The sequence below is a fragment of the Aedes albopictus genome, chromosome 3, assembly GCF_035046485.1.
Source record: "Aedes albopictus strain Foshan chromosome 3, AalbF5, whole genome shotgun sequence".
NCBI lineage: Eukaryota > Metazoa > Arthropoda > Insecta > Diptera > Culicidae > Aedes > Aedes albopictus.
In genome coordinates, this window is record NC_085138.1 from 155,237,283 (window position 1) to 155,309,371 (window position 72,089).

Below are 72,089 nucleotides of genomic sequence, written 5' to 3' on the forward strand. Positions count from 1 at the left end.
CAGCAGCCACGCTCCGTCCATTATCTCCACCGGTTGGCTTGCCGGGAAGTGGACTGGATCTCCCACTCTTGTGCTGCGTACGCAGCTCCCAGCGCCTGACTCCACACTTCTCCTTGTCGGAGACCTCATCAACCCGCTCCTTGCGAAGGGATTGATCGCACTGCTTCCAGCTTGATTCTTGTGATTGATTTTTAGGATTTTTTATTTATTATCCTTCCGTTTGGGTTGCGACGAGTGTTTCGCCACGCTTCATGCCTTGCATTCAGGTCTCAGGATAAATTACCCCACCTTCGAGTGACCTTGTGGAGACCTTGTTTCAGTGCCACCAATGACTGGTCGGTTAGGTTGACTTGATTGGGGCAGTACCTGGTACCGAAGCCGTGGGAAGTGCTCTTCGAGCTTCGGAGGTGGAATAGGTTGACATTCATAGCCAATATGGTGGCTCACACTTATCCCTTTATAAGGCCGAGAGAACCAGGCACGGAATCCACTCGTTCTTCATTGGAATATAAAGTACATGTGGTGTAATGAACAAAACCGTTTTTATTTTCAAAAAAAATCGATGATCGATTTTGTATGAAAAAAAAAAATGATCTAGTCTAGTCTAGTCTAGTCTACACATACACAGCCATTCATTGAAAGAATCCTGGAAAATGATAGAATCGACTACTTCTATCATTTTTCTTGTCATTATCAATGCTTGCAGCACATCGGAGATGTGATACAAGAATTGAAGCGGCTAGGCCTACTGTGCAGCGTCTTGTTGTGGATAACGCCATAGAACGGGGAAATCTCGTACCAACCGCTCAGCATAGTATGTAGTATAAATGTGAAATAAATACGTTGGGAGTGACTTTTGCTAAGAAAGTTAATGTCACCCCGTAGATGCTCCTCTTCCTGGGATGGGACATAGGAATTTCACCCTGATGTCCAGGCTCGAAAGCCTAGGCTTAAGCGCCATTACTCGCTCTCTGAAACGAGTGATCCCTTCCCGAAGTACATATGATGATGATGATGATGATGATGATTAAAGTGTATCCACCAACAGCGCAAGGATTACCTATGGCTGCAGAGTAATTCCGGTAGGGAATTATCTACCTGATGGTTTGTTGTAGCAGGGTGAGTTAAAATCGCTGAATTCCTTCGGTAGTCAACATAAAGTTGCTATCTCATGAAAAAAAGTCTGGCTACTCCACGAACTTTAGTCCAGTCATCAGTTCTTTTAACTCCCTTGGGCTACAACCCCCCCGTGTGTGTAAACCCCGCAATATAAAAATGAAAATTGTACAATGTTATAATGCATAAGCAATGGAAGGTAAAATTAGATAGATCTCACCAAATTTGTCACCAATTCCCTAGTGCCGAATGTGATTGTCGTCATCTACGTCTTCTGAATTCCGGACGCGGCACCTCTGACTGGCATGGCTGACCATTAGAGTGGGTCAACGTTGTATGGAGAAACTTTAAATTTGATCGTATTAACCCGGAACAAAGCTTTTTCAATCTATATTAGCGTCCAAAACAACTGTGCAAAATTTGGGAGCGATTGGTTGCGTCCCCGTATTCCGCTTTGCGATTGAAATTTGTATGGAAGTTAGTATGGGAAAACGTACTTTTTTGCATTTTACTCATAAGTTGAATTCTTTTGTTCAATACCATGTAACTAATGACGTTAAAGTATAGCCTAGGATATGCCGAGAAACTTTGCCGAAGACCGCAAAGTGATCCAACGCTTGTGGAAAAAGTTATTCGCCTGGTAACTTAGGCCAAAAATTGAGATTTTATTATTGATGTTATTCCTTTACATGTTAAATGTTAAGCACCACCGGGCAATCTGTACGTTATAACTTTTTTCACAAGTGTCGGATCACTTTGCGGTCTTCGGCAAAGTTTTTCGGCATATCCTAGGCTATACTTTACCGTCATTGGTCAGATTGTTTAAGACAAAAAATTTTAACTTATGAGAAAAATGCAAAAAAGCACGTTTTCCCATATTAAATTCCATACAAATTTCAATCGCAATGCGGAATACGGGGAAGCAACCAATCGCTCCCAAATTTTGCACAGTTACTTTGGACGCTAAAATGAATCGAAAAAGCTTTGTTCCAAAAAATCGACTTTGTTGACCCAGTCTACTGACCATTCAATCCAATACTCGTTGGATAACCGACACCGATAGCAAACCGTAAAGCACATCCCCACTCGAAAAGCCCATCCTCTCTTGCCAACAGTAACTACACCGTGCCAGGTGCGTACCCAAGACCTCATTGATCACATCGCACACAATCAACTCACTAAGTTCTATACTTAATATTTTTTCTCAGATTTTTACTTTTTCCCTCCCTGCGTCTCATCAATGACGCTTCTCACCCAAGTTAAAAACGTTATCCCACACTTAGTTCCTCTTGCGTCATCTCCACTCTCCCTCACTCTTTTTCCCTTTCAACAACCAGCAGTTCGCTCAGCGTCTGTTTCCTCCTCTTCTCAGCCCTTCACAATCCGAACAAATCCACTTCGCCACCCTAACTGTCAACCCCGGCGTCCAATTTCTTCTTCAATAACAAGACCGTAAAACTTTTTCACCGAAAACTGCAATCGAAACCGTAAAACACTTCTAATAACCGAAATACGTCTTCTCTAAAAGAGCGATTCCAAGCAACAGCATCAAAATTAAGGAAATTTTTTAATTCATGATTTTCTATTGAACTGAAACTTTGCACAGTTTTTAAGTTCCATCTAAATCGTCATTTTCCGATATCAAATTTTTATTTTGAATCACGACTAACTTTTCAAAAGGGTGTATGTGAAAATGGTTCAAAAATATTCAAAAATCTGCACAGCCAAAATGGTTCGCTCGATTGCAATAAATTTTTCAGCAAAGTTAGATAACTAAATGGTGATTCCTAAGAAAATATACACTGTGAAAAAACATCTTTTTTAACATTAAAAAATATTATTTTTGTCACAAAAACTCAAATATCTCAAAACCCTATCTTTTTACCAATGTAATTTTTTAGGGAAAACGGTCCATTGTATTAGCAATCTACCATAAAAAATTTGGTGATGATAAACTAATAAACAAAAAAGTTATGACAATTCTAACATTCCACAATTTTCACATTTAGTAATAATTTTTTTTAGTGTAAATTATTTCGGCCGGAAAGCGCAGTTTGATGCTGATTTTATTGTTAATGGCCTTGCGTGAGTAAAACAATCTGTTTTTATTATGTATTATGTATATTATATGTACAGTACTGTTCCGATTTTATCACGCCCTCCGCGCATTAGTCGTTTATTGATTAATTTGCTGTTACATTTGAGGACAAGTGTTTTCCCTCTTCTTCAAGATGAATGTTGAAAGCGTGTTTTGCAACGTTAAAAATATTGAAATGGGTATAAATGTTGAAGTATATTTCAAAGCATTTTTGAAAAGAGGCGTGATTAATTGTTTAAACTGATGTCGCTGATGGTACGGTGGCATGACTCTCTGCACTTAGCACTTCTGGCAATTTCTCAGTTGTTGTCGTTTTCGAACTTCCTGCGCCCTGCTTTACCGATGATATACAGATGGCTCGTTTGTCAAAGTCTAGACGGCAGGACGTGCAAATGCGTAAATTTGTATTCAATTTGGGCATAACCAGTCTCTTTCAGTTTATCTATGAGATTTCGTAACTCTTTTGAACATTTTTTTTCACAAGCGGTCTACAAGAGAGCGTTGAGTTGAAGACCTTTGAGAAAGCGACTGTTCATGTTGTTCGTTAGATTATAATAAACAAAATCACTTATTAGTTTTAACTGACTAGTTTGGTGTTGTTTGCTTGGACGAAGAAAAAAATTACTATAAAATTTTTAATATCCATAGCGGTAGTAGTTTTTTGCTTTTTCGTGAGCATTTTCATGGTATGTATACAGTAAGGTGGCCCACACTTATATGAAAAACAAAAATTTCGAAAAATGCCAAGTCTTACCTTCTAAATCAGTTGTTTTGGAGTCCCAGAAGCTACGTTCAAAATTTGAGTAAAATCGGTTGAGCCTAAGGGGGCGCTCAAAACGCTTGAAGTTTGTATGGGAAAACTTGGCCAAATGTATGCAGAAATTTTAAGTTTTCGAATTTTGCCGCCAGGTGGCGCTGTAAGCGTTCAATAATCAAACCCTTTGGTATTATTGTAGGTGATTATATGCCAAACAACTTTGTCGAAGACCGCAAAGTGATCCAACTTCTGTGAAAAAAGTTATACCCTTGGTAAAGTGAGGATAAACTTTATTGTTGTTTTTCCAATACATGTAAAAGAATAATATCAATAATGAAATCTCACTACTTTGCCTCACTTTGCCTAGGGTATAACTTTTTTCACAGGCGTCGGATCACTTTGCGGTCTTCGACAAAGTTGTTTGGCATATAGTCACGTACAATAATACCAAAGGGTTTGATTATTGAACGCTTACAGCGCCACCTAGCGGCAAAATTAGAAAACTTAAAATTTCTACATACATTTGGCCAAGTTTTCCCATATAAACTTCAAGCGTTTTGAGCGCCCCCTTAGGCTCAACCGATTTTACTCAAATTTTGAACGTAGCTTCTGGGAGTCCAAAACAACTTATTTAGGAGGTAAGACTTAGCATTTTTCGAAATTTTTGTTTTTCATATAAGTGTGGGCCACCCTAGTATACAGACAAACAAACGTAACACTGACGAAATTTTCATTGACCACGCCTTTAACGATCATTTTGAATCTTGGTTGTGGCTTTCATAACCAGAAGAGTGCCCATCGTTTTTCTTTGCGTTTGACGTTTCACACTAGCGCCTTCTGATGACGATATTGCACAACGCAGTGTTTCGTGAAACATTTCCACCAGGTGGTGGTAGTGTGAACTGGGCGATGGATTTTCACGAAAATTGTTCTAGGCGTTTTGTCTGTTTGTCTGTGGTATGTACCTCTCATGCATTTGTTGTTGTTGAAGTTACTCGCATTTTTCCGATCATAAAGTCTGTTCTCTAAGGGCCGATTTCTTCACCTCGGCTTAACCCGTAAGCCAGGCTTACCCATATAGTTAAACCTGGCTTAACGCCTAAGCCAGGGTGAAGAAATCGACCCTAAGAGGTATTTTTTTGCAGATCAACTAGACGTATACGCGTATATATAAAACTTTTATTATGCAGCTTTCGTCTTCAAAATAAGTTTAATTCCATTTTTCTTATATTCAACAGCTTTTCAACACTATCAAGGGATTTTTTCACCAGTCACGTACAATAAAAAGTATGACAATCTCAATATTTTTGATCACAACACTGGATCGCGTGTAAGGTTCAAATAGATACTATAGTAATTATAAATAATCAAACAAAAATATCATGAAAACAACTTGTTTAATTCATGCGGTAGCCTTTACGTAAAATCAGCATCAAAATATAGTTCTCGAAATAATTTACACAGAAAAAAAATTTTTTTTTGTTACTAAATGTAAAAATTGTGAAATGTTTGAAATGTCATAACTTTTTTGTTTATCAGTTTACCATCACCAAAATTTTATGGTAGATAGCTGATATAATGGGCCATTTTCCCTAAAAAATTGACGTTGGTAAAAAGATAGGGTTCTGAGATATTTGAGTTTTTGTGACAAAGATCATATTTTTTTATAGTAAAAAAAGAAATTTTTTACAGTGTATATTTTCTAAGGAATCATCATTTAGTTATCTAACTTTGCTGAAAAATTCATAACAATCGAACAATCCGTTTTTGCTGTACAGCTTTTAGAATATTTTTGAACTATTTTCGCATACACCCTTTTGAAAAGTTAGTCGTGAGTGAATATGAAGGTTTGATATCGAAAAATGGCGATTTAGATGAAATTGAAAAACTGTGCAAAGTTTCAGATATTTTTGAAATGGTCGCTCAGGATCGACTGACATGACTCCGTGGAATTCCTCAAAACCTTTTTTTTCCGAAAAAATTGACAGAAAAACCTTTGTATGAAAAAAAATGGTCTAAATTTTAACTTTTTATCAACAAAGTTTAATATGTTTTTATTTTGTGATGCGTTTATCAATCATGCTGATTTTTTGACAGGTTATTGCCCTAATATTCATGAATTATATGTGTGAATTTGAACTCGATTGGCCAATTATTTTCGACAATATGGCAATTTTAGTACATGCCCATTTATTATAGTACATTTTTTCAAAAGGCTGAGTTTCTAAAAGTAATGAAGCAATCAAATTGAAATGTTGTCCACAAGTAAAAGGAACATAGGGAATCGCGCTACTTGGGCGGTGGCTTCTATATTCGTCTGTTTTCCACTACAACTCAGTCAATTTTGAACCAATTGACACAACTTTTGGAATGTGGTGAGATCCCGATCAGAAAGGCATAACAAAAATGTAACAAATTTATATCAGCGGTTGATAGATATATCAACGTTTGTTATATTTAGATTATATTTGACAAAAAGGATTTGAAACCCAGATATAATTATATCAGAACTATAACAAAGTCAGTTATAATACAAATTAATTCATTTTGATCATCTTTATATGAACATTATAACAAACTCAGTTATAATTTTGATAATGCAGTTTATATCAAATGAACATTTTACAAGTGGTGTTTGGTACGCAGTTACGCCGCTGTGTGGTGCTACTGTGCTTGTAAAATACAGGATTTTTGACAAGTTTGAATCATGATCCAGACCTTTAAGAAAATTCAGGTTACTCATTAAATTTATTTATTGACATACTTGTAGATTGAGGATTATCCCTTATTGGAAGTTCAAAATCGATTTCTTGATTATCTAGGTTCAAATTCACTAACACAAATTGAAATTCAAACCTTAAATAAACTAATGTAGTATTTTTGACATGTTTGAATCATGATCTAAACCTTTAAGAAAGCCCAGGTAGATATTGCCGCGTTAATCTTGGATTCTCAGCCAGCTGCGTTCGAAACGCGCAGTATTAGATTGCGCTAGACCACGCTCCTATGATTTGTACACGGTGTGCATCTTGTCTAAAACTGTTTTAGCAGCCGCCGGGTGGGAGCTGTCACGTATAATCAGCCGCCTTGTACAAATCAAACGGGCGCAATGTTTCCGCGATAAACTGCGGCTGGTTAACGTTGAACAATTCGTCATTAAAGTGTAGAATTAGCTTAGTGTTAAAATACACATTAGTAAAAACAACAAAAAAATCGTGATTGAAATCATCGTCATCATCAAATATTTGAAAGCAGTTTTTTCGATCAAAACAAAAGCCTTTGCTATGAAAATATATTCACTGTACTCTATGAAAGTTTTTATTCTGAAATTAGAAGTTTTATTATTGTTATTGAATTAACATGTTACAACTGGATCAATTAGTCGTCTGCAAATGAAAATCACCTTAGTTTTTGAAGAATTGATTGATTACAAATTATTTGTGGAGCTTTGAAATTTATTTCTGGTTGAGACACGTTTCATTGCCATGCAATTAACGTCCATATTAATTCAGTAGAAATACAGCTTCCTATGATCTGCAAACATGTGGTGTGGGTATTACATACTTTCAAAGATGAAAGAAGGCTGTTGATAAATAAGGCTAACATCAATGGTCCTGAAACCGATCCTTGTAGCTCTCCCGATAGAGTACCGATCAGGCTTCAATGATTTCCTTTAACTTCCACAATTTGAAAGTGGTTATTCAAATGGGATTTACTCAATAAAACAGAATCTCAACTGAAATCAAATAGATGTGATAACCTGTGCAGTAGTTCAAAATAAGAAACTCTATTAAAAGCTTTTGGAAAACCAACCAATAGCAGGAGGCTATTTCTTTTTTACCGATATGGACATCGTCATGCATCTTGAGCAAATGCCGAAGCAAATGCCGAACAGGTGTTTTCAACTAGTGGAAGAATTTCTTGTTTAAACATTTTTTTGCTGAAAATGAAAACATTATATGAGGTCACGAGGCAAAGCAAACGCCACAGAATTGCATCAGTATGTCAATTCTTGTACCATGTAATGTTAAAATTGTGCATTAAATACTTTATTTTTTAATTCACAAGCCATCTAAATCTGACAATCTCACAGAAATGCACACTAACGCCACAAAGCAGTGAAATTTCTAACCACCAGACTACTGCATAACTTTGCCATAGGCAAGAAGTTCCTTGATGGTGAGGAACATTAGATAATTATTTAATAACATATGCAGGGCCGGATCTAAGGGGGGGCCGGGGGGGCCCGGGCCCCGGGCCCCCACATTTTAGGGGCCCCCACAAAAACCATTTTTGGTTGCAAACATTAGCTTTATTTTTCATATTGTTCAAGTACTGTTCGAAAATAAGGAAAAACAGTTTTGGTCATCTCTCCGAGGGGCCTCCACATCTGCTCGGGCCCCGGGCCCCCACAATCCTTAATCCGGGCCTGAACATATGTCAAAATGTTCTAATTTATTTGCTCGCAAGCACCAAGAGAAGGTGAAATTGTATGCCACTCTTTCCACTGTTTAAGAGCCATTAACTATCTCTACAACTTTGATGAAGATACGACATTTATTTCTGGTCTGAATCATAAGGTAAAGCATGCCAAAATGCAGAGCAAATTCTTGAGTTACAATTATAACTAAATTATATCCACTTTTGTTATTATATGCTAAGATGACGTAATTGCGATAAAATGTATCAAGAACACTTTTATGTGACGTCATATTTTCTCTCCCCTGTACGTTGGACCAATAAGTCTATTTATAGACCAGCCGCCAAAACGAAGAACCACTTGATCATATACCGCCCTTCACTTCAAGTGCTGCAATGGCCTCATTGATAAAGGCACCGGATTGCAGGTGAAGGTTGGCGTCCTTGGTTCGATTCCCATCTGGGTGTGGGTTTTTTATATACTACGTGAGGCAAGTTTTTTTATACAAAAAACTTTGCGCTTAAAATAAATAACACTCTTAATAAAAATTACCCAAAAAATGAGTTAAATTTTACCCAACTTAATTTTTACCCAATATATTTATATCTAATTTATAACAAAATGTGTTATAATTTATTGATCATTCCAATATTTTTTATATCTCACTTTGTTATAAATTTGTTAAAATTGTATCAACACCTGTTATAATTATGTTATGGCTAGAGCAATTTCAGTTATAATTTTTGTTATTTTAACACCTAACCGGCGATTTTTATAACTCATTCTGTTATGAAAAATCTTTGAAATAAATAACTCAATCGGTTATAATTTTGTTATGCCTTTCTGATCGGGATAGGTATAGTATCTACCCGTGTACAACATTTCAAGTCAATTTGTTCAAAATTGACTGAGTTGTAGTGGAAAACAGACGAATATAGAAGCCACCGCCCAAGTGGCGCGATACCCTAAGCCTTTCATTCCTCATCATTCGATTTTCAATTCGCTCACCACAGCAGAAGTTCGAGCTTATAAACCTTTATGCACTCAAAAATGGCAGTTTTTTGAGAGACATTTTGTTCTAAAAAGCCCATTCATATTTGTTATGGCTAAAAAAAATTATGAGTGTTCACAAAGGCCTAATGTGTCCATCCCTCAAAACAGAAGTTATAAAAATTTTCTAAACGAACTGAAAAAAAATATGTGTATAAGGTGGCAACATAGTTAACACTGCCTTATAAAGGGTTATATGAAAAACAAAATATTCACAAAATGTCATGGACTCCCAGAAGCTACGTTCAAAATTTGAGCACCATCGATTAAGGCGAAACTGGAAGCATTTCCTCACTTTTTGGTTATTGATTTTTTATTAAATAGCGAATCAATATTTTCAAAATTGGTTTTCGTACACATGTAGAGTATGGATCAGGGTATCTTTTGAATTTTTTTTTGTTGTGGAAAACGTTTTTCGTTTTTGCAGAAACCATTTTTGAACAAAATTTCACAAAAAAATCGTTTCTGTAAAAATGGAAAACATTTTCCACCACAAACAAATCAGAAGATTCCTTGATCCATACTCTACTTTGTCTGTGCTACTACATGTGTACGAAAAGCGCTTTTGAAAGTATTGCTTCGTTATTTAATGAAACATCAAAAAATGAAAAAAATGCTTCCAGTTTCGCCTTAAACTTGAAGTTTGTATTTAAAAACGTGGCCAAATGTATGCAGAAATCTTAGATTTTAGATTTTTGCCGCTAGGTGCCTCTGTAAGCGATGCATAATTAAATCTTTGGTGACTACCCGATCAGAAAGGCATAACAAAATTATAACCGATTGAGTTATTTATTTCAAAAAATTTTCATAACAGAATGAGTTATAAAATTCGCCGGTTAGGTGTTAAAATAACAAAAATTATAACAAAAATTGCTCTAGCCATAACATAATTATAACAGGTCTTGATACAATTTTAACAAATTTATAACAACGTGAGATATAATAAATCTTGGAATGATCGAAAAATTATAACACATGTTGTTATAAATTAGATATAAATATATTGGGTAAAAATTGAGTTGGGTAAATTTTAACTCATTTTTTGGTTAATTTTTATTAAGAGTGTTATTTATTTTTAGCGAAAAGTTTTTTGTATAAAAAACTTGCCCCACTTAGTATGTAAAAAACCCACACCCAGACGGGAATCGAACCAAGGACGCCAGCCTTCAACTACAATCCGGCGCCTTTATCCATGAGGCCATTGCAGCACTTGAAGTGAGGGGAGGTTTAAGATCAAGTGATTCTTCGTTTTGGTGGCTGGTCTATAAATAGACTCGTTTGTCCAACGCACAGGCGAGGGAAACTATGACGTCACATAAAAGTATTCTTGATACAATTGATCGCAATTACGTCATCTTAGGATATAATAACAAAAGTGGATATAATTTAGTTACAATTGTAACTCAAGAATGTGCTCTGCATTTTAGCATGTTTTGTCTCGTGATTCAGACCAGAAATAAATGTCGTATCTTCTTTAAAGTGGTAAAGATAGTCAATGGCTCTCAGACATTGAAAAGAGTGGTACAGTAATGTTCCGATTTTATCACCCCCTTTCCATAAATGTTTTCAAACACTGTAAAAATCTATATGCGTTTTCAATATTTTGAACGTTGGAAAGCACGCATACAAACTTCATCCTGAAGAAGAGGGAGGAGATTTTCCCTAAAATGTAACAGGGCATTAATAAAAAATGAAGGTCTGACGCGTGGAGGGGGTGATAAAGTCGGAACATAACTGTATACAATTTCACCTTTTCTTGGCGCTAGCGAGATAATTATCTAATGTTTCTCACCATAAAGGAAGTTCCTGCCTAGCAAAGTTATGCAGTAGTCTTGTGATTGGAAATTACATCACTTCGTGGCGTTAGTATGCATTCCTGGAGATTGTCAGATTTAGGTGGCTTGTGAAATAAAAAAATAAGTGTTTAAAGCCCAATTTAAACATTATATGGTACAAGAATTGACATACTAAAGCAACTTTGTGAGTTTTGCTTTGCCTCGTGATCTCATATAATGTTTTTATTTTCAGCAAAAATACTCACAACAAGCAATTTCCTCAAGTATTCCAATCTGCAAGAAACTCCTGGAAAATTTTCGGAAAAATCCGGAAGCTATTCTAGGAGAAATTCTTGGAAACGATTAATGAGGAATTCCTGAAGTAACTTCAGGGCAGTTCCAAAGGCAAAGGAGTTCTTGGAGGTATTCCGAGAGAATTCTAGTAAATCTAAAAGAAACTTCAAGAAATTTCTCGAAAACCTTCTGCAGCAACTCCACAAGAAATTTCAGGAGAAAATCCAGCGAACCTGTTTGGAGCGATTCAAAAGAAATTCTTGTAAATTCTTGTAAAAACTTCTAAATTGTTTGTTTGAATTTCAATTTGAAGCTCAAACGTTTTTCTCAACCAAACTTATGAATCTAAATTGATCTCCACGAAGGGCAATGAATGATAAAGTTTGACCTTTACACAAGTTCTGAACAGTTCGGATTATTATTAAATATGTTTTATAATTGTACTTTTTGTTGTTTTTGTGCATCGATGTTTTATGCGGCCCGCAGGTCAATCCCGAATTGCAAATTTGGCCCGCGGTATCCTCCAGCCTGAGCACCACTGGACTAAGACTTACATAGATCGAAAATCAGCTCGTGCAACCACTTACGCGAATATTTTGCAATAATTTAGGCATGGGAACCACGTTTGGTTTACAAATCACCTTGGAATACCAAAACATGTTGGTATTTGACAAAAAATGACGACAAACATGCCTAAAGGTCCAATCTGCAAAAGAGAGGCTCTCTTTGTTCTGATTCTCATTAAATTATCACGATGTCACATTTTTACAATTTGTTATGTGTAGATCAAAAAAGGGTTGCTTTATCTACCTTCTGACATGAGAAAATTCCAAATTCATAAATACAAGTACGTTGTAATCAAAATAGAGGAGACTTAAAGAGAGTCTCTCATCTGCAGATAACCCCTATAGGCATGTTTGTCGTCAAATGGGAGCGTACGAGTAATTTTGAAATTTGTGTAAATGTTAATCATTCAATGAATGCCATGCAAAAGTGTAAACATTGGTTCTCCGTGAGGAGTAGTGGCTGGCCCATATAGCCACAGCTGTAAGGGCGTGGGTAGGGTATCCAGCAAGACCACGCTGGGTGTGAAGAGTTCGATTTCCGGTGGGTCCAGGAACTTTGCATAAAGGAAATTTTCTTGCCTTCCTTGGGCATAGAGTATCTTCGTGCCTGCTGCACGATGCACACATGCAAAATGGTCATTGGCAGCGGCAGCTCTCAGTTAATAACTTAAGCTGAGAAGCTGGATTTGACCCAGTGGGGACGTTACGTCAAGACGAAGAATTAGTATGGGAGTGAAGAGTATGGCTGTACACCACAGAGCGGCGAAATTGCGCACCAAACACCACCTGTAACATATTCATTTGACATACACTTCATTTTCAAAACTATAACTGAGTTTGTTATAATGTTGATATAAAGATGATCAACATGAATTTATTTTGATTATAACTGATCTTGTTATAATTCTGATATAATTATATCAGGTTTTCAGATCAATTCTGTCAAATATATCTAAATATAACAAACGTTGATATATATATCAACCGTTGATATAATTTTGTTACATTTTTGTTATGCCTTTCTGATCGGGTATAGGCATAACATCAGAAAGGCATAACAAAATTATAACCGATCAAGTTATTTATTTCAAAGATTTTTTATAACAGAATGAGATATAAAATTCGCCGGTTAGGTGTTAAAATAACAAAAAATATAACTGAAATTGCTCTAGTCATAACATAGTTATAACAGGTCTTGATACAATTATAACAAGCTTATAACAAAATGAGATATAAAATATCAATCAAATTATATCACATGTTGTTATAAAGCAGTTATAAATATATTGGGTAAAAATTAAGTAGTGTAAAAATTAACTCATTTTTGGGTAATCAATTTTTAGAGTGAAATTTTATTTTTAGTAAAAAGTTACTGGCATCAAAAAACTTCTCCACATAGTATACATAAAACCCAGGGATTCGAACCTACGACGGCTAGAACCTAGAACAGGAGCTCGTCGTTTTTACCAGTGAGGCCATCACAGCACTTGAAGTGAGGGGCGATATATGCTGAAATGGTTCTTCATATTGGTAGCTCCTCTATAAATAGACTCGCTGATCCAACATACCGGAGAGGGAAAGTATGACGTCATCATACCCAGTTATGACGTCACCATGCACGTTACTACAGCCCATTTAGTCCCTCAGCTTCAATGTCGTGTGCACTCGTTGTGCACTAGAGCCAGCGTTCACTACATCGGAGCTGGAGCCCACATCGCTGGACCTACGCGAATGGACGTCACACGTAACTGTTTTTAATACAGTTGATAGCAATTATATCTTCGTGTTATTAACTAAGTTGAACAGATAGCTAATGACTTTCAAATAGTGAAAAGTGTGTAACTAAGCACTAGTTGCGCCAGCGTTTATTTAAATGTTTAAAGCGTTTTTGGCCTGTTTTATTTCATTATTATTAATTGATGATATTCCTGCTGCAAAGTTGTTTAGTAGTATTTTGGCGCTAAAGTGGTGAATGTTTCAGAAGGAATATCCACCGCAAATTCTTGCAGGAATATTCCCTTGGAGAGGAATTTATGAAGGCATTATTAAAAGGATTGAAAAAAAGCATTTCCATAATGAGTCATTGGTGTAATTGTCGATAAAATTTGTAAGGAAACCTTTTGATAAATACAGAGCGTTCAGGAAATCCAAAGGGATATCAAACACTTCGTTTCGCTGTTGAACTGAATATTTTATTAACTTTAACAAAACAATTTCACTTCATTTGCTAGTACATAACTATTTCAATAGGCCGATATACATACACAGATTATCTTTGCGGAAAAAAGCTGTAGTTAATTGTAGTGATATTCACAACAGAGACTGAGTGACCATACTAAGAAATTTCGAAATTGGATTGAAAAGTTTAACTTTAAAACTAGAACTTAATTAATTACTGAGATCCTTCAGAATTTCTGATGGATTATCCCTGATGGAGAATCCTTTAAGGAATTTGTGATGCATAGGCTGAAGTAATTTGCTAAGAAGGTCCTAAAGAATCTCTCTTTTGGATTCTCTGAAGAAATTCTCAAGGGACGAAATGTATGTTGGATTTTAAACATAAGATAAACCTTGCGGGAAATCCCTATCACGAATGATCTGTATACTGTACTGAATTCTTATTAGTAGTTTAAGTTGAGAGCTCCGACAGATCAAAGGTGACGTAATCTGGTCGGTGAAATATAATTGATGAATTGGAATGTGTTTTCGTGTTCCATGATCAGAGATGATGGTTCATAGGAGTGGTTTACTTGAGATCTCAACATGTGTATGAACTAATCTTCCAACAAATCCTAGGGGTAAAGTTCTTTGAAGAATTCAAAAAGGAGGTCATGGAAAAAGTCATGGAGGAATTGTTGAAGAATTCCTTAGAGGATTACCCGGAAGAATACGAGGAGGAATTTCTTATGGATTTTTTTTGCAGAAATTCCTGGAGGAAACCTTTGAAAATTTTTGCAAAAAATCTCTCGAGGAATTCCTTGGAGGAATTACTGTAGGAATATTTAGAGTAATTTTTTGTAGGAATCATCGGAAGCCTTTCTTAAGAAATCCTTGGAGAAGTAGCTAAAGAATTCTACAACCACAATTTCTAGAGGAACTCTAGGGGAAATCTATTTAAGAACTTTTGGAGAAATATTTGAATATTTGACTGGACAATCGTCAGTAAGAATTCACGTAGGAATCGTTGAGAAAACTCTCGGAGAGATCTCTGGAGGAACTTCTAGTGAGCTCCCTAGAAGACCTACAAGAGAAATACTTTTAATATCTCTAGAAATATTCCCTGAAAGTTCTCCGTAGCCATCCATAATAAACATTCAACCTGTAAGACATGTACAAAATCCTGTAAACAAATGTAAACGCATATAACATTTTCCACTTGAGAGCCAAGGACTTCTCGACATCTTCGCTGATGAGTGATGATACGAACTTCCTAGGACAGCAGAATAATGAGATTTAACATATCAAATAGCTCGTAGTAGTGAAATTGTGCCTACAATTTTACACCATTCGAGAATTTCAAGAATCATGAACAACTTTGCCCATATAGCCGAGGCGGTAAACGCACGGGTATTCAGCATGACCATACTGAGGGTGACGGGTTCGATTCCCGGTCGGTCCAGGATCTTTTCGTAAAGGAAATTTCCTTGACTTCCTTGGGCATAGAGTATCTTCGTGCCTGCCACACGATATACACATGCAAAAATGGTCATTGGCAGAGGAAGCTCTCAGTTAATAACTGTGGAAGTGCTCATAGAACACTAAGCTGAGAAGCAGGCTTTGTCCCAGTGAGGACGTTACGCCAAGAAGAGGAGAGGAGAGGAGGAACAACTTTGCTGAACATACGAACTGTGCAGGTGATCTGGGTCATGATAAGAAACATTTAAAATTACCCAATATCATCACGTAATGGTGGAGTTGCTTACCTCATTTTCCCCCTTCCAAAGTCATAAGCTTTCTGTACAAATTTGATGAAGACATGAGCTTTTTTGGTAGTTCATATAATAAAAGATATCAACAATTGTGTATTTTCTAAACACAACGGCGCCATACAGCGGTTAATTTTCGCACTAAACATTACCAAAAAATATTGATTAGTTAGTAAATCTGAATATTGGGACTGCTGGTAAGTTCTATAACTCGATAACCCTTAGGTATCGGTTTTTATACTTGTCGGGAAGAATTCTATCTAAACGAAGGGAAAGACATGTTATGTTTAACCTTGATTGATTCTCATCTTTGTTTTGAGATTTAGCCAAGGACTTTCCTTACATCAATACACACAGTGATCTGTCAGATAGTATATGATTCGGTTGGATTATTGCCAGGTGATCTCGATGCCTATCAAATCAAATTCCCAGGTTAAAACAGAAGCTTCAATTTGACCCTCATTACTAAACTGCAATGAGGCACAGAAGACAGCTGTCATCCTTGTCGCAGAACATATTATAAACAAAGAATATGCCGCCTACTCGTCATGGGCTTGGCTTTGGTCAAGTTTAAAAAATGTAAGCATGTTAGGCCCCGTAGGAAACAAGACCAGACATATGCAGATTTAAACCGTAATAACTTCATCGGACTGTTTTCGATTGATTTCTGGTTTTCGGCAGGTTCATCAGGACTTATTTTTCTATAAATGAGTTGAATTAGAAAACATTCGGAATTTGGGAACATATTTTAAAATCGCCTGGAAAATAACCTGCAGTTTTCCCATGTATTTCGACCAATTCTCCCATACAAACTTCAAAGACGAATAGCACCGCCCAAATGTTGACGGATTTGGCTGAAAATTGGACCAGAGCTTCGTTGCATCATATAGAATGAAATGAGAATGGGGCCTATCAAAATTTTTGCTAAGTGGTTTTCTCCATATAATCTTGAACCACCCTATTAGTTACACATTGCATTTTAAAAATTATAACTGAGTTTGTTATAATGTTGATGTAATGATGATCAAATCACATATTTATTTTTATTATAATTGACTTTGTTAGAACCTTGAAATAATACAAACTAGTTTTCGTACCGATTCCAGCAAATATATCTAAATATAACAAACCTTGATATAGGTATCAACCGTTGATATAATTATGTTATGTTTTTGTTATGCCTTTCTGATCGGGTATATACCAAACAACTTTTTCGAAGGCCGCAAAGTGGTCCGACGTCTGCGAACAACGTTATACCCTAGGCAAAGTGAGGCGAATAATTGAGATTCCATTATTGATGTTATTCCTTTACACGTAGGTACTGGGAAAACAGCCATAATGTTTCGCCGGCGCAGCCCATATAGCCACAGCTGTAAAGGCGTGGATGCTTGGGGTGACGGGTTTGATTCTCGGTCGGTCCAGGAACTTTTCTTAAAGAAATTTTCCATGACTTCCTTGGACATAGAGTATCTTCGTGCCTGCCACACGATATATGTACACAATACATGCAAATAGGTAATAGCCAGAGGAAGTTCTCAGTTAAAAAGTATGGATGAAGAAGAAGAAGAAAATGAAGAAGAAAAGGAAGAAGAAAAGGAAGAAGAAAAACAAGAAGAAAAAGAAGAAGAAAACGAAAAAGAAGAAGAAGATAAGGAAGAAGAAGAAGAAGAAGAAGAAGAAGAAGAAGAAGAAGAAGAAGAAGAAGAAGAAGAAGAAGAAGAAGAAGAAGAAGAAGAAGAAGAAGAAGAGGAAGAAGAAGACATTGATTTCCACCCCAAAACTCTAAGCGCTTCACAGCTAAAATTTCCAAAACAATAAACGAATAAGTAAAAAGCTGGCCCTTTCCCACTTATTAGGCGCTGTCCATAAACTACGTAGACTCAATTTTGGCAATCTCAGACCCCCCCCCCTCTCCCCCCTCGTAGACTTTCGTTCATACAAAATTTTCGAAATTTGTAAGGACCGTAGACTTTGGCCAGAACCCCCCGCCCCCCCTCAAAGTCTACGTAGTTTATGGACAGCCCCTTAGTTCAGATAGATGAAAACATTCCTTTGATATTTGATCATACTCGGGCTACAGGAACATGGCGCGGATGGTTAGGATGGACGCCGGTGAATATTTTGTTGCAGACAGCAACGCTACCTAGACCCAGATGCATTTAAGGACAACGACGAACGGAAAGGTGACATTGGAGGGAAGAGTGAAGAATAAAGGGGAACCCTCTCGGTCCCGTTTGACGATGGGAAAGCTGCTGCTGTTTGTATACCATCAACACGTCAACTGTTTTGATTGGATTAAACTTCACATTTTACCGGTGGAGCGTTACGAAACGTAATATCAGAAACAGCACCGGCCATCATCATATCAGCGTAGGTAGAGGGAGGGTGGATGCTGTCAGAGTTGAACTTCACTCCAGCTTCGGTGGAATGAGCTTTTCGCTAGAGTTACATAGAAACGTTGATTGTTGCAGGTGTAGTAAAGCTCTTTGGGATGCTCTTTAACATCTCGCTAAGGGGGTATAATCCAATGATTTCAAAAAAGAAAAGTCTGCATTCTGTCAATCCGAGGTTGCAGTGTACATCTGCAGATGAAAGCCTTAAACACTATCTTCTTCGACTTTTTGGAATCTCAGTTTAGTGTACCAAAAGCACTTCCACAGATATTGATTGAAAGTAAACTAAAGGCATGGAGTTATTGATTTACGAGCCTGCAATTTAAATACATATAAGCAAAATCGTAAAATTGATTTACTTCTTCTCTGTCCAAATCTGCCTCTACTAAATCATGTATCCAACAAAATTTCCCAACCAACCCCAGCGCTGAAAAGTCCATCGCATACTTTACCGACAGATTCGACAGAAAGGCAAACCATCATCGCATCACCCAAACTACAGCGGACGCAATTGCGGTGCTTATTGCATGGCTGGCTGAAACTCCACATAGCCACTAGCCAGAGCACGTTGGCACTTTGTTTGTGGAATAATTCACACGCCTCCCGAATTCCCGCGCGCGTGTTTCGCGCGCTGACGGATTGGTGCTAATAATAATCGCAATCAAAATAAACTGCTACAGCAAACGGCCAGAAAATTGCAAACTGCATGCAACTACACACTCATCGTGGAGCGAGCGTGGTGTGTACTAGTAGTAAAATACGCGGTTAGTTCCTCTTTGGTTTACGCACAGCACAGTGAGTGCAGGTCTCGTCCCAACGTTCCACCAGGCAGACGCCATAGAGGGCAGCTGGCTTGCCTATTCGGAAAATGTGTGTAACCAAAGTGCACTGAATGGTAGGTACTACTTTCAGCGAACATGATGATGATGTTCGCGGTTTCTGCGATATGTCTATGACTCTATGGGTTAGATATGCCTACACAGATTTAACTAATTCTAGCGTGTATTAGACGAGATTTGTGCTGTTTGCTATTGGGGCACGCACGGATATTGAATTGAATTGGGAGGTCAGCCGTAAAGCTATTGAGTGTGCAAATGCAGCTATTGTTGATTGACCTTTTTGGGTTGGTTGGGAAATCTTTTCGACAGGTTGTATACTACTGAATTGTTCACATTGTGGTCATTGTAAGGCAGCATCCATTTATTACGTAATGATGAAATAGCTCATTTTCATTTATTCAGAATTTGAATAAACAATTCTTTGACACAACGTTTCGTGACTGTAGTCCACCATCATCAGGCGCGTCCCACATTTGCCTGATCGTTCTGCACCAGGTCCACCTACCTTGCACGCTGCGTTCCAGGTCTTTTTGTATCATACGGATCTCTTGTGAATACCGGATTTGCAGAGTTGTTGGCCGGCATTCTCTCTCGATCTCGTAAAAATCGTGTCCCGGCTGCTGAGCCCAACTCCTCGCCTTCCAAGGTAATTTTGAACAGCAGATATTGAGAGTCCATCACTTTGTTGTGGTCACCCGTCACCGGCAAGATTCGAACGATCCAGACAGATCGCCCGAAACCTTTTACGAAATTTTTTACACCTGTAACCCTACCGTCTCCGAACCAGGGAGTTGGTGTCGCCGAAAATCTGGAACGGGAGGGCTCTTGGAAAGTTTGGCAAGAGTTGTTTTTTTTTGTTGAAGCCAAGATACTTACTTACCTTATCGGTCAGGCTAAGGCCGGGGTGGCCTCTGCTGTACATAGTAGCCGACTCCATTCCACTCGGTCCATGGCTGTTTGTCTCCAGTTCCGCACTCTGCGTAGGGTCCGCAGATCGTCCTCCACTTGGTCGACCCACCTAGCTCGCTGCGCTCCACGTCTTCTTGTACCGGTCGGATGACTCTCGAGAACCATTTTAGTCGGGTTGCTATCCGACATCCTGATGACGTGACCCGCCCACCGTAGCCTCCCGATTTTTGCGGTATGGATGGTTGGTTCTCCCAGCAGCTGATGAAGCTCGTGGTTCATTCGCCTTCTCCAAGTCCCGTCTTTCATCTGCACTCCACCGTAGATGGTACGCAACACCTTCCGTTCGAAAACTCCAAGGGCGCGTTGGTCCTTTGCACGTAGGGTCCATGTTTCGTGCCCATAGAGGACGACCGGTCTAATCAACGTTTTGTAGATGGTTAACTTCGTGTTACGGCGAACTTTATTCGATCGTAGAGTTCTGCGGAGTCCAAAGTAGGCACGATTTCCTGCCACAATGCGCCTCTGAATTTCTCTGCTGGAGTTGTTGGCATCCGTCACCAGTGAGCTTAAGTACACGAATTCTTCAACCGCCTCGATTTCATCACCGTCGATATAAATTCGGGGTGGCGGGCGCGGAGATTCCTCCCTGGAGCCCTTTGCCATCATGTACTTTGTCTTCGACACATTAATGACTAATCCGATTCGCCTGGCTTCACTCTTTAGTCGGATGAACGTTTCCGCCATCGTCTCAAATTTACGAGCAATAATATCAATATCATCGGCGAAACCAAGCAGCTGAACGGACTTCGTGAAAATCGTCCCACTCGTGTTTATCCCCGCTCTTCGTATTACACACTCCAAAGCAATGTTGAACAGCAAGCACGAAAGACCATCACCTTGCCGTAACCCTCTGCGAGATTCGAAGGGATTCGAGAGTGTCCCTGATACTCGAACTACGCACATCACTCGATCCATCGTCGCCTTGATCAACCGTATCAGTTTATCCGAGAATCCGTATTCGTGCATAATCTGCCATAGCTGTTCTCGATCGATTGTATCATACGCCGATTTGAAATCGATGAACAAGTGGTCGGCGTTAAGTTAGAGGGGACCATGTAACAAAATTGACGAAAATTAGATTTTTAGGGCATTTGATTAAGAATTACTCTAGCTACTTGGAACATTTACCCGATTTCCTTAATGTTACAATTAGTGAGAGTTGTAGCACAATTTTCTTTTGATTGAACTGCAAAAATCGATAATAGTGTGCAGTCAGAGTGGACCATATGCTTGATGTCAAGAGAGTTGAAAAAATGTGTACTGGTTAAAATCCAATAAATAAAATAGTTTATCATCAAAATGTGATACGTTTCTAAATCGTATGACTCCCTAACGCATTTTCTGATGATTATTGATCAAGAAAGCACGTCAAATTCTATTTTTATTATGGTCAATATCGTATTTTACAGATCATCGCGTTGAAGCATATTGTGGCGTTTCGCGTGCAGACAGAGTGAACCATGTGCCTCTAAGAAAAATAGTTGAAATTACCTTATTCTTCTCAATCCTTTTCAAATCAAAATATGTTTGTTTAGTAGCTATTGGGCATCATATTGAAATGCACCAATACCCGTTTCAAGAAGAAATTGATTTTACCGATTATTTAAGAAATGTGTACTTGGTTCACTCTGTCTGAACGAATTTTTGAAAAATGCCAGTCGTCTGAATAAATTATTATAAACTGTATAACTACAGTATTCAAAAAAACGTACTAAACTATGAAAATACATTCAAAAGTTAAATAAAAAGAAAATCGGGTTAAGTACGGTTCCTTTGAATTCCACTAAGAATTTGCATCCTTTGACAGATACGTATTTCGACCTCAACTGTAAGGTCGTCTTCAGTGTCTTGTACTTGACTCGCCTGTACAAGACACTGAAGACGACCTTGCAGTTGAGGTCGAAGTACGTATCTGTCAAAGGATGCAAATTCTTAGTGGAATTCAAAGGAACCGTACTTAACCCGATTTTCTTTATATTTACAGATATTCCCCTAACAAGCCCAGGTTAATCATCATCATTCAAAAGTTGTTAGCTATTAAATGTTCAAGTTAAGAATTCTTGAATAGCCCATTAATTGATTACCCTTCATGTGATATTGAACTGTTGTACTTGGTCCACTCTGACTGAACATAAAAATTGAAAATGGTAATCAACAGTGTAATAACAGAAATATTAAACAGAAAAACAGAAAAATTAAATTTCACTGCTCCTATTAACTGTTGTCCTACTCGTGCATTATTTTTTCATCAAATATGTAAAAACTTGAGTGTGAACTGTAGTTGGTTGAAGATATTCCAAAAACCGTTCAGTCAGAGTGGACTAAGTACACTCAATTACTTAGCAATTTCTTGGTTTCAAGCTTTATTTTACGTTTTTTCGCGATCAATACAGAGCGATGCTGTGATGAATAGTTATTAAGATTAATGGCAAAAAATCAGGAACATTTGTTGAAAAACTCAAAACTTATAGAGTTGCAAACTTTAACGTCGTTTTTCTAGAAATTAAGCAAAATACACATGGTCCTCTCTGACTTAACGCCGACCAAGTGATTTGTGGGCACGTTGTAAGCCAAGACATCAGGTACTTTATCGAAAAGTGTTTCGGACACCGTCAGAGCCAGTTTTCTGGACCTATCCCGGATCCGGCAACTACCGAAAGTCGTGAGGTATTCATCGGCGTGAGTTTTTGAGTTTTTGGTGTAGTGTAAGCGAGGTCGCCTTTGTGGATCCCGGAGCTTGATTGATCAGCCATTCTGGTAACACATGACAACGTCCCTTTCCAAGAACGCCCAGAGCCACGCGGAGTGCTGTAGGCTTCAAATCCGAACCACCGTCAGGAGACTTTTCCCAACTTAGCTCATCGTTCTAGCGCTATCCAGTAGCCCCTCAACGATCTCCGTTTGCTATTACCGGTTGCCGTCATCGGCTGTTATCGCTAGCCCCGCCCCGTCGCTAGCCTTTCAACCCGGCTGTCGCCTGCGCCAATTCATGCCGCTGGCCTGCACCGTCGCTGGTCCGAGTCGTCGGCCCACCGTCAATCTACGTCGCCGAGCTCCCTCGTCGGCCACTCGCCGCCAGCCCTGGCCGGCACCAGTTCACACCGTCAGCACACGTGGCCGGGATTCTTAAACGGCCATCCTTGGCTGATATCGTTCGTTTGCCTCCCGTTTACGGCAACCGGTCTCACCCGTCTGATCACCCGACGACCACCGTCACCAGTCAGGATTAGAGTGAGTTAATAGAATTTTCTTAAACTATCCCTCACATCTATAAGATAATGCTCATTGTCAGATAACACGACCCTCAGACTCGAGGACCAAAAGTAGCCTTTCGAGCAAAGAAGCTCATGGAGGGATGTCAGAAGCACATTCATACTAAATCCGCATTTTGAACTCAATCAGCCACTCATTACTGGAAGCTTACAAAATTTTACTTAGCTCAAATCATAAACAACAAGGTCACGAAACGGGGTGTTTCAGAGGATCTCAGGGGGATTACAGTAGCCTCAAGGGCGCTTCAAAGGATCTCAGAGAGTTCCAGAGGAGTTTTAGAGGGCCTATTGTTTCAGGGGAGTACCTAGAGGTCTCAGGAGCGTTTCGAGGGTTTTATGGGTGTTTCAGGGGGTATCAGGGGGTTCCAGAGGCGCTTCAGGGAATATCAGGTGCATTCCAGGGGGTATCAGAGCCCTTTTAGGGAGACTCAGAAGCGTTTCAAGAGGTTACATGGGATAGCTGAACGTGTCTAGGGCGTTTCAGGCAAAACCCCCTGGAACCACCTGAAATTCTCTGGATTGTATTGAAACGCCCCTGAAGCTCCTCAAAACCTCTAGAAACGCCATTAAAATACTATTGAAACGCCCCTGAAATCCCCGTAATCCTTTTGAAAAACACCTGATCGCCCTTAAAAGGCTCCTGAGACCCCCTGAATTCCTCAGAAACGCTTTGGAATGCTCCTGAAACCCCTGGAAACGATGTCAAACGGTTCCTCCAAAAAAAAAAAGACATTGAAACAATTTGAAACGTCCCTGAAACCTCCATAATTTCTCATTAAAACAACCTTGAAATCCCGTAATCAATTTGAAATATCACTGAAACCTCTTAGAACGCCTTTAAAATGCTTCAGAAATCCCCTGAAAACCCCTTGAGGCGCCCATGAAATGAAATCATACTCCTGAAACCTCCTGTAACGCCCTTATAACGTTCATGAAGCCCCCTGAAATTTTCTGAAATGCCAATGAAATGCATTATAACGCCCCTGAGACTCCTTGTAATGCGCTCTTAAGGATCTTCAGACCCTCTGATTTCCTCTGAACCCTTTATATGAAATGAAAGGGTTGAAATCTTCGTTACACTATTGAAACGCAGTTGAAACCTGTCGGAAGGCTCTTAAAAGATTCCTGAAATCCACCCCCTGAAACGCCCCAAAAAATGTTTAAAATCTCCTTTTTTGTGCTCTCTGGGAACTTTCTTGAGACCCCCTTGGCCCCATCTCAAATGCCCAGGAGCAAGACCTATTCTCATAAGCTTTTTTTTTTTGTTCATTAAAGCCCATACTTAATTAATGCACAAAATCTCTTTTTTATTCTTTTTTTCAATTAATGCACCCTCCTCCATGGCATAAAGAGAGGTTCCAGTGTATATTGAGAGGTTGGTGTTCAAAATACCAGCCATTTTCATTGTCAATTTCAAAAAGTTTCAGGTTGTAACTCATACAGCGTTGACAAGCTAAAAAAGTGAAATCAAAGAATTTTTAGAAGCACTTGGAGTTCTGGTTCAGACCTTCTGAAAAAATTTCTGAAACAAAACTTGCAAGAATGCCCTAATCTGACACGAACTTCGAATTTCACAAATTCCCATCTTTGTGAGTTGCACGGTAGGTAATCATTTTCCACCAAAACCTAAAAAAAATACAAATTTTGAGTTGTGCCTTACCTGTACGAAGCCGACCTATTCTAAAGATGCTTAGTTGGAATCTGTCCCTGGTTACTCAAAGTTACTTCTACCCCAAGCTCGTCCAGCACCATATTACTTGTGCCACTCAGTCAGTCAGTCAGTGTGACGACGGCGTCCCACTCAACTCGAATCGCTAATCAGCACGTGATAAAGCAGCGACATGATATTTCACTTGTTCAACACAACGAGACTAGGGCACGTGAGGGTAAACATCCACCAAGCCAAGCTAGAGCTAATAAAAGCCCCAGCCCGGCTCTCACTACTGACTGACTGAAGAATGCCGTTGTTTATTTATTTATTTATTTATACCGAGCGGATGCTTGTTTACATGTTCAACTTTACGATTGCTCTCACTGTGCTGTATGTCCCTAGGGGTAAGAAGATATGGCCGGGCGATATCGTACCATCGTAAACTGGGAAGAAGAGTCGCAACCGCACGGTCCCAAAGTTGCTTCAGGTTGAAGTGCAATCTTGCAACCAAGTTTCAAGTTTGTCTTTCCAGTAATTCAATGGTTCTAATTCCGGAATATCCCTTGACACACATACACAACTGCTCGACACGACGCCACAAAATGCCAAGAACCCCCAGGGCTGGTGCTCGACCCCCTTTCTTCTTTACTCGGTTGATTTCAATCCGAGTTTTGGTTTACTTTCGTGTTTTCCTTGGTGTCACTAATTTGCAATGCTTTCGACTCTGCTGCTGGTACCGTAAACTGGAGCAATATGAGTTTCAACAGAATGATTTTTTTTTCCAAAAGACTTATTACATCGTGGGTTTCATTTTAAGATTCCAACATAAAGTTTAAGAATTAGCAAAAGAAATATAACTATATTACTTTCTAGGTTTCTCGACCAGGATGGTAGCAATACAAACCCTTGATAAATTCCTGGATAATAACTTGCAAACTTATCATTTAACCCTTTGGAGCCGGAGGGGTCATATATGACCCCATCATAGAAATGGCTGTATAAATTCACCTATTCAGCAAACTGTCTTCGGCAAAGTTGTTGCAAATTGAGTCCTCTATTAAGGAAAAATGGGAATATTTGTATTTGAGACTTCATTGACAACCTAGAACATCCTGAACACCATGAAATATGGAAAAACGAAATAATTGACATACCAGCTGTTCTAAAAGCTGAACTTGGATATGGGTTACGTTTATATGTATTCATTAACCCTTGGTCAAGAATATCAAGAGATGTTGTATATTCTGGGATGTTCTAGGTGTTCCAAATTGTCCTAGAGTGAAGTCCTTCAAATCTACAAGAATAATTTTATGCATTTTCGCCACAAATAATAGCATAACATAACCTGCTGTGATCCGTGAAGCTCTTGACATCTACAATGTCATTTGGAGACACTATAGGGATACTCCAGGCTAGCCAAACTAGCTTGGATTTCAGAACTTCAGATCTACACTCGTAACAATAGCCATATCTGTCATACTGAGTAACGCTGCATAATCAACCGCGGTTACTGGAGCAGTCTGAAGTCTACTAGTTTATTATAACCCTTTGGGACATTCAGGGTCGTCCAAACTGTTCTATAATGAAGTCCTTCAAATCTACAAAAATAACTCTATGTGTTTCCGCCATAAATAATAGTATTTTATAATCTTTTGGGATCCGTGAAGCTCTTAAAATCTCATTCATGTGCAATAGTATGGGACACGCTTGTATGAAAAAAATAAATCCTCGCTCCAGTCGACTTTTTGGATTTCATTTAGGTCCCATACAAGCCATGCAAAATTTCAGAGCGATCGGTGAAACTATAATTTAGCGCAAGCGGTTTAAAGTTTGCATAGGATTTAGTATGGGAAAAGTTACACTTTCAAACAAAAAATCCCAGAGGTCGCCCTTTGTGTCCCTAATTCAAATCGATCAACGCTTCTTGTAGAAAAATCATTTTTGAAACTTTCCTTCGAAAACCGCAAAACGATTGGATGCTTGTGGAAAAAGTTATTGATTTATTATCGATTAGTGATCCGACGAACGGCTTTTTGTTTTGTTTCATCAGCAGCACTGCTGCTGCCGTTGTTGCAGGTGGCGGCGGGCGGCATCACCACCCCCAGAAACAGCAGCAGCCAAGGCAGCAGCTACAGTGCTGCTAATAAAACAAAACAAGAAGCCGTTCGTTGGATCACTAATCGGTAATAAATCAATAACTTTTTCCTCAAGCATCCAATCGTTTTGCGGTTTTCGAAGGAAAGTTTCAAAAATGATTTTTCTACAAGAAACGTTGATTGATTTGAATTATGGACACAAAGGGCGACCTCTGGGATTTTTTGTTTGAAAGTGTAACTTTTCCCATACTACATCCTATGCAAACTTTGAACCGCTTGCGCTAAATTATAGTTGCACCGATTGCGCTGAAATTTTGCACAGTTCATATGGGACCTAAATGGAATCGAAAAAGTCTACTGGAGCGAGAATTTGATATTTGTCCCATACTAATGTGCAATTGTCATTTTAAAACACTAAAGGGATATTCCAGGTCAGCCAAACTACCTTGGAGTTCAGAACTTCAGGTCTACACCTGTAACAGTAGCCATATTTGTTATACTGAGTAACGCTGCAAAATTAACCTCGGTTATTGGAGCAATCTGAAATCTACTAGCTTATTTTAGCTGTTTGGGATATTCACGGTCGTCTTAAATGTTATATAATGAAGTCCTTCAAATCTACAAGAATAACCCTATGTGTTTTCGTCATAAATAATAGTATTGCATAATCTGCTGGGATCCGTGAAGCTCTTGAAATCTCAAATGTCATTTAAAGGCACTATAGGGATATTCCAGGTCAGCCAAACTACCTCGGAGTTCAGAACTTCAGGTCTACACTCGTAACAGTAGCCATAGCTGTTAAACTGAGTAACGATGCATAATAAACCGTGGTTACTGGAGCAATCTGAAGTCTTCTTGCTTATTATAACCCTTTGGGATATTCTCGGTCGAGGCGAAAGAGCAAAGCGTACTTGTACCATTCAACGGAGGCCGCCCATCCACTTTTTTGGCATGCGTGCATGCCTTTGGGTGGACCTGAATGGGTGGCATTTTCATTCACTACTAGTTGCACGTCGCGTACGGTTTCATTTTCTAGCAACATTCAAAGGAAAATGGAGCGCGATATCGTAGACAATCTACTCCAGCAATTCGTTTGCCAGGCGGTCGATTGAGGAAAAGCTTGTACCGCATCTCGAATCGTCTAAGTTACAGAGTGACCCATAATTGTGCAATGGGTGTTTCACTTCTTCAGTGTCAGTTATCCACTCCTGAATGGATTCTTCGAAGTTCAAAAGTTATTCCGAATTATTATTGGAAGGAGTTTTTCCATCTCAAAAGAATAAGAACCTATCTTCAGTTACAATGAGCGAGCAAAGACTAAAGAGGCTTAAACTGATGGCATTAGAAAACCCTCTGTTTCATCAATTGAACCAACAAGGCAGTTTTTTCGACGAAATCGTCGATAGATTCGCTTGTCTAGCGGAGTTCAGGTTCCTGCTGTTTTCCATTCATACTAGAGTCCCATGTGAAAACTTTTCAAGTGCACAGTCAGCTTTACGGGTCACGAGACGCCCCTGCTATTAACTTAATCATTTAATAATGTTTGCACCAAATATGAAACTCATGAAATTTTCAAAAATTATGAACACTTTGATTTTCAAGTGCAAATTCAGTTTGTGAAATAATTTGAATCCTTTTTTATAACTATTCAAGGACATGTATGAAATATAATTGTCTATTGGAACACATTTCATATAGTGCTTCAGGATTCTTGGGAGGCCCCCCGAACGGGGGGCCTGGTGCACTTGCCCCCTTTGCCCCACCTTAAATCCGAGCCTGGTCAATAGGTAATATGATATGAGATTGACTAAATTTTGGCAGAAAGTTCCCAAAGTACGACTTCACCACACTACAAATACAAATTCACCATACTACAATAAAAGCACCCATAACTATAGTTCAGTGGAAAAGGAGAATTAAAAGGGAAAAAGCGAAAAGGAGAAGATGGCTATTGAAAGATAAAGGGACGAGGCAGCGTTAAAGGAATGATTCGGGGATTTTCTCGAGAGGCCCTCGTTCGAAAAAGTCGTTTAAAGGTTGTTGAAAATATAAAAGTTGAGAGTTTATTTGGAAAAAGTTTGTGAATACGTTTTAAAGTTAAACGTGGAGAATCAGGACCCGTTAGCGTTTACCCAAAACCCGCTTCTTATCCGGCATTATGGACAGAGCCGGTGACCCGGAGTTCCCGGACGTGCCAAAGTGGACCGTTGGGCTAGGTCGAAGTACCCGAGAGTTTGCTGAGAGCCCCGCAATCGTGAAGATCGAAAACGCGAGGTTTTCGGAAACCTAACCTCGCCGGTCCTCAAACCAACTGTGAAGCCAAGTTTGGAGTCGATTTGGACCCCACGGAGTACTACCGATACCTAAGTGGTCTCCCCAACGCTCGCCAACCGTCGTTGTCGCTGGTCCAACCCCCAGTCCAAGGCGAGTTCCCACCCAGCGCTCCTGCCAGTTCTTCAGCAGTTCCCGGCCGGCCCTATAGGTATTAATTAAGAACTACAGAACACACACACACATACACACACACACACTCACCCACACAGACTTGTAAATGCTAGGACAATAAAACTGTAAAATTATAAATCACCAGCTTTTTCCATTACACCCACATATCCGAGGTCTGATTAGCCGACTAGATTCTACTCCAGTCGACCTTGAGACCAGAGAGGTGCTCCAGATCGCGCTAGCCAGGAAAAAAGGTTGTTGTAGAACCCGGCCTCACACGACAAGCCGTTGCTCTGCCAAGCTTGCCGAGGTCTTTTGTCCTGGTAGCACATGTGCTACCCTACCTACCAGTAACAATGGTTCCATGTTTTATCTTTATTGCATATATTCTCTGTTGGTCAACAGACATGATTTTTCGCTCATGATTCTATCGAGCTTCTAAGAGATATAATCACGGTAAAGGCTGCCAATACGACTTAGACGTCTTGTAAAGCTCTTCAGCCTTCTCCCATGAAACTCCGATTCCTATCTCCGCGTGGCACCGGCCGGGTTAAGAGCAACTTAAGAACATGGTCTGGTCACACGTAGCACTTACACTCCCGTTCAAAAGTTTGGGGTCACCCCCTCAAAAACATGTCATTTTTTCAGGCCCATATCTCCGCCAATTTGCGTCCGATTTCAGAACCCTAGGTTTCATTCAAAAGATAATAAATCAAAGAAACTTTGAACATGATTTAAAAGAAACTTTTTCAAAAAATTTTGTATGTAAACTTAACCCAAAGTTGCCAAATTTTCTAAAAAATGAATATAAACTTACGGCAGTGTCACTGGAAGTTGGGTCGACCAAATTTTAAGATGAGAGCGGTAATATGACCCATTTTCTATTAGCTTTCAACTGCTTTTTACAGAACTTAGCTAAAAAATCTAGAAAAAAAGTTATTAAGTAAATTAATCCTTGATGTCATCGACCAAAAGTTTGGGGTCACCCCTCAATATGATGTATCGGCCAAAAGTTTGGGGTCACTTTCGTAAAACATGGAAAAGTGATTTGGTGATATCTTCGTCATCTTTTATTCAATTTTAATTCTTTTTGGCTCATTTCAAAGATAATTAACTAAATTTACGTTTGATGTCTTTAACTTAACGTATTTAACGATTTTTGTATATAAAAATGTTATGTAAAGTTAGCACATTTTACCACGCTTCAAAAAATGAGGCAACTTTACGTTAAGTTTTAGTATGTAAATTTCAACAAATATGTGTGGTTCAATGTCTATGCAGTAAGTATCATCCATTTTGTTTCAAATAAGCCAAGAAGAATTAAAATTGAATGAAAGATGACAAAGATATCAACAAATCACTTTTCCATGTTTTACGATAGTGACCCCAAACTTTTGGCCGATACATCATTTTGAGGGGTGACCCCAAACTTTTGGTCGATGACATGAAGAATTAATTTACTAAATAACTTTTTTTCTAGATTTTTTAGCTATGTTCTGTAAAAAGCAGTTGAAAGCTAATAGAAAATGGGTCATATTACCGCTCTCATCTTAAAATTTGGTCGACCCAACTTCCAGCGACACTGCCGTAAGTTTATATTCATTTTTTTGAAAATTTGGCAACTTTGGGTTAAGTTTACATACAAAATTTTTTGAAAAAGTTTCTTTTAAATCATGTTCAAAGTTTCTTTGATTTATTATCTTTTGAATGAAGCCTAGGGTTCTGAAATCGGACGCAAATTGGTGGAGATATGGGCCTGAAAAAATGACATGTTTTTGAGGGGGTGACCCCAAACTTTTGAACGGGAGTGTACATTCAGTACAATCTCCCTTATCGTTACAATAGGACAGATCGGTGAAGTACTAGATTTGTAGTAATGAGCTGAATTTTAGTATGGTGAGAAGGTAAATTCTCCGTTTCTGCAATGAAATGACACATCAAGGCCCGAGGGAAACCAGAAAAGGAAGACATTAGAGATGTGTTGGGTAAACTTGATCTTGAGTATATGAAGCTTGTGTACGACTTCTTGAAGCAAGCTGAAGTCTTCGTTCGATAATTTCGTCTTGTTGTTCCACTTGTCCACCTCGTGTCCCTACGAAAATCGTATGTTTGTATCGTTACAGGTTGTTTGTCCACTCTACGTTAGTCCAGCAGCAATACGTCACATCATGCTGTTAAATGTCAACGAAAAGCCCTCATCACCCTATCTTCTTCTTCTTCTTCTTCTTTATGGCTCGACGTTCCCACTGGAACTTGGCCTGCCTCTCTTCAACTTAGAGTTCTTTGAGCATTTCCACAGTTATTAATTGAAGGGCTTTCTTTGCCTGCCATTGCATGAATTTGTACATTGTGAGGCAAGGACAATGATACACTATGCCCAGGGAGTCGAGAAAATTTTCCCGACTGGAACGAGAATCGAACTCGCCGTCTCCGGATTGGCGATCCATAGCCATATTAGCCATTACCACTAGGCTAACTGGAGACCCTCATCACCCTATCCTTTCCTCAAATATTATTGACACATTCTACCGTGACGTTGCAACGTTTTGACGCCTTTTTGGTCAAATTTTTCACTATAACTCGTAAATTCGACCGTAAACCCTCAAACATGTTTGCATATTCGGAGTCCTTGTATAATTTCCAATAAGTTTAATCTGTTGAACAGCTAGTTTTCATTGGAAAAGAATGTTAAAAATGGGAATTAGTAGCGTGACGTTACAACGTTGTAACGTCACGCTACTTATTCTTATTTTTAACATACTTTTCCGATGAAAACTAACTATTCAACAGATCATACTTATTGGAAATTTTACAAGGAATCCGAATATGCAAAAATATTTGAGGGTTTATGGTAGAATTTTCAAGTTGTAGTGGAAAATCTGATCGAAAAGGCGTCAAAACGTTGTAACGACACGGTAGAATGTGTCTATTGTTACCCCTAACCTCGACTAAACCGCGAGTTTTACGGTTCCCCAAAACTAACATAGTTTTAGTCAAACACATAAAATTGTAAGAAATAAAAAAATAACTGAATTCGGCTCCGTTATGCCTGTTGGCGCATGAGCCTCAAATAAATGATTAAGTAAAAAAAAGCGTGGGTATTATGATTCCTTGTCTAATTCAATGTTGTTTGAGCAAAACTTTGGGCAATGTTGTTGTTGTTTTCTCCTTTTCTTGCAACATAAACAAAGTAGTTATTTAAAGTTTTGCTCAAACAGTATCAAATTAGGCAAGGAATCGTTATACCCACGCTTTTTTCACCACCTCATTGCAGAAACGGAGAATTGACCTTCTCACCATACTAGAATTCAGCTCATTACTACGAATCTAGTACTACATCGAACGTGCCCCATTGGTGATCACCACAGCACACGGATTTCTGCGATATTATCGACGTCAAGACCTATCGTGGCGCTTACATCGACTCTGACCACTAGATGCTAGATAATAAACACCAAAATAGTTTGGATGGCCCCAGCTGATCTTATGATGTCTATTGAGCTTTCAGAAGACTTACTGGACATGATAGATTACAAATCAGAGCTTTGTATAATGAAAGAGGTTACCGTTACACCCGTATACTATAGGATCTAAACTCAAGAACAGTTTGGATGACCTAGGATATCCCGCCTGAGCTGATACTGTTTATTGAACTTCCAAAAGAGTTACTGGATATGAAAGATTACAAACCAAAGGTTTGTATAATGAAAGAAGCTACCGTTACACCCGAAGACTATAGGATATAAACTCAAGAACAGTTTGGATGACCTAGCATATCCCGGCTGATGTAATACTCTCTATTAATTTTCAGAAGACTTACTGGACATGATAGATCACAAATCGTAGCTTTGTATAATGAAAGAAGTTACCGTTACACCTGTAGACTTTCGGATCTAAACTCAAGAACAGTTTGGATTACCTAGGATAACTCGACTGATGTTATACTCTCAATTGAACTTTCAGAAGATTTACTGGCCATGATAGATTACAAATCGGAGCTTTGTACAATGAAAGAAGTTATCGTTACACCCGTAGACTTCAGGATCTAAACTCAAGAACAGTATGGATGACCTAGGATGTCCGGAAAAAATATTCTGCATAATATTCTACCTTTTTCATACTATTGAGCACCAAAACTACAGAAATACGTAGAAAAAACTCCATAATAACGCTTGGGAAAATTCCGGCTTCAAAGGGTTAAACGACGGGAGAGAAACAAAATGACACAGGGTTTTCTGATGAAACTGATAAGGCTGATTCGTTCAGCGCTAGGTAAATTGAATGAAGTTATTAGATTATACCCTGCATTATCAAAAATACTCCTTCACATGGTACCAACTCAACCAGCCGCCTAACTTGACTCTAGGTTGTTTGAGTTTGCATGGAAGTATCTTCGTCGTCTCGTCGTTAGTTGGTCGTGAATGAATGAACGTGCGAATCGCTTGCTTGTTCTTTCTATATCTGTAACTGTGGGTAGTTTACATGACAGTCAGTGCACGCTTTCCACGCAGAGATACAAGCCAAACTCCTTGTAGGAAGTCTGAGCTGGGTATGATAGAGAAAGAGAGAGGGGGGGGGGGGGGGCACTATGTGCTCGCTCTCTTCCGCTGAGTTTAACCGCTTGGTCAGTGGGGAGCAATTTCATTCATAAATTTCACTTGCAGTGAGCGCTAATTGAGATACATGGCCCAATTGTTTGCACCATCACCGGGTGCGCGGTGATACCGAAGTCGAAAGTGGAGACGAGGACACTCGTGCCTGCCTGCCTTCCTTTCGCCTATGGGAATATGTACCTATTTTTGCGATGCTTGGCTTGGTGGATTTAATTCGGGTGAAGGTTGTACGTTTTCCGTTGCACAGTTCCAAGCAATATTTCGAGAGAAGCACATTTTGTTACGATTGTGATCTGTGGTATCTTAGGGACCGGCCTTTAATGAAAAGTTCATAATTGAGAAATACGTGAGCAATAGCATAGCCATTTTTTTTTTATGAGTTTGAGGCCATGCTGACTCTTGAATACTTTTCGTGATTTAATACCAATTTTTTTCAGTTTGTTATATATAGTGGTTCAGATATTTCACTAGCTATACTTTTGTAATTTTTCAAAGGTTTTTTAAGGAAAGCTTGCAAACATTTAAATTCCTTCATGATTTTTTTGGGCAGAAATCCTTTAGTGATTCCTTTACAAATTCACTGAGCGGTTTCTCCAGAAACTTACCGAAGGATTCATTTTGAAAAAACGTCCATGTATTTCTTCACAAATTCTTCCAGCGTGCCCTTCAGAAAATCTTCCAGGGATTTTTTGGAATTTTTTGGAAATTCTGCCAGAAATCCCCTTGGAGACTTCACTGAGATTTTTTTCAGGAATTGTACCAGGGATTCCTTTGAAAAGTTCAAAGCTTCCTTTCTTCAAAGTTTTATAAAGGTTACTCCAGAAATTGATTTGAATTTCTTTATAAAACTTTCCTTGTATTGTATTGTATTGTATTGTATCGTATTGTATTGTATTGTATTGTATTGTATTGTATTGTATTGTATTGTATTGTATTGTATTGTATTGTATTGTATTGTATTGTATTGTATTGTATTGTATTGTATTGTATTGTATTGTATTGTATTGTATTGTATTGTATTGTATTGTATTGTATTGTATTGTATTGTATTGTATTGTATTGTATTGTATTGTATTGTATTGTATTGTATTGTATTGTATTGTATTGTATTGTATTGTATTGTATTGTATTGTATTGTATTGTATTGTATTGTATTGTATTGTATTGTATTGTATTGTATTGTATTGTATTGTATTGTATTGTATTGTATTGTATTGTATTGTATTGTATTGTATTGTATTGTATTGTATTGTATTGTATTGTATTGTATTGTATTGTATTGTATTGTATTGTATTGTATTGTATTGTATTGTATTGTATTGTATTGTATTGTATTGTATTGTATTGTATTGTATTGTATTGTATTGTATTGTATTGTATTGTATTGTATTGTATTGTATTGTATTGTATTGTATTGTATTGTATTGTATTGTATTGTATTGTATTGTATTGTATTGTATTGTATTGTATTGTATTGTATTGTATTGTATTGTATTGTATTGTATTGTATTGTATTGTATTGTATTGTATTGTATTGTATTGTATTGTATTGTATTGTATTGTATTGTATTGTATTGTATTGTATTGTATTGTATTGTATTGTATTGTATTGTATTGTATTGTATTGTATTGTATTGTATTGTATTGTATTGTATTGTATTGTATTGTATTGTATTGTATTGTATTGTATTGTATTGTATTGTATTGTATTGTATTGTATTGTATTGTATTGTATTGTATTGTATTGTATTGTATTGTATTGTATTGTATTGTATTGTATTGTATTGTATTGTATTGTATTGTATTGTATTGTATTGTATTGTATTGTATTGTATTGTATTGTATTGTATTGTATTGTATTGCATTGTATTGTATTGTGTTTGGGCAGGTCGTGGCTCACCTAGGAATTCTGCTGGTACGTGGTGGTGATTTTGCACTACGGAGCACTATTCAAAAACACTCGCGTCGGAGACAAAAAATATCGATTTATTTATTGGAAACTACGTAACATAGAATGCAAATAACGTGCTTTATTAGAAACGTTTGCCTTCACCGGTGGCTAGCAGCGAACTAAAACTACCGAGTGATCATCGGTGTGGATTGACCACACGATCTCATACCGCGTACGAAGGTGAGCGAGAGAATGAGAAACTCTGCACTCAGTATCGGTATTGGTCCCTAATCTATAATAGATAATTACCGTGAAATGGAACATCGCCGCCACCTTTGAAATAAACAAATTTCAAATTTCAAACCAATTAAAAAATCTAGCTCAACTAATTCAAAAGCTACAAGCTACAAATAATCGAATTCATGTATCAATTCTGCTTAATACTAGATGGTACACTTCTACAAACTAAACACTTTGTAATTCTCCATTCCTGTTGGTCGGTTGACCATCATCTCGTTGCTCGCTGCCAAGTTGGGTGCCTTCTGAGCGCGCTGGTTCGGTAGGCAACAGACAAATTTTTGTTGTTGGACGAGTAAAGGTGCCCTTCGACGTCCGCAGCTTGACTACTCGTACCAATCCATCAGCCCCTGGGAAAACAGCTTCGATACGGGCAAGGGGCCAACGAGTTGGATGCTGGAATTCGTCTACGACCACAACTAGTCTGCCAGGTTGTACTTCATTGTTGGGGCCGCATCTGGTGGTGTCGCGTTGGAGTTCTTGGAGGTACTCCGTTCTCCAATGGTGCCAAAACTGCTGGAACAAGTGCTGCAATCGTTGATGGTGGGCCAGACGTGTTATGTTGGCTCCGCTAACGTCCGGATCGGGCACAGCATGCATACTCGTTCCGATAAGGAAATGCGCCGGAGTAATGGCTGTACTGTCCTCTGGGTCCTCCGTCATGGGCACGAGCGGGCGGGAGTTCATGGCAGCCTCTATTTCCGCCAGTATCGTCGTCATGTCTTCAAATGAGAGGTGCGAGTTCCTCAGTTGCCGATGCAGTTGCGACTTGGCTACCTTCACGGCAGCCTCCCAGAGCCCGCCGAAGTGTGGTGCTTTGGGCGGGTTCAGATGCCAGGTGATTTAGTCTTCGGCGCAGAATCTCTGTATCTTCTCGACTTCCTTTTCGTCAGCCAGCATGCGATACAGCAGGTGCAGTTCATTCTTCGCTCCGATAAAGTTTTTGCCGTTATCCGAGTGTATGTGGGAAGGACGGCCTCGGCGTGCAACAAAACGGCGAAGAGCGGTGAGGAAGGCGGGTGTCGACAGATCACTCACCAGTTCTAAATGAACTGCCTTCGTGGTGAAGCAGATGAAGACACAGATATATGCCTTCGTGGGTGACGCTCGTTTATGGATGGCTTTCAGATAGACGGGTCCAGCGTAGTCCACCCCTGTCACGGCGAAGGGTCTGCTCGGGGTGACTCGGGCAGTTGGAAGTTGGCCGATCTGCTGACGGACCGGGACGGGATTCGCTCGGGTACACTGAACACAGTTGCGAATGACGCTGCGTACCAGTCGCCTTCCATGGACTGGCCAATATTCTTCACGCATTGCGGCCAAAGTGAGTCGGCCGCCACCGTGGATTAATTTTGTATGGAAGGAAGTTGCTATGAGCTTAGCGAGGGGATGGAAACTGGGAATCAAGGCTGGGTGTTTGGATTCATATGACCGCTCTGCCAATCTAAGCCGCCCCCCTACCCTCAACACACCTTTTTGGTCTAGGAAAGGATTCAAAAGTCGAACGGAAGATTGCCTTTTTAGTGGGCGGTTTTGCTGAAGGTCTTTCATCTCGTCTTGGAAGCAGTCTGCCTGAGCGAGGAGAATCAGCTTGGTTCTGGCTTGCGATAGTTGTTCAACGGTGAGCGACAGGCTAGGTAGAGGACCGACAAAAGCGACAGGACGTGTTCTGGATTGCGAGCGGACGTTCTCAGCAAATCTCATGCAGTAGGCTACTATACGGGTCAAGCGAGAGAACTGCGAGTATCGGGAGAACAGCGGGTTGTATTTCGGTTCGGCTCGAGCTACAGCGGAAATCATTGGCCGGCGTTCACTGTCGGTCTCGGATGAATCGAACTGCTTAGGAATCGGCCAATCTTCTTCGGAACGGGACAGCCAATCTGGTCCAATTTTCCAAAGCGTACTCTGGAGGAAATCTTCAACGCTGATTCCACGAGACAGCTAATCAGCAAGGTTTTGCGATCCTGCCACATGGTTCCATCGAGCACCGTGGGTGGTTGTCTGAATTTCGGACACTCTGTTTGCTACGAAGGTCTTCCACGTGTTTGGAGGGGATTTCAGCCACTGGAGCGTCACTGTGGAATCGGACCAGAAGAATGAGCTAGCTATATTCATGTCCAACGCTTCGTTGACTCGTCCATGTAGTTGAGCGGCGACAACTGCTGCACACAGTTCGAGCCTGGGTAGAGACAACCTTTTGAGGGGCGCCACGCGAGTTTTCGCGGCCAAAAGCTGGAGCGTTACTCGTCCTTCGGGGTCCACAGAGCGTGCATAGATACAAGCTCCGTAAGCAGCTTCCGATGCGTCCGCGAACGTGTGGAGTTGTACCACGGAATTAGCTTGGAATGCGTAGCGCTGAATTCGAAATTCTGACAGTTTCGGAAGTTGATGGTAGAAGGTCTCCCATTTCTGCTTCACGCTGTCAGGGACTTCGTCGTCCCAGGAGCAGGCTATCAGCCACAACTCCTGCATCAGCATTTTTCCCCGTACAACAATCGGCGCTACCAACCCTAACGGGTCAAATAGCTGAGAAATGGCGGATAGGATGGATCGTTTCGTTGCTCTCAGGATGGTTTGGCTCACGTGATAGTTGAACCGGAATTGGTCTCGCTCAGGTTCCCAGCAGATGCCCAACGTCTTCACGGTTTCATCCGGGTCGAATCGCACGCTAGACTGCGTGCCAATGGAGTCAGCATCCAGACCTTGCAGTACCTCTAGTTTGTTGGACGTCCATTTACGGATCGGAAATCCACCTTTCGCAAGAAGATCTGTCAGCTCCACACGCAATTGGATGGCTTCAGAAATGGAATCGGCTCCTCCTATAAAATCGTCGACATAGAAGGATTTTTTGAGGGCTGGCTTGCCGAGAGGATAAGCATGACCTTCGTCTTCTGCAAGCTGCTGCAGTATGCGGGTGGCCAGGAATGATGACGGAGCAAGGCCATATGTGACCGTCTGCAGCTCAAAGGTAGCTGGAGGTTGCGCAGGGTTGGATCCCCAGACAAGGTACATTTTGGCGATGTCCGCTACAACAGCCACTGGAAATTTTCGGAAGCGGATCACCAAAGTCAGCAGATCGTCCTGCACAACCGGACCCACACAGAGTGCTTCGTTTAAAGAATGGCCGGTAGAAGTTTTGCTGGAGCCATCGAAAACGACACGTGTTTTTGTGGTTGTGCTCGCTTCTTTTATAACAGGATGGTGAGGCAGGTAATAAGCCAGCACATCGTTGTTCCCTTCCTGGACTTGGCGCATGTGTCCCATGGATAAGTACTCCGCCATGAAACTTTCGTAGCTTTCCTGCAATCCTGGATTTTTGGAAAAGCGTCCCTCCAGCATGGAATATCGCCGGAGAGCCGTGGATTTGGATTCGCCGATCATGGTGCTGAAGTTTTCGCGCTTTGGGTAGCGCACCACATATCGTCCTTCTTCGGTTCGCGAAACTGTTGACACGTAGTAGTCCTCACATGCCTTCTCCTCCACGGAAAAGGCAGACCTGATGGGCAGCTCCTCAACGCTCCAAAATTTCTCCATACATTTTTCGAGGGGGTCCACGGAAACCGTAACAGTTTTGCAGCACACGGAACCCATTGACGAAGGAACAAGGTGAGCACCGCCTGCGACGATCCACCCAAATTCGCTGTCAACAAGTATCGGAAGACTGTCTGACAGCTGAATTCTTGCCGCAGTAGGGAAGCAATCGAAGAAATGCTGCGATCCCAAAATCAAATCCACATCACTGGAACGGTTGAACTCCGGATCGGCCAGGAAGAGGTCTTTGGGAATTTTCCAATGGTTCACGGGCACGGAACAACTGGGAAGACTGGAAGTCAGCTTGCGTAGGATCAAAAAACGTGACGTTCCGTGCAAACTCTCCCTTTCGCGAAAGAATTTCGGTGGATACAGACTCGTTTGCGTATTCTGGTTTCTCTCCTATTCCTTGTACCTGTACGTTGAACTTCTGCCGTTTCAATCGGAGCAACTGTGCCATTCGATCCGTCATCAAATTTGGTTGGGAACCACTGTCGAGCAGAGCACGAGCGTAGTGCTCCTTTCCATACACATCTACGATCTTGAGGACAACAGTCAGCATAAAAACGGTGGGAACAGTATCACGAGCAACGTTACTACTCTCAACATCGGATGGTTGAGCGATTGCCGAAGCGGACTGGACTCGGCGTTGGTCGTTGGTCTGGGAGCTATTGGAAGGTGGCGTGGAACTGGTGCTAGCGCTGGGTACGTTGGAAGGGGAATCTTGATTGGGTTGATTGGAACCACTGGCGAAACCCAAATGTAGCAGAGAATGGTGGCGTTTTCTACACACTCGGCATGTGTAGTTCGAAGAGCAATCACGGGCGAAGTGATCTTGGCGGAAGCAGTTCACACAAAGACGCTTGGAATTCACGAGACGCAGCTTCTCGGCAACAGCCATTGCCATGAAGCGAGGACATCTCACAAGAGGGTGACGGTTGTCACAGGCATGGCATGGGTAACGAACTTTCGGTCACGGAGTGGGACGACATCTTGATGAAGGGTTTGCGGAAATGGGATCCGCTCGGCTGAGAAGCAGGTGCTGGTTGATTACCATGATGGTTGGCCGAAATCGATTCCAGCACACGAACTCGTTTCTCCAAAAACTCGACCAAACAGGAGTAGCTCTGGTCGTCGACAGTCGCTGCATGGTCCTCCCACGCCTTAATGGTTTCATCGTGAAGTCTTGAACACAGGAGATGTTCCAACAGTGTACTCCACGCATCCGTTGGCTCGCCCAGTTGCTTGAGGATCTTGACGTGTCGCTGAAACTCGTCCAAGGTGGAATGTAGCGCGACCGCAGTCTCCTTCTTCATCCGCGGTACATCCATCAGGTCCTGCAAATGTCGCTTTTTCAGCAAATATTCGTTAGAATACCGGCTAATCAATGAGTCCCACGCCAGCGGATAATTCACAGCACTGATCGCAATTGACTCGATCAGCTGCGCGGCTTCTCCTTTCAGTGCGGCACGCAAATAGTGAAACTTTTGAATCACTGGCAACTCGTCGTTGTCGTGGATGAGGGCTTGGAACGTATCGTGAAACGTCAACCACTGACGGTAATCACCATCAAATTCCGGGAGCGAAATGGTAGGCAACTTCAAACTAGACAAGGTGGATGGTACGCGAGAGGGGGGATCAGGGCGATTGGCTTGTGGAAGAATTGGCGGAGGCAATTTGGCTTTAAGATTGGCTTTAATTCGGAAAAGCTTTGGTTCAAACAAAGCACGAGTTTCAAGATTGGCGGTCTTACCCTCACTGGTCGTTTCTAGGTCCTAAAGGGCTGCTTGGACTTCCTCGAGTGATGCCCACAGTACGTCCAGGTTCTCCATCCGTAGCGGTACCTCGAGCTCATCCCGTCCGGCTTCATATTGGACGATGAACCGCTCCGCACGGTCTAGCTGCGCCAACAACGTCGTCCTTCGGGTGGTTAGCTGATCTCGCTGGCGTAGATTGGCTGCTGCTGAGCTGACACCGTTGTCCATCATCTTGCTCAATGGATCGGTGGCTGATGACGCTGGTGAACGGCGTCAAAACGGAAGTCGGAGAGTGCCTGGCAAACAGAAACACCAGGTAGACCTGGATGGAGAGAGATAAGCTACTTGGACAGGTACTAACCTTTGCCAAGGCTATTCGAGCCTTGTATAATCAAAAATCAAAAAACACAGGAACAAATTCTGAACCTTGCACGGCTCAAAAGACGGAAGTGGGATGCAATTTCTTCGTGGTTGGCTGGGATGGCATGCAGTTTTCCTCAGCTAGGGCATGCAAATTTCGTTGGGTACGGATGATTCGTCGATTGCACAACGGCCGCCACCTTGTAGCGGGCAGTTCTGGTGAGCGAAATCGGCTTCCAAATTCACCAAAAAATCGCCACCGAGCGTGGATAATCGACGACGGAGAAATAGCGTTGGTGTGATCGTCTAATTGGTAACGTTCGCTAGCAGCACCGATGACGTCGTGATCATGCAAAAGGAAAAAACATCTAAAAGCACCCACAGATGCGCTTGGACACGTTGGAGAGGTACGTTACCTTGTACCTATATTCAATAGGCCTTGATTAAATTTAATTGCAGCAACGTGGATCAGGAACAATGGCTATATTCACCATTCGGTTGGCATCTGCACAATGCCCATGCAAAGAACGGTGTCCAGCTGCAATGGCGCTATCCGTAGGCGACGGCGTGGTCTTCACAGTGTGATGGCTGCTGGGTCGCAACTCTCACTCGGTTGGTTGGCGGGGTAAAGATGGTGCAGCCCACGATCCTGGTCACGGCACCAGAAATGTTTGGGCAGGTCGTGGCTCACCTAGGAATTCTGCTGGTACGTGGTGGTGATTTTGCACTACGGAGCACTATTCAAAAACACTCGCGTCGGAGACAAAAAATATCGATTTATTTATTGGAAACTACGTAACATAGAATGCAAATAACGTGCTTTATTAGAAACGTTTGCCTTCACCGGTGGCTAGCAGCGAACTAAAACTACCGAGTGATCATCGGTGTGGATTGACCACACGATCTCATACCGCGTACGAAGGTGAGCGAGAGAATGAGAAACTCTGCACTCAGTATCGGTATTGGTCCCTAATCTATAACACTAGTTTACAGCATTTTTGAACTCGGTAAGCTGATGATCATTTTTGGTGTAGAATCATGCCGTGAGTTCGAAAACGCGAAAGAAAAAATTCCCAGTAGAGCGGAAATTTTTTCGACTTTCCATACAAGGTTGATGATTTGAAATCGATTTTTGTTCTATTTTTAAGCAAAGTCGCTCACTTCAAACATCTCATTCTCCGTAATCAATGCTCCGATTGAGCTGAAATTTTTACTGTAACTCGCCTACATATGATATGTCAAATAAACGTCGAGAAAGAATTTTTAAGTTAGTTTTTTCTTATAGAAAAAAATACATTTCTTCAAAAAAATTTGGAAATTTTGCTAAAATTTGAGAAGATTGTCCCTAAAACTCGCCAATATCTTGAATTTCATCAATCTGACGCAAAACCTGTATTCAGATGATCGAATGGTATTGTATTCAGCTTTTAATTTATGGAAAAAGATTTAAAATTTGTTAAACAAAAAGCAATATATTTGAATTTTAGTAAATTACATATTTTGAAAAGTTGCCAAACTCGATATTGAGCTAAAACTCAAAAACTGTTCTACTTAAAATTTTTTGAAGGTCGGTTTCGAAATCAGCACTAAATTGTGCTTCAAAAATTTTGGTTGTTGATAGAAGTTCATGACTTTCGTTTTATTTTGTAAACTTGTGTAATAGATAATTACCGTGAAATGGAACATATTGTATTGTATTGTATTGTATTGTATTGTATTGTATTGTATTGTATTGTATTGTATTGTATTGTATTGTATTGTATTGTATTGTATTGCATTGTATTGTATTGTATTGTATTGTATTGTATTGTATTGTATTGTATTGTATTGTATTGTATTGTATTGTATTGTATTGTATTGTATTGTATTGTATTGTATTGTATTGTATTGTATTGTATTGTATTGTATTGTATTGTATTGTATTGTATTGTATTGTATTGTATTGTATTGTATTGTATTGTATTGTATTGTATTGTATTGTATTGTATTGTATTGTATTGTATTGTATTGTATTGTATTGTATTGTATTGTATTGTATTGTATTGTATTGTATTGTATTGTATTGTATTGTATTGTATTGTATTGTATTGTATTGTATTGTATTGTATTGTATTGTATTGTATTGTATTGTATTGTATTGTATTGTATTGTATTGTATTGTATTGTATTGTATTGTATTGTATTGTATTGTATTGTATTGTATTGTATTGTATTGTATTGTATTGTATTGTATTGTATTGTATTGTATTGTATTGTATTGTATTGTATTGTATTGTATTGTATTGTATTGTATTGTATTGTATTGTATTGTATTGTATTGTATTGTATTGTATTGTATTGTATTGTATTGTATTGTATTGTATTGTATTGTATTGTATTGTATTGTATTGTATTGTATTGTATTGTATTGTATTGTATTGTATTGTATTGTATTGTATTGTATTGTATTGTATTGTATTGTATTGTATTGTATTGTATTGTATTGTATTGTATTGTATTGTATTGTATTGTATTGTATTGTATTGTATTGTATTGTATTGTATTGTATTGTATTGTATTGTATTGTATTGTATTGTATTGTATTGTATTGTATTGTATTGTATTGTATTGTATTGTATTGTATTGTATTGTATTGTATTGTATTGTATTGTATTGTATTGTATTGTATTGTATTGTATTGTATTGTATTGTATTGTATTGTATTGTATTGTATTGTATTGTATTGTATTGTATTGTATTGTATTGTATTGTATTGTATTGTATTGTATTGTATTGTATTGTATTGTATTGTATTGTATTGTATTGTATTGTATTGTATTGTATTGTATTGTATTGTATTGTATTGTATTGTATTGTATTGTATTGTATTGTATTGTATTGTATTGTATTGTATTGTATTGTATTGTATTGTATTGTATTGTATTGTATTGTATTGTATTGTATTGTATTGTATTGTATTGTATTGTATTGTATTGTATTGTATTGTATTGTATTGTATTGTATTGTATTGTATTGTATTGTATTGTATTGTATTGTATTGTATTGTATTGTATTGTATTGTATTGTATTGTATTGTATTGTATTGTATTGTATTGTATTGTATTGTATTGTATTGTATTGTATTGTATTGTATTGTATTGTATTGTATTGTATTGTATTGTATTGTATTGTATTGTATTGTATTGTATTGTATTGTATTGTATTGTATTGTATTGTATTGTATTGTATTGTATTGTATTGTATTGTATTGTATTGTATTGTATTGTATTGTATTGTATTGTATTGTATTGTATTGTATTGTATTGTATTGTATTGTATTGTATTGTATTGTATTGTATTGTATTGTATTGTATTGTATTGTATTGTATTGTATTGTATTGTATTGTATTGTATTGTATTGTATTGTATTGTATTGTATTGTATTGTATTGTATTGTATTGTATTGTATTGTATTGTATTGTATTGTATTGTATTGTATTGTATTGTATTGTATTGTATTGTATTGTATTGTATTGTATTGTGTTGTATTGTATTGTATTGTATTGTATTGTATTGTATTGTATTGTATTGTATTGTATTGTATTGTATTGTATTGTATTGTATTGTATTGTATTGTATTGTATTGTATTGTATTGTATTGTATTGTATTGTAAGTTTTTTTTAACATCTTCCATGGATTGCTTCAAAACATCCTCTAGAATTTCCTTCATAATTTATACTAGAGGATCCTTCAGAAATATCATTAGGAAATCTTCTAGAAAAGCTTTTATGGGTTTCCTCAGAAAATCTTTCGAAAATTTATTCGAGAATTCTAGCAGAAAATCCACGGATTCCTTCAGAAATAATTTAAGCAATTTCTTCAGGAAATCAAATGTTCAGAATTCCTCTTGACATTTATTGCAGACATTTTTCAGAAGTTTCTTTTAGAAACTATTCCAGGGATTTCTTTAGACATTTCCCTGGAGGATCCTTCCAAAATTGGTACATATTGTAGTGGCAGTCGTTTGATTAGAACATTGCATCCATCTACTGTGTACAGATTTAGATCTGTTCAACCACCGTGGCTCGGTTCCCGATCGTCGTGGCAAACGACGTTTGAACCATTTTTAGTTTGAACGCTTGTACGATGTGCAGATTAGCGTCGATGGTGTAGTGGTAAGCATGGTTGCCTTTCACTCCCGACGGTCGTGGTTCAATTCCCTTCGACGCTGATGGGATTTTCTGAGACATAAAATCCGTGATCACGCCTTCCCTCGGATAGGAAGTAAAGCCGTAGGTCCCGGCCTATGTGTTGATGGGTTCGATATGTAGGGTAGGGTCCCAGGTGTGGTGGCTGTCTACTACCTATGAGGGCTTCGTGGTCGCCAAAGTAAACGGGGTCTTCTTCTGTAGCTGTTATGCGCCTCCGCGGTGGCCGATCGAGCGGTTCACGCAAATGCTGGACCGCTTAACGACCGTGCTAACAGGGCGAAGGCCGGTGGTAATAGCGGGTGACTTCAATGCCTGGGCTGTGGAATGGGGAAGTCGTTTCACGAACCAGCGGGGTCAGATCCTGCTAGAAACACTGGCCATCTTAGATGTCGACTTGGCTAACGTCGGTACCAAGGGTACCTATAGTCGGAACAGAGCGGAGTCAATTATTGACGTGACCTTTTGTAGTCCTGGCCTAACAAGTATGTAGTTCGAACTGGAGAATAGATGATGGCTACACTCACAGCGACTACCTGGCGGTTCGCTACAGTATCGACTACAACAACAGCAGACAGCGGATAGAAGAAGAGGCGGCTAGGCCAAGCTCTCGCAGGTGGAAGACATCATACTTCGACGAAGGGGTATTTAGGGAGGCGCTCCGCCGTGAGCGAAACTTAATCGGTTTAGACGGCGACGAGCTGGTAGCGGTGCTCTCACGTGCGTGTGATGCGACCATGCCTAGGCGAGTCCACCCTAGAAATGGGAGGCCACCGGCTTACTGGTGGACCGCGCCTGCCTACGAGCTAAGCGGCGGATGCAGCGAGCACGATTAGAGGAAGAGCGAAACGAACGGCGGGTGGTGTTCGCCGCTGCAAAAGCCGCGCTCAAGACTCGGCAAGCAAAAAGGCCTGCTTCAAGGGTCTCTGTCAGAGTGCCAATACGAACCCGTGGGGTGACGCCTACAGGATCGTTATGGCCAAGACGAGAGGTGTGATGGCTCCTACAGAGCAATCTCTAGAGATGTTGGAGGGGATCATTGGAGGACTTTTTCCGCGTCATGATCCTAGTCCTTGGCCTCCTTTCATAGGACAGCCGATGTTCAGGTCTGCTATGCAGAAATCCCTGGACGAGGAAGTTTTCCCAGAAGCTTGGAAGAGGCAGAGCCTGGTACTATTGCCAAAGGCGGAGAAACCACCCGGAGACTCGTCGGCATATAGACCAATATGCTTGATTGACACGGCGGGGAAGGTGCTCGAAAAGATCATCCTCAATAGAATGTTGAGGTTCACTGAGGGCGAAAATGGTCTTTCGAGCAACCAGTATGGCTTCCGGAAGGGGAGGTCCACCGTAGACGCTATCTTGTCGGTTACAAAAACCGCCGAGAAAGCACTCGAGCCTAAGAGGAGGGGAATTCGCTTCTGCGGGGTAGTGACTCTGGATGTAAGGAATGCATTTAATAACGCCAGTTGGGCTGCTATTGCCGATGCGCTCTTGCGTCTGGGGATACCGGAGTACTTGTACAAGATTCTCGGAAGTTACTTTCAGAATCGTGTACCGTGACCGCGCCTAATTCCAATCAGCTCCTAATTCCGTTCACACGAATCAAAACACCGAGTATTAGCCGAAATTGTCTCATATCTTTAGCAAATTGATTTTTGTAATTTTCAATAAGTATGTCCACGCCAGAATATAATCAAAAAGTTAAAGGGTTTCTTGTGTATTAATGTGAAAATACATTAAATGTCATTAATTATCCAATCGGCCGCCATTCTACTTTTTTTCTTTTGCGAACCTGTGAATTGCATCAATTTATACATTTAATGTATTTTCATTGAAATAAAAACAAAATCAATCAAAATAGCACCAAAGCAGAACAATAAAGGACATATTTTTATAAATTTAACATCAAATCAACTTTTCGAAGAAGACTCCTGATGCTAGAAATGAAAAAGGCACATGACCGGAATTAGGATACTACAGGTTGTACTTGCTCCTAATTCCAATCACCATATAAACCCAAAGGAAACTATGAAAAAATCTGCAGTACAATCGAAACAATCAACTCCAGCATCAGTCAAGGCTCCCTGACGATTGATGTTTGGTTCATATCATTTATTGGTAACCCCAGCTAGCAAGCATAAATTGTGGTGTCGTAGATTTGAAATTTATACGTAGATGACGTCAAACCCGACATAAACCTATCATTGACCTGTTTTTATTTTGGTCTCCAAACCCAACATAGACCCAACAGTTATGCGATGTGGGTCCAACATTGGTCCAACATTCGATAAAATTTGACCCGACTTTGACGCGACATTCGACACTGTTTCAGTCTGGTGGAATTTTGTAGTTTTCCCAGAAAGCTCTCAAAAACGCAACAACATTAAAACAATCCAATGTTATTACTTCAAATTATTATAGAACTAACATGTTTTGATAAGTAAATAAATGTATTTCGACATATAAAATATAAATATAACTATAACAACCTATGATAATATGATTATTTTGTCAACTTGATAATTACTTGGAGTGACCGGAATTAGGAACACAAGTGAACGGAATTAGGATCATACTGATTGGAATAAGGAACAACAACTTGTTTTAAATAGCGGCCATTTTCAAAATAAGTGGAGTGCTTGCAACCCTGATTATATTTTTCTAGCAGTATAGAGACATAATGAAACAGCGTTGCACAATTACAGTCACTAAATGCAGAACATGTATTTTCTACAGCTATTATACTTAGTTCATCGCCTTAAGTGAACGGAATTAGGTACAGTCACGGTACTAGTCTACGACACGGAGGTGGGTCGGAAGTGCATTCACATAACCTCAGGAGTCCCGCAAGGTTCCATCCTGGGTCCGGTGTTATGGAATGTCATGTACGACGAGGTGTTGAGGTTAGAGTACCCAGTGGGAGTGGTGATTGTCGGATTTGCCGACGATATTACGCTCGAATTCTACGGTGAAACGATCGAGGAGGTAAAGTTGACTACCAACCCAGACAACCAGGAATCGCATAAGGATGCACGCTGTACATCGTATTAAGTACTATTTTAAGTCACTATCGCATATATGTACGGCTGAGGGACAATTTCCATCGCATATGATGTTATTTTTTGAACTTACTGCGATGTATCTGGTAAAATCATATAAGAGTGCAAATTAACTTTTATTATGCATGACTACATCGTAGTAGACGATATTCCGATGTTTTGTTGCGACGAACTTTGCTTATTCGCAAAAGCGTTCGAGCGAACTCGCAAAGCGTCAATTGAATTCGCATAATTGCGTACTGCGATGATTATACGACTTCGCTTGGTGCTTTTCTAGTTATGTCAGTTTAACTCGCAATGGTGTACAAACTAAATCGCATAAAAGTCAAAATAAACTCGTTCAAACGTGCATACAAACTCGCATAAGCTAGAATCGTTAACGTTGGCATATTGCGATGTGATATGTGATAATAATGAAAGAGGTGCTGTTAGAGTGCCAAAAAGCTAAAAGAAAGTGATAAGTCATCATTATGGTCACAAAACAATTTACAAAGTCATCATTTTTGTTTTGTTCACCTTATAACACAAGTTTACAAAATAAACCGAAAGTCGTGAACTTTTGTCAACGACAAAAATTTTTGAAGCACAATTTAGCGCTGATTTCGAAACCGACCTTCAAAAAATTTAAAGTAGAACAGTTTTTGAGTTTTAGCTCAATATTGAGCTTTACAACTTTTCAAAATATGCAATTTACTTAAACTCGAATATACTGCGTTTTGTTCAACCAATTTTAAATATTTTTCCATAAATTAAAAGCTGAATACAATACCATTCGATCATCTGAATACATGTTTGATTGATCAAATTGATAAAATTTAAGATATTGGCGAGTTTTAGAGACAATCTCCTCAAATTTTAGAAAAAAATCTCAATTTTTTTTTTGAGGAATTGCATTTTTTTCAACAAGAAAAAAAAAACAATTTAAAAATTCTTTCTCGACGTTTATTTGACATATCAAATGTAGACGAGTTACAGTAAAAAATTCAGCTCAATCGGAGCAATGATTACGGAGAATTAGATGTTCGAAGTGAGCGACTTTGCTTAAAGCCTGTATCCGCAATAATCGGGACACAGAAATACAGCTGTAACTCTGCAGTAGATACATTAAAATTGCCAAAATTTTGCCTAATAACATCTTGAAATGTGTTCATTTCACCTACGAAAGTTCATGTGAATCGGTGCAGTACTTTTTGTTATAGCAATGAAAGAGTAGAATATGCACCATTGAATTTTGTACAGCCCCTAGTTTTGCTTGTCAGCGCTGTATTTTTTTAATTTGGCAGATTAAATGGCTGAAATTTTGAATATAAACTTTCCATTCTACATTTGTTGCATAGGCAGAATTTCAAAAAAATCGATGCACTATCAACAATTTTATAGCTGAAACATGTATTGGGACTGAACGTGATTTTAGCCCCTCAGACAACAATTAGTCAGCACCCTTTATTGTTTCGATTGTACTTTTGAAAGTACTTTACCAATAATCATCAAATTATGCGGGCATAATATACACATAATCAATCACATTCTGTGAAAATTTAATGAAAATTGGCAGAGAAATTCAAAAGTTATGAAACAGCAAACATCGCATATGAAAAACACGAAAAATTGTCACTAACACTCAGCCCTGTCAACACCAGTAGCTTTCAAACCAATTGATCAAAGTTGATGAAAATTTGCAAGAAAATGTCTCTATAAGTATCATAATTGCTTACAAAATTTCATAATTATAATTACAGAACTTTGAACTGTAGCGTTAAAGAAGCATCTATTATGCGAATGAAAATTGGTCATGATTGTACAAAATGCTTAAAATCACGTATGTTTGTTTTTCATCTACAGTTAAAAGTACTGCATCGATTTTTATGAAATTTGGCACAAATAATAAACATACACCAAAGAGTTCTCAGTCAATTATTTGGCCAATTTCACCGGTTCATTACAGAGCTACAGCCGAACTTCTGTGTCCCGATTATTGCGGATACAGGCTTTAAAAATAGAACAAAAATCGATTTCAAATCATCAACCTTGTATGGAAAGTCGAAAAAATTTCCGCTCTACTGTATTTTTTTTCTTTCGCGTTTTCGAACTCAGGGCATAATACTACACTAAAAATGATCATCAGCTTACCGAGTTCAAAAATGCTGTAAACTAGTGTAATTAACAATGGGTGGTGCTAGCAAGAGAGGAGTAGTGGTAACTGTGTGGGAAATCATGCTACAGCATTTTGATTTTCAAAGAGCGCACGGAAACCAAGTGCATTCCAACAAGCACTGAGGTGAGTTAGAATGTCATGACATTTAATCAGTGTGTTTCATAAGTAGTGTTTGGTGCTAAGTGTGAAGTGCGGCTCGATAATCCAAAGGTGACAAGATTTTTTTATTTCGAATATTTTTAAGTCGCATAAGGTGCTATATTACGTCGCAATAGTGCATACCGTACATCGCATAAGATATCGCTTCAAGTCATAGAGCGTCATTATTTTCCCGTCAATGCACGTATAGCGCCTCCACTTTTGTACGCATAAGGCACTTTTACTGCATCTTATGTGATGTAACTTTACCGCATAAAAGTACGTATAACATGAACATAAGCTTCATTATACGTGCAAATTGGTTGTCTGGGAACTCGATCAAGGTTGTGGAGGCGTGGATGCGGTCCAGGAAACTGGAGCTGGCTCACCACAAGACAGAGGTGATGGTTGTTAACAACCGGAAGTCGGAGCAGCAGACGGAGATCAGTGTAGGAGAGTGCACTATCCTGTCAAAGCGCTCTGTCAAACACTTGGGCGTGATGATCGACGATAAGCTTGCCTTCGGTAGCCACGTCGATTATGCCTGTAAAAGAGCCTCCACAGCTATTGCGGCACTGTCCCGGTTGATGTCCAATAGCTCTGCAGTGTACACCAGTAAGCGCAAGCTTCTGGCTAGTGTTGCTACGTCCATACTTAGGTATGGCGGCCTGGCGTGGGGCACCGCGCTAAGTACTGAATGCTACCGACGGAAGCTGGAAAGTACTTACAGGCTTATGTCCCTGAGGGTTGCGAGCGCGTACCGTACCGTGTCACATGACGCTCTCTGCGTCATTACTGGTATGGTGCCTATCAGCATTCTTATCAGTGAGGACATGGAGTGCTTCGAAATGCGCGGCACAAGAAGCATACGCAGGACTGCCAGGATGGCCTCTAGGGTCAAATGGCAGCGCGCGTGGGACAGTTCCACCAAAGGAAGGTGGACCCATAGGTTGATACCGAGGGTAGATAGTTGGATTAATAGGCGCCATGGGGAAGTTACATTCCACCTGATACAGGTCCTTACAGGTCATGGTTGCTTCCGACAGTATCTACACCGTTTCGGGCATGCGGATTCTCCCGAATGCCCAGTGTGCAATGGTTTAGAGGAAAGGGCGGAACATGTTTTGTTCGTGTGCCCGCGTTTTCGCACAATGCGTGACCGCATGCTTGCCACATGCGGGGAGGACACAACTCCGGACAATTTGGTCCAGAGGATGTGTAGGGATGAGTTTGGCTGGAACGCCGTTTCAACGGCTATTACCCATATCGTCTGGGAGCTACAGAGGAGGTGGCGCGTGGACTCGGAGAATGGCTAGTCCAGATGCAGTACAAGAGGTGGTCCAGGGGTTCGAAGTCGGCTTCGTAGGTCATACCGGTGCCCTGCGGTCGAGATCGACCCTTACAGCGATTAAGTGGCCACGGAGAGGAAGTCCCGGTAGCGGTGCTGTCGTGGCGTCGGTCTACTGGGTTGGATCCGAGCCCGCGGTTGGAAAGGGGTCCCCGGCAAGGGTCGGGGTAGGTGAGACCCTGCTTTCTGCAACCTTCGGGTGCATCTGATAGGGCATGAAGGGACCCTTCCTTACGGGCAGGTCAGATCGGGTTGCACGTGGGCATCAGTTGTTGATGTCTGCCAAGCAGTTGGGCGCGGGCGGGGTTGATTCTGCACGCCTTCCAAGGACAAAGGGAGTGGTAAGGACCACTCGGGAAACTGGCTAAGCGCCAGCATGTTACCGTGATGGACTCTCCAAAGCGAGTAATCGATGTTCGTTGCTGCAGGCTACGCAGCTAACCTTGAGGTTGCAATGTGCACTAGCCCCTCTCTGAAGCAATACCTTCTTGGTTGTTCCGGAGAGACGTAGGGTTTGGCGACCATGTGTTTAGTGGGTCGAGGAGAGAGTAGTTTTGGCTTCTACTATTGTAGTAGAAGACGGCCTCAGCCTCACACTATCCTAACCTTCCTGTTAGGGTGTCTGTTTGCAGATTATCCCCCTATGGTTTAGAAGAAAAAAAGGCCAGGTAAACGAGAATCCGAGGATTACAAAAGGTGAGAAGACGACGTTGAGAAAGAAAGTCAAGCCAGCTCGTAAGCGTGACAGAGACGATGTGTTGGTCTTCAAAACTGATGCTTCTAAGTACGTCGATGTTCTAAGGGGCATGACGATCGGTTTTTAAAGTATGTGCAAAGCATCAGACCATGGTTGGAGAGATGATCATAGTGCTAAAGAAAGATGCTGGTGCAGAAAGGTACGTTATAAAAAGCGATAGCCCATGAAGTTATAAGCGGTGGCGCAAAGGCAAAGTTCTAACGTCGTTCTAATGTACTAGGTGTAACGGTCAACCTTGGGTCCATCTGTGAAAAGGTCAGACCTATAAGCGAAGATTAACAAGGTGATCAGAGTCGACAAGTTGGTTGGTCAATGTGCCGGCTCAGCAGCGACACCAGGGGCGTGCTTCAGGTGCGACTTAGAGAAAAGGTACATATCGTGGGAATGCAAAGGTCCCGACTTGCTCCTGCTGGAAGTGCGAATAAGAAGACCGCATTGGCAAGGTAGGCAACTTAGCACTAAAGTGTCCGATCTACACGGCGAATAGAGGTCAATGGATGTCCAGTAGACTGAGTCAACACAGTCGATTTTTTGGAACAAAGCTTTTTCGATTCCTTTTAGGGTCCAAAACAACTGTGCAAAATTTGGGAGCGATTGGTTGATTCCCCGTATTCCGCATTGCGATTGAAATTTGTATGGAATTTAGTATGGGAAAACGTGCTTGTTTTTGCATTTTTCTCATAAATAGAAATTTTTCCTCTAAAATGATCTTACTAATGACGTTGAAGTATAGGATATGCCGAAAAACTTTGCCGAAGACCGCAAAGTGATCCGACACTTCTAAAAAAAGTTATAACGTATACATTGCCCGGTGGTGCTTAACATTTAACATGTAAAGCAATAACATCAATAATAAAATCTCAATTTTTGGTCTAAGTTACCATCTCTCTCTCTCTCTTCTTGGCGTAAGGTCCTCACTGGGACAAAGCCTGCTTCTCAGCTTAGTGTTCTATGAGCACTTCCACAGTTATTAACTGAGAGCTTCCTCTGTCAATGACCATTTTGCATGCGTATATCGTGTGGCAGGCACGAAGATACTCTATGCCCAAGGAAGTCAAGGAAATTTCCTTTACGAAAAGATCCTGGACCGACCGGGAATCGAACCCGTCACCCTCAGCATGGTCATGCTGAATACCCGTGCGTTTACCGCCTCGGCTATATGGGCCCTGAGTTCAGGTCTGAGTTGACCATGGTCTAAGTTACCATGCTAATAACTTTTTTCACAAGCGTCGGGTCACTTTGCGGTCTTCGGCAAAGTTTTCTGGCATATTCTAGGCTATACTTTAACGTCAATTGTTTCATGGTATTAGACAAAAGAATTTAACTTATGAGTAAAATGCAAAAAAGTACGTTTTCCCATACTAAATTCCATACAAATTTCAATCGCAATACGGAATACGGGGACGCAACCAATCGCTCCCAAATTTTGCACAGTTCTTTTGGACGCTAATATAGATTTAAAAAGCTTTGTTCCGGGTTGATACGATCGCATTTAAAGTTTCTCCATATAACATTGACTCACTCTAATGTCCAGGTACATGAATGTCTCTCAAAGCGACAATAGTGCAGGTCACACAGCTGGTCTCAATCACTGTCAGGCCGCACAAAAACAATTATTGTGTCAGTCAGTCTATCAATATCGCACTGCTAGCAGATCCATACCGCGTTCCCACAGGCAACAGGATCTGGATAATGGATAAGACCAAGCTAGCAGTGATCTGTACAACGGGTAATCTTCCCGTCTAAGAGGTCATTTCCACAACAAACGCGGACTTCGCAGTTCGCAATAGTGTAAAATACTGAATTTGGAGGTAGCAAGGCACAGCCAAGCGTCATCAACTTCGCGCTTCGAAAAGCCAGAATTCGTTTAGCGATTACCCATGAAGGTCAATACCGGAAACCTGTACAGTGATGACTTAAGCAGAAGATTCGGACGTGCGATACCACAATGCTAAGACGATGTCTGCCATGGAACGGGCTCTCCTGCTAAGCTGGGTTGAACAAGGAGATTAAAGCTCGTCAGCGGATGTGCTTCGATAATCTCTGTCGAGAGGCCTACACGAACTCCTGGGGCGATGCCTGCAGGGTTGGCATGGCTCAACGGCATTCTGGATCGTTACCCTGGGATGCTGCAGGAGATTGTGAAAAGACTTCTACATTACGAAAAGCGTCCATGGGCTTCAGTTCCATTTAAGTTGACCAATGCTGGGTCGCCCCGAAGGAAAGAAAAGTGATAGACTGGGGCTTTAGTGGATCGTTCATAGCCTCATTATTTCCACACTATCTAGGAAATCACATCCTGGATGTATATTTCTAGATTTGTTCATTCTCTAAAAAACACACAGATATACAGATATAGTCTCAATTCGTGGAGAGTTGATTGGTACAATATATATGTTGATATTACGTTAATCGACCCCTCGAGCCTTCTATCAAAACCTCGTTTAATGAGCGAAGACACAGTCCTTCAGCACACTTTGTTGTACGAGAAAAGCGAAAAAAAACTATTGCCGATTAATCGGATTGTACCTACTTTTAAAAGTCTTCCGTGTATCGAAGCAAAACTTTATCATTCAAACAGTCATAAATGCCAACCCTTGAACAAATCCAGTTCAGTACAGAAGTGGTTAGTGAAGCATACTACCGCCTCCAGTGTGTGCACCGAAGGATGTTGGATAAACTACTCCACATCAAGTATACCGTGACTTTATTAATGGAAAAACTTCCCTTCTCTGTGGACGTGGATTCAACAAGCCCTAGGATAATGTATGCAGCGTGTATAGTTAGAGAAGGACAAAGCAAGAAGGGAACCCCAGCCGGTCGCCGGTGATTCATAATTCTGCCCCCGGGCATGAAGCAGTAGAAATAGTAGAGGCAACCAACAAAACGGTAGTGGCATGGCAACAGTGGCTGCTACCGGTCGTGAATGTCCCGACCACGTTCGCCCCAATCACCACAGCATTGCGCGGGAGTGGAGTAACCATTTTCCTGCGGCTCGAGATGTGAAAAGTTGGTCCCTCAGTCTACTGAGGGGGTCGTCGGAGACGGTGAGCAACGCTTTTTCCCCCTCGGATAAAATCAGCGCAAATTGTTCTTCATCGTTATTTTTCCATCATTTTCTGCGAGAAGGACTCTTCTGGTAACAGTCAATGCACAAAATTTACATAGCCATTGGCAACGAGCTATTAATTGAATTCATTTCGCTCTATACAGGAAACTTGGCCATTATTAGTGGATTCTATTCTGGACCGAGACGGACAGTTTATTTTTTCTCGCTCGTGGTCGCGGTACTTGTTTCTTCGCCGGGCACGATCGAAAAAGTTGCCAGAATGCTTCCGCAAAAATTTCGCTCATTTTCTTGTGCGGCGTCCTTCGAGGATACACCACCACCGCACCAGCTTATGCTTATACCTACTACTGTTGAGGAAGTCACGTGAGCGAGACGAGCGTGCGGCCCAGCAGGGAGACGACGCCGCCGCCGACGACGCGACAGTTTGGCTGGCTGGTCGGTTCAAATGGAGGAAGTAATAATCGCTTTGACAATCCTATTAAGGGAGCTCCACTTTTGCTGTCGGCTTGAATTGAGTTCATCGTTTTGGGGTGAATTAGTCACTCTGGATGGGGTATTCATTTTTGGATGGGAAAAGCTTTAATGGGATTAATTATGAGCATTAAGGTAAATCCCTCTGTGGCATCGTATTTCCGTTCAAGTTCCGTTCGAATGTCTCTTGGAGTACCATAGGGAATTCCTCTAGGATTTCGAACTGAAATTTTTGTGAGATTTCTACCAAGAATGTAAATAAGAATTGCATTGGGAATTCCTGTAGAAGCTTCACCGAGAAATTAAATAGGAGTTTTACCCGAAAATTCTCTAGGAATTTCAGTGAGAATTGCTCTATAAGTTTCAACGGGTATTCCTCTAAAATTCCAGCGATAATAAATACCGAGAATCCCTGTGGGAGTTCTGCCAGATATTTCACTAGGAGTACCACATTGAATTCCTATAATAGTTCGTCAGAGAATCTATAAGAATTTCACCGATAATTTCTCTATGGGTTCCACCGAAAATTCCTACAAACGTTTCATTGGGATTTTCGTCAGAAGTTTCAAAGAAAATTGCTTCAGAATTTCCACCGGGAATTTCTATGGAAGTTTCTACTATTAATTCTGCTTGAAGTTACACGGAGAATTCCAATAAAAGTTCCAGAGGGAGTTCCAAGGAACAATCACTCATTTAACCAACATTGCAATGACATTTTTATTCCACATTTGTTTAACATTATTTCATCATAGCTTGTAATCAGGCGTTGTTCAAACAAAAGTGGAGAAGTTATTCAGCAATCTTTTCTGCAAGCGCGATACAAGCTTTACAGTAGGAAGTTATCTGTGTTACATATATCAGCCTCATATTAAACTTGTATTCAGCTATAATAACCTGCTGCGACAACAAAAACAAATTAATGTGCGAGGTGCAATTTTAGTCCAATAATGTTTATTTGTCGCATCCAAACGCCTGATCTCCCAATCACCCGACGCATGCCTTACCGACTACGCCATCCTGGAATTGCTCGCTGAGAGTGAAACATCTTCACAAAGCTCCTCTCTCCTCTTCTTGGCGTAACGTCCTCACTGGGACAAAGCCTGCTTCTCAGCTTAGTGTTCTATAAGCACTTCCACAGTTATTAACTGAGAGCTTCCTCTGCCAATGACCATTTTGCATGTGTATATCGTGTGGCAGGCACGAAGATACTCTATGCCCAAGGAAGTCAAGGAAATTTCCTTTACGAAAAGATCCTGGACCGACCGGGAATCGAACCCGTCACCCTCAGCATGGTCGTGCTGAATACCCGTGCGTTTACCGCCTCGGCTATATGGGCCTGTGAAAGATCAATATTCAGAAATATGAAAGGTTGTAAATATTTGTTAAATAAAAAGTAGTGAAGATGACTACAACTTTGAAATTGCTATGAAAATTAGCAAATGTTTCGAATATTTCGCATTGGTGTGCAACAAACATCGATACATATTTAATAATGAGGAACCCAGTACTGCTCTATTATAATCACTTTGATCTGTCGATCGAAAAATGATAATCGAACAAATAAATCATAAATCCGTTTATTCAGATTACTGTTAAACCATTATTGAACGTTCCCGCAATAGCTGAAGTATTAAACATCAAAAGCATTTGTTCAACTTATGTAGACCACAATAATCAGCTTTCGGAAACTGTGGAACATAAGCTTTTTAACGCGTAGAAAAAAGTTCTTCTTCAGCTTATATTAAAGCTAGTAAGAGCAAATCGAACTAACAAAAATTGCTGGCGTTTGATAAGCTTATAATTAAATTGATGTACACAAACGTGCCAAATGTTGCATTCTGGCTTATTTACAATGTAAATAGCATCATTTCAGCATTTGGTTTTGTTCAGCTGCCAATGTTATAAACCAGCAATAGTTCGATATGCATGCTTATTTATGACTTTGAATTGTTCCTTGAGGTGTCTTCCTACCCAGACAACCAGGAATCGCATAAGGATGCACGCTGTACATCGTATAAAGTAATATTTTATGTCACTATCGCATATATGTACGGCTGAGGGACAATTTTCATCGCATATGATGTTATTTTTTGAACTTACTGCGATACATCTGGTAAAATCATATAAAAGTGCAAATTAATTTTTAAAATGTATGACTACATCGTAGTAGAAGATATTCCAATGTTTTGTTGCGACAAACTTTGCTTATTCGCAAAAGCGTTCGAGTGGACTCGCAAAGTGTCAATGGAACTCGCAAAATTACGTACTGCGATGATTATACGACTTCGCTTGGTGCTTTTCTAATTATGTCAGTTTAACTCGAATTGGTGTATAAACTAAATCGCATAAAAGTGAAAATAAACTCGTTCAAATGTACATACAAACTCGCATAAGCTACAATCGTTAACTTTGTTATATTGCGAAGTGATATGTGATAACAATTAAAGAGGTGCTGTTGGAGTGCCAAAAAGCTAAAAGACAGTGAAAAGTCATCATTATGGTTACAAAAAAAAAGTTACAAAGTCATCATTTTTGTTTTGTTGACCTTATAATTAGCAATGGGTGGTGCTAGCATTGGAGGAGTAGTGGTAACTGTGCGAGAAATCATGCTACACCATATTGATCTCCAAATAGCCTGCCGAACACGTACAGCGCACGGAAACCAAGTGCATTCCAACAAGCACTGAGGTGAGTTAGAATGTCATGACATTTAATCAGTGTGTTTCATACGTAGTGTTTGGTGTTAAGTATGAAGTGCGGCTCGATAATCCAAAGGTTATTAGTCAGGTGACAAGATTTTTTTATTTCGAATATTTTGAAGTTGCATAAGATGCTATATTACATCGCAATAGTGCATACCGTACATCGCATAAGATATCGCTTCAAGTCGTATAGCGTCATTATTTTTCCGTCAATGCACGTATAGCGCCTCCACTTTTGTACGCATAAGGCACTTTTACTGCATCTTATGCGATGTAACTTTACCGCATAAAAGTACGTATAACATGAGCATAAACTTTATTATACGTGCAAATTGATAGAGGAGGTCTTGATGAAATCCTATAGAAATTCTTGGTAAAACTTCTTAAGAGTTTCTTGGGGGCATTATAGGAATTCTTGGTGTAAGTTCTGAATCAACTCTTGGTGGAACATCTTTAGACATTCTCGGTGTAGGTCCTCCTGTGCAGTGGAGGAAATCCTTTCGGCATTCCTGAAGGAATTTCTAGTGGAACTCCTTTAGGAATTCTGCGTGGAACTTCTAGGTTAATTCCCGATAGAACTAGTAGAGTAATTGGCGGGGAATTTCTGAAGAAATTTCACACGGAGCTCCTGGAGGAATTCTGCCTACTTTTAGCATATTAGGCTGACACATTTTCTTTGTCGATTTTCTCGTATGTCAACCACGAAAATTTTGGTCGGAGTTCGACATTTTGAAGGGGAGCACAAATATATTATTCAAAACATATAAACATTTTAAAGTGAAACTAGAGTCGCAGAGAAAATTCCTTAACAAATCCGATGAGTTTGATGATTTTGCTTAATGGTTTGGGTAATTCTTCATCAAATACAATTATTAATTATGACCCCCCCCTTGACGAGACCACGATCAAAGTGACAAAATTAGATTTGTTCCGGCCTTATAATTGTATAACTTCAACGTTAATATCCGGTAGACACGGACACGTTCAATGCTTCCAGTGAACTTTTCGCTCTTTGAAGGAAGCACGACACTAGACAACAGACTAGCATGCAACGCCCAGTGGCACAGCCGAAAACATTTCCTGACAGCTGCGGCGGGATTCGAACCCGCGCTCCTCAGCACGATGCGACTAAATGCTTGGTGACACTAGCCACACGGCCACGAAGCCGGTAGTACTATGTACTAGAGTAATTAGCGGGGAGCTTCTGGAGGAATTCATAGTGGGACTCCTATAAAAATCCCGGTGAAACTTCTATAGAAATTCCTAAAAGAACTCAGTTAGGAAATCCCGGTGGAACTCCCCGAGGAATTCCCGGTGGAGCTCCTGGAAGAACTTCTGTAGGAATTTCCAGGAATTCGCTGGAATTCTCGCAAAAAGTTCCAGAGGAACTCCCTAAACAATTCCTGACGAAAATCTCGGAGGAGCTCCCGAATGAACTCCCGCAACATTTCTGGAAGAAAATTTTGGAGGAAATCCTGGAGGAACTCCTGGAAGAATTCCTGGAGGAATTCCCGGAGAAGATGCTGGTGGAATTCTCGGTAGAACTCCCGGAGGAATTTTCAGAAGAATTTCCGGAGACACTCTCGGAGGAATTCTGGGAGTAACTCCCGGAGGAATTCCCGCAGGAATTTCAGCAAGAATTCCCGAAGGAACTCCTGGAGGAACTCCTGTAAAAAGTCTTGGAGGAACTCTTGGAGGAATTCCCTGGAAAACTCCCAGACAAACTTCTCAGGGAACTCCCAGTGGAATTTCCCGAGGAATTGCCGAGTGGACTCCCAGAAGAATTCTCGAGGGAACTACAAAATCTAAATCGAAATCTAAAAGAAACTTCTGGTGGAATTCCCGTAGGAATTTCCGAACTCTCGGAGGGACTTACATAGGAACTCATGGAGGAACTCCCGAAAGAAATGCTCTTTACGCTTATGCGTTTTACAGTGTCCTTTTCAGGGATCTTCAGTTAGCCTAGTGGTTAAGGCTATGGATCGCCAATCCGGAGACGGCGGGTTCGATTTCCGTCCCAGTCGGGAAAATTTTCTCGACTCCCTGGGCATAGTGTATCATTGTGCTTGCCTCACAATATACAAATTCATGCAATGGCAGGCAAAACCAAGAGCAGTTACCGGCTAAAAATCTAGAAGAATTTCAAGCGGAACTACTATGGAAATTCCCTGTGGAACTTTTGATTAAATTCTCTATAGTTATTCTCAGGTGGAGCTCCTGGGTGAATTCCCGGTGGAACCCCTGAAGAAAATCTCATCGAAACTTTGGCGAAAATTTCCAGGTTAACTTCTATAGGGATTCCCGGTGTAACTTCTAGAGAAATTTCTAGTTCTGAGGCGGAACATTCAGGTTAATTCAGGATAGAACTAATACAGTAATTGGCGGAGAACTTCTGAAAAAAATGTCGAGGAACTCCTATAAAAATACCCGATCAATCTCCTTTAGGAATTCACTGAGGATCTCATATAGGGAATCTCGGTGCAACTCCTGGAGGAATTTTCAGTGAAACTCGTGATGGAATTCCCGGTGGAACTCCTGACGGAAATCCACATGGAGCTCCTGAGTAATAATATCTTCATATAGATTCTGAATAATAATAATTTCATAATTTTATAACTTCAAGGTTTATACCCAGAAGAACTACTAGAGTAATTAGCGGGGAACTCCTGAAGGAATTAATAGTGAAACTCCTATAAAAATTCCCGGTAAAACTTCTATAGAAATTCCTTGTAGAACTAACTCAGCAAATCCCGGTGGAACTCCCCCAGCAATATCCGGGGGATCATTTGGAGGAATTTCCGGAGGAACTCCCGAAATAATTTCTGGAAGAGCTCCCGGAGGAACTCCCAGAAGATATGCCAGATGAATTCCCGGAGAAATCGCACGAATTCACGCAAAAATTCCAGAGGAACTCCCTAAAGAATTCCAGACGGCAATCCTGGGGGCACTCCCAGAGGAACTCCCGGAGCAATTACCGTAGGAACTCCCGAATGAATTCCCGTAGGATTTCTGGCAGGAAATCTCGGAGGAATTCCTGGAGGAGCTCCTGGAAAAAATCCCGGAGGAATTCCCGGAGAAGTTGTTGCTAGAATCCCCGGATGAGCTCCCTGAGGAGTTTTGGAACTTTTGGTGGAATTCCCGGAAAAACTCCCAGATGAATTTCTTGGGGAACTCTGTAAGTATCGGGTCAGCCAATCGGGAGCGTCTTAGAGACTCCCCGGCTCAACTGCCTGAGGGTCGGCACGCTTACCTAAGTTTACCACGAGACAGGGAACTTTCGCACTCAATTTAGGGTGATCAACAAGCACGTCACTAAAACAAGACCTATATTTCGGTTTCTGGGTTTCTTGGACACTGTGCTCACTTTATTACTTTACTCCTTTCTATCCTCACTCCTCCCCACTTTCTTATATTCTATCTAACCTTTATCTATTGTTCGGGGCCCCTTTCTCTGCAGCAACCTCTTTTCTCCTCACCACCGGCTGCCGGTATTCCTTCCTTCGGGGTACGTGGTACAGCTGCAGCTGAATATGGACCCGCCTGCACGTTCTAGGTTGCCGATATTGGACGAATCGGCCTTCGGTCAACAACGTTGTCGGAATCTACCCGGTTGAAGCACTAGGACGTGTTACGGCTGTTGTGAAACGGTAGGTACACGCATAAAAATCCGTTCCAGAAACCGTCAACAACGTGGTCAACAATCAGTCACGATTTCTGGAACAAGTGAGATTTTCATTTACGATTATACACCATGAATCAAAATCACAATAACGTGAACTTTGTTCCACAGTGCAAACGTAACGCCTGCAATCTACGATTCCTTTCACAAAAATGGGAACCTAGTTCGTGGCAAAAGGAATTTTGTTCACGGAAACAGGAACCCAAATCACGGCACCTGGAACTTAGTTCATGGTCTGCAAAATCGTTCTGTAGAGAGGAACAGAGATCGCAAAAACGTGAAATTCGATCTGGGAATGGCAACGGGGTTTCGGCTTCGGTCTTATTTTGATAGGCAATCACGGGAATCAAAATGACAGTAATTTTAGCTATGATTTCACTTTTCATTCTCAATTGAATAAAACTTACGTTTTTCAATGGTAATGTTGACTGCTTCAGTCAAAAATTAACACCATCCGGGACATGATGAAACAGCAGAAATGCACCGCGGAGATCATGTTGTGCACTTACTTTATGTACGTTGTGTGCTTGCTCGTTGGTTTCTGGGGAAGTTATCAGCTTCGGAACAGTTAATAAAACACTTTTTAACACATCACTTACAATCTATTGCGATTGTTTTTTGCAAAACAGGTACATTCTTAACCAAATCAAAGATCGGGCACTTAAATTTCGAGGTACTTGTGTTGACTACAGTGAGCGCGAGCGTTATCAATAATGACAGCGCGCGTGAACGGAATTCCCATTTTTGCGAACAAAATCCGGAATTCGATTTCTTCGGTTTCTCGAAATCGTGATTTGAGATCTGTTTTTGGTTGCGTTACTAAATGAGCTACGAGACTGAGAAGGCGTGAACTGTGTTCCTAATTTTTCAAATAAGTTGTCGCGAATGCTGGTTACTGGAGTCACGTTTACGGGAACTTTATCACGATTGTGATCGACATATCCGTTCAGTTATTCATGATTTTCTGTTCAGGGATATGGGAACGGATTTTTTAGCGTGTAGCTTTACACTGAAACTACGGGGTCCTGACAAAATGGGTGGATGAAAATGGGCGTGTAAATCAGGACAACGTCGGGAGGTTGAACTCCGTTACCTGATGTCCTTTTCCTCCACGCTCACACACTTCACCACTCTTCTAATCCTTGAACTTGGTTCACCTCAAACTTTCTTTTTACAAATTTGGCTCACTGACTTCGTTTTTAATTTAAAACTTTCCGTCTGGCTTGAACAACGTCTACCGGGTAAGTGACAGACTTTGGCTCTTTCACCAGGCTTCAAGGTCGATGACCTCGGCCCTCGGTCATTGCCTTTTTGAAGTGCATCCTTCGTAATGGCCCCATTACGCCACCCCTTATGGCCGCCCATAGCTGCATCGTCTTCGACCTCTGGCGGTGGGTTGTGGAAGTTCGGTGGGAGGTATGCAGCGTTTAAGGTGGTTTGCCTACTACTGTCCTAGCTGTATGCTAAGTGGGGTTCTACTGGGGGGAATACCTATTTCTAACACGAAATCTACCTGTCCGTCATACATTTTCGAATATAAAAACACAAAGTCACTTCAACACAACCAATTAACAAACCAAACACTTACAGCACTTAGAGGAATTTCCAGAGGAATTGTCGTGTGAACTCTGTGAAGAATTCTCGGGGATCTCCAAAAGAAATTGCTTGAGGAACTCCTGAAGGAAATCTAGGAGAAACTTCTGCAGGAATTTCCGAAGGAACTCTTGGAGGAATTTCTGGAGGAAGTCCCTGAGGAACACTCAGAAGAACTCCCGAAAAAAAAAAAAATGCCAGAGAAACTCCCGCAGAAAACCCAGGAGAAACTCCCGGAGGAATTTCAGGAGGAATTCCAGAAGGAACTCATAGAGGAGCTCCCGAAAGAAATGCAAGAGAATCTCCCACAGGAAATCCAGGAGAAATTGGCGGAGGAATTTCTGGAGGAACTCCCGGAAGAAATACCAGATAAACTCCCGCAGGAAACGCAGGAATTCCCACAAAAAAATCCGGAGAAACTCCCGAAAGAATTTGTGGAAGGAAATCTCGGAGGAACTCCTGGAGGCACTCCCGGATAAACTCCTGGAAGAATTCTCGGAGAAACTCCCGGAGGATTTCAGGAAAGAAATCTCGGAGAAACTTCTGGAGGCATTCCTGCAGGAACTCCTGGTTGAATCCCAAGAGCAACTGATGGCAGAATTCCCAGAGGAACTCTCGAAAGAATTCCAGTAGGATTTCCTGAAGAAAATCTCGAAGGACCTCGAAGAGTCATTACCGATAAAAAAAATGCCGGAGAAATTCCTGCAGGAATTCCAGGAAGAACTCCCGGAGGAAATCTCAGACGCACTCTCGGAGGTATTCTGGGAGTAACTCCCACAGGACGTCCCGCAAGAATTCCCCCGGTAATTCCCGGAGGAGCTCCTGGAGGAATTGCCGGAGGAATTCCTGGAAGAATTCCCAAAAAAAAAATCTTGCAGGAATTCCTGGGAAAACTCCCAGCCGAACTTCTTTGGGGAATTTTCCGAGGAATCACTAGGTGAACTCCCAGAAGAATTCTCGGGGGAACTCCAGAAGGAATTGCCTAAGGAACTCCTGAAGGAAATCTAGGAGAAACTTTTTTTTTTAATTTTTGTGTATTTTTACTAGTTGCTAATTCTACACTCACTCTAGGAGAAACTTCTAGAGGAACTTACGGAGGAATTTCTGAAGCAACTCCCGGAAAAAAATTTGGAGGAACTCTTGGATTAATTTCTGAAGGACTCCCGGAGTAACATCTGGAAGCAACTCCCGCAGAAAACTAAAGAGGAACTGGAGGAATTCCCGGAAGAAATGCCAGATGAACTCCCGGAGGAATCGCAGGAATTCCCGCAAAAATTTCCGGAGTTACTCCCGAAATAATTTGTGAAGTAAATCTCGGAGGAAATTCTGGAGGCACTCCCGGAGGAACTCCTGGAAGAATTTCCAAAGAAACTCGCTAACAGGGGCGTACAATTTCGTTTCAATGATACACTTTCATGCAACATTTGAATGAGTCACTTCAAGAGTTTCATACATTTTTCTAATGACTCGGTCGTTAAAAAAAACTTTTCCACTCATCGTAGCACTCGGTAGTCTCCCACCCGGTCGCATTGCTTGTGCTTCACCCGTCACAGCATTAGTGTCTCACTGGTGCGCGCTAGTCTCTCAATGGTTACGGGCGCCGGTTAATTGAATTTAAGTGGTCGAATTTGTTATCCTCTTTCATAAAACATAATTATCATTCTATTGGCGTGCACCACTATTTAAAAATGTGGTTTAAATAGTGTTTTTAGCATGTTGAAGTATTTCAATGACTCATAAATGAAACGAAAATCCAAGTGTATCATTCCATGTTTCATACACACTTGTTTCTGTAGCAGCAACGAACGAGTGTGTTGCTGGGTGAGAGATGAAGCATCACAGCAGTCCGTTCGCATGGGAAACGATTTGCTACAGTCGTCGTACGTCATGTTTTCCTTTCGAAATTGCACGACCCTGCTCGCTAATGAATTCCCGGACGATTTCAGGAAAGAAATCTCGGAGGAACTCATGGTTAAATTCCAAGAGGAACTGGCGGAGGAATTCGCGGAATAACTCCCGAAATAAATAATTCCCGCAGGATTTTCTGAAGAAAATCTTGGAGGAACTCCTGTAGGCATTCCTAGAGGAGGTTCTGGTAGAATTCCAAGAGGAACTGACGCAAGAACTTCCAGAGGAACTCCAGAAAGAATTCCAGTGGGATTCTCGCAGAAACTCGTAGTGGCATTCCAGAAAAAAAAGAAATTCCTGCAGGAAATTCCGGAGCAATTCTCGGAGGAATTCTGGGAGTAACTCCTACAGGGCTACCCGCAAGAATTCCCCCAACAATTCACGAAGGAATTGCTGGAGGAATCCCCGAAGAAACCTTTGCATGAATTCCAGGAAAACTCCCAGAGGAATTTCCCGAGAAATTGCCGAGTGAACTCCCAGAAGACTCTCAGAGAAACAGAGGAATTTTCGAAGAAACTGCCGGAAAAAAATCTGGAGGAACTCCCGGAGGAATTTCCGAAGGAACTCCCGGAGGAGCTCTTGGAGGAACTCCCAAAGGAACTCATTGAGGAACTTCTGAAAGAAATGCTAGAGCAACTCCTGCAGAAACCCCAGGAGAAACTGCTGCAGGAATTTCTGGAGGACGTCACTCTTGTCTCTAGACCGCAGAACAAAATAAAAAACCAAATATTCAGCAAACTGAATGACCCTTTACCGCCAGGGAAACAGAAAAACGTGGTGTACTGTATACCATGTGGGGCTGACGACAAGGTGTGCATCGGCCAAACAAAAAGGATGCTAGAAGTAAGAGTGGCGGAACATAAGAATGACTGCCGAGGTAGAAACCCGAAATCGGGCCTGGCTGTCCACAAAATGGAAGAAGGACACATCTTCAACTTCGATCAAGTGAAGATTTTAGATCGAATCCAAGATCAGGCAAACAGGAACATAGCAGAGGTGTTTCATATTAAGAAGAACTTACTGTGAACCTACAGAGAGAGTGTGGGAACTTCAACTCGGCTTACAACGGGCTTTTAGCTCAGTCGCGAAGACATCCATGAGAGAAAAACTGCGAGTATGAGAGAATGAGTGAAACAGCATAATGGGTGAAAGTTGGGTGAAAGTAGACATGAGATGGGTGTTGCAAATTAGTTTTATATAACTGACGAAGTTGAAGGGGTGATTCCAGCTGAATGTAAGTGTTTTGTGATTTGTAAATTGTATTGTATTTTTACTTGAATCAATGTATTAAATAAATGTATAATGTTTTAGGCGTCTGATGATGACCGAAGAATAGTAGGTCGAAACGCGTCACGCGAAATAAGCTGTTTCCGTTATTTTTCACCAATAATTGCCAATAAAACCACATAATAAAAATTTCTGGATGAACTCCTGGAGAAATCGCAGGAGTTCCCGCAAAAAATTCCGGAGGAACTTCCGAAACAATTTGTGGAAGGAAATCTCGGAGAATTCCCGGAAAAACTCGCTAATGAATTCCCGGAGGATTTCAGAAAAGAAATCTCGGAGGAACTCCTGGTTGAATTCCCAGAGGAACTGACGAAGGAATTCGCGGAATATGTAATTTCCGATAGAATTCCCGTAGGATTTCCTGAAGGAAATTTTGGGGAACTCCAGAAAGAACTGTAGTAGGACTTCCGGAAAGAAATCTCGAAGACACTCGTGGAGGCATCCCCGAAGAAATTTACCGGAGAAATTCCTGCAGGAATTCACGGTAGAATTTTCGGAGGAATTCTCGAAGGCATTTTCGGAGGAACTCCCGGAAGAACTCCCGGAAGAACTCCCGGAAGAACTCCCGGAAGAACTCCCGGAAGAACTCCCGGAGGAACTCCTGGTGGAATTCCCGGAGGCACTCCCGGAGGAACTTCCGGAGGAACTTCCGGAGGAACTCCCGGAGAAACTCCCGGGGAAACTCCTGGAGAAACTCCCGATGGAACTCCCGTAGGAACTCCTGGAGGAACTCCTGGAGGAACTCCCGGAGAAACTCCTGGAGGAACTCTCGAAGGCATTTTCGGAGGAACTCCCGGAGAAACATCTGGAGGCATTCCCGGAGGAATTCCCGCAAGAATTTTCGTAAGAATTCCCGGAGGAACTTCTGGTGGCCCAAAACCTAAAATGGTGGCCCAATACTCAAGACGGTGGCTCAAATTTTAAGACGGTGGCTGTTTGAAGGAGTTTTAGCCTCAAAAACCTTGCAATATGGGTGTGTTTGGTATGGGGAAGATGATGTCCAGTGTCCAGAAATGTCGAACAAAACATCGAAGACGGCAGCGATGGCGGCTGCTTTTAGGGGTTTTAGGTCCTGAAAGGGCCCATCTAAACACAGCTGGAAAGGCGTAGGTATTCCAGCCTGTACCGAAAATCCCGGTATTACCGACCAATTTTTGGTACCGATATACCGCACCGGTACTAACTGAGCCTTAATATCGGTACTTTCGGTACCGAAAAATCTCTCCGGAAGTGCAGAATTCCGGCCATTAGTAAAGCTGAGGGAAGTGAAAACATTTTAAACCAAATACTTTGACAAACAAACATTTCATGCAACCTTTTTGCAAATCCAGGATATCAATTTAGCAATGATTGGTCTAACGAACGTTGAATTATGGAAATGCAATATGAAAATGAATAAAACTTATTAGATTAGGGTTTTTGGTTCAGTTTTTAGAATCCGTTGATAGCATCATCAAGGAAAATCAGTTAAATCTTCTTATCTATTTAACTAGTAGCCATCTATCTGATTTTGATACCGTGGCAGCACCTAATTCCAATTACTTTTTTTCGGTTCCTTATTATGTACATCCTATTGGCTCTCAGGGGCAAAACAAAACATACTGTTACGCAACTACTGAACTGATGATGTTTACCTTTTTTACATACCTATCAACATAATTTGTTGGGGGAATTATTTTATTTTTCCTACTTACAACCCACATCCGACAATTTTTTTAAGTGGGAATGGTAGAACTTTTGATTCCCTCGGTCGCACGTACATTAGTTTTGCATTTTGTTCCACCATTTCCGTGAAAAATGAGATCCGGCTTGTGCAAGTGAGGAGTTGAGGTTAGAATTGTATTGATAAAATAACGACCGTCTTTGATAACTTGATAGCGATTGTAGGCGTATTTTCGGTCCTCGGGTTGCTTATAAAACAACTGTTTTAATTAAAGCCGACGTTTCGAGCGTTTATTCACTCATCTTCAGGGCAAAATCAAAAGTTGTTTTTAGGTCAAGTGGGTTTGGACATGGACTGATGGAACGGTCAACAACATTACAACAGCTTTCACCTAGGCACATCTAAACAGGTTTGAATTAAAATGATAGACATTTTAATTCAAACCTGTTTAGATGTGCCTAGGTGAAAGCTGTTGTAATGTTGTTGACCGTTCCATCAGTCCATGTCCAAACCCACTTGACCTAAAAACAACTTTTGATTTTGCCCTGAAGATGAGTGAATAAACGCTCGAAACGTCGGCTTTAATTAAAACAGTTGTTTTATAAGCAACCCGAGGACCGAAAATACGCCTAGAATCGCTATCAAGTTAGAATTGTAGGATATTCTAGGTTAGATTTGCTGTCCACTTCGCCTGAACGATTTTCAGACCCAGAAATATCGTACCTACTTCTAATTAGTTTTCACTGCCGTAAAAAATACTGTTATGCTCAGAATAAACAGTTATACCTTCTGATCACACTCATTTACTCATAAATCTCAATCTGACTGTAAAAATAATGAATTTCTTTCCAATGTTTTGAAACCCTGAACGAATTTGACATTGCTTTCGGGAAGCATCATCACGACGACGACAACACTCCCAAGCGGTCGAATCGTCGTTTTGGGGGCGAATTTGTTTGGCATGGTGTGAACGGAATTAACAACCGAAAATCAGTTATTGGAATCAGATGCTTTCACGGTACATGTAAGGTTGTTCATGTTTTATTTTTGACAGGCCAAGATACTACTTGTGAAACTGCGCAAAAGGTAAACCATAGCTTCAAAAACAGTTTCATGCAGCATATTTTTTTTTCTATATTTTTTACTTAGGTATCAATATTTTTGTTTAATTAAGTATTTTCTGGTCAGATTTTTTGACAGCCTTGAAAACCGGAGCTCGAAAATGTCCGGTAAATTGTAGATTTTCTTTACAAAGTAGATTGCTCTTCCAGTACCGACATTTTACCGGTACTATCGGTACTGCAAGCCCCAGTACCGAAATACCGGTACTCAACAAAAGTGGTCGGTACTGCAACCTCTAAGCGTGACCATGCTGAGGGTGACGTGTTCAATTACAGATCAGTCCAGGAACTTTCCGAAAAGAAATTCTCTTGACATCCTTGGGCATAGAGAATCTTTTCGCCTGCCGCATGGTATACGCATGGAAAATGTCCATAAGCAGAGGAAGCTATCAGCCAATAACTGTGGAACAACGTTGTTACGTTGAAAACAAAATGTTGAACAGAATATATTTACTGCAAGTTTTATTATGCCTCTCAAGAAAAATCAGAATATGGCAATTATCTGCCTCTGGCTTCTGATATCAGCGCGACAGTCACTAATCATAACAGCGTCACCAGATTTAAAAGTATGTAATTCCACCATATGCGGTTTGACAGCAAGAACACTCATTCCACTGAGCTACTCTTGCCGTTCGTAACAAATACATTCGAAAACATCTGTCACTTCGCGAAACCCACGTGCTTTTGTTTTTTGGCGGGAACACTTTTTCTTTTGTTTTGCCTTGCGACTGTCATGCGGCGGTATGCCTTGCGAGCGTACGACCGCCGCAGGACTCTAATAAAAGATAAGCGCAACAATACAAGGATTCCGAATATGAAAAAATATTAGAG

The 72,089-nt window shown here is 40.5% G+C and overlaps 2 protein-coding genes across 2 annotated transcripts; both read right to left on the reverse strand.

Annotated features, from left to right (window-relative positions):
* Positions 1-37,311: 37,311 nt before the first annotated feature.
* Positions 37,312-37,782, reverse strand: LOC134290408 (uncharacterized). Its single transcript, XM_062857547.1, has one exon. The coding sequence runs from the start codon at positions 37,780-37,782 to the stop codon at positions 37,312-37,314; it is 471 nt and encodes a 156-aa protein (XP_062713531.1).
* A 627-nt stretch (positions 37,783-38,409) lies between these two features.
* Positions 38,410-40,059, reverse strand: LOC134290409 (uncharacterized). The gene has a single exon (XM_062857548.1). It carries the CDS (start codon positions 40,057-40,059, stop codon positions 38,410-38,412), a length of 1,650 nt encoding a protein of 549 aa, XP_062713532.1.
* Between the last annotated feature and the right edge of the window lie 32,030 nt (positions 40,060-72,089).

Bases quoted from the DNA above. Each gene is read 5' to 3' on its own strand.
- LOC134290408 (XM_062857547.1), bottom strand. From the start codon at position 37,782: ATGCGTGAAGAATATTGGCCAGTCCATGGAAGGCGACTGGTACGCAGC.
- LOC134290409 (XM_062857548.1), bottom strand. From the start codon at position 40,059: ATGGGTTCCGTGTGCTGCAAAACTGTTACGGTTTCCGTGGACCCCCTC.